Below are 72,089 nucleotides of genomic sequence, written 5' to 3' on the forward strand. Positions count from 1 at the left end.
TTAGGTTATATCTGATCTTTTTGTATTATTTCTTCAAAGTAATATATGAATAGTAGGGAAAGGTTGCAAATGCCTATAATTCCAGCATTCTGTGAGGCTGAGGTAAGAGGATCACAAGTTTGAGCCCAGCTTGGGCAACTTAAAGTCTTAGTAAAACTGTCTCAAAATTGAAATAAAGAGTTATTAGGAAAGAAAGAAAGAAAGAAAAAGAAGGAAAGAGAGAGAAAGAAATTAATTGTTAGAGTGCTGTAGATGAAGCTCAGTGTGAAGACCATAGGTTCAATCCCCAGTACCACCAGAACTAATTAATAAAATATTAACAAATTGTTAAGAATAGTGTCTTAAGAAAGTGAGGAGAGTTGATTATACTGTCTGAAAGTAGCGTACATCTATTCATTGCATCTGTTTTTACAAACTACATCTGTAATGTTTTATGTATAACAATTTTCCCAACTTGTTTGCATCCTTCATCTTTTATCACACTCACACACGCACACACATGCGCACACGCGCACACACACACGCACACACATGCACACACACGCGCGCACACACACACACACTCTTGTACATCTTCAATTCGCCCCCAACCACATGAAATGTAGTGATGTTCATGAGCTAATAAAATTCAATAAATTGCACTAAGAATGGAAATAAGATGTTTAAAAACAAAAATTCATTTTAAATTTTAAAAAAATTGAAATGTTATAAAACTCATAATTTTATATAAATACCATTTTTTCTTTATCCCTTAATTCTTAATGGACATATTGGTAGCTTCCAAGATTTAGCTATTACAGATTCTGTATTAATGTATCAGGGAGTATTCTACTCTTTTGGAAAGATACATGGAAGGGGAGTAGCTGCATCAAAAGGAATTTCTTGTTTTAGCTACTTGAGGCATCTCTGCACCAATTTCCAGAGTGGTTCTTCTAGTTCATATTCCCACCAACAGTGCAGAAGAGTTCTTTCTTCCCTGCAGCCCCACCAGCATTCATTATTATTTGATTTCTTGATGATTCCCATTTTGACTGGAGTAAGACAAAATCTCAGTGTTATTATAATTGGCATTTGTCTAATGGCCAAAGATGTTGAACATTTTTCAAGTATTTATTGGATATTTTTAGAAAAATAGGTGCAACCTGAGACCATTATGTTAAGTGAAATAAATCAGAAACAGTTTAAATGTCACATGGTTTCTCTTGCATGAGAAATCCAAATATAAATAAAGAGCAAAATAAAAGGTGGATAATGAGAAATAAGGAGATAGATGTTTTGCAAGGGGAGGGGACGAAGACACGGAGAGAGGGGTGGGGAGGAGGGGAAGGAGAAGGCGTTAAGGGTGGCATGCACTTGTAACAACCCCGCATGAGGAGCGCAGTCACTGCACTTCCGCAAGCCTGTTCCCGTGGAGATAAAAACTTGATTTAAAGTTCATCTGCTAGAAGCACAAATCCGCGCTTCGTCACATTCACAGTGCTGCACAGGTCTCACAGCCGTCTAACTCTGAGCATCGTCCTGCACAAGAAGCCTCCCCCATGGTAGTCTCTCCCGACTCTGCGCTCCACGCCAGCCTGGCACACATGCACCCCTGTTCTCTTTGGACTGTCCCACTCTGGACGTCTCACATGTGTGAAAATCATGGCACACTGTGTGGACAGTCTGGGAATTTCTCTATGCAAGGCCTTATCGTCTGTGAATACAGATAGTTTTACTTATTTCTTTCCAGTGTGGATACCTTCAAGATCTTTTTCCGTGTTTGCTTGCCTTGCTTCACACCTCTGTACAATGCTAACAGACATGATGAGAACAGATTTCCTTATCTTGTTCATGAACACGGGGGTGGGGGCAACTTTAAATCAAGTTTTTACAGTCTTGACTTAGATGTCACTATGGGCTTTTCTCAGATACTGTCCATGAGGTTGAAGGAGCTCTCTCCTATCCTTATTTTCTTAAGCAGTTCCTCAATGAAGGTTGCTGAATTGTGCCAGATGCTCCTTCTCTTACTATTGAGGTGGCCAGGTACATAGCCTTGGTTGAGGGAGTTTTCATCTTTATCTATAAATTTGGTGTATTGCTCTAACTGATACGGATACATTGAACCAAGAGTATGTTATTAGGATAACTCCCAATTGAACATACAGCAGAGTTCATTTTATCCTACTGAACTCAGTTCATTACTATTTTATTGAGGATTTCTGCATGTATATTAATATGGGATATTGACCAATAGTTTGCCCTTTAATATTGTCTTTGATTGGATTTTGTATTAGGGTAATTTTGGCTGTATGGAAGGACTGTGAATGTGCCCTTTTATATTTTTGAAGTCTTTTTGAAGAATTCATGTGAATTCTTTAAACATTGCTAGAATTCTCAATTCTGAAGCATTCTGGCTTTGGATCTGTCTCTGTGGGAAGTTTCTTTTATTACTAATTCTATTTATTTACATGTAATTGATCTGGTCAGATTTTATATTTCTTCCTGGGTCAGTTTTGGTAAAAATTTGGGTCTTTTTCACAGTTTATTTGTTTCATTTGAGTCAACTAATTTATCCATGTACAGTTTTTCAGACTGCATAACATCTCTCTTCACTATGAGGTTGGCAGTAATATTCCCTCCATTATTTCCAATTTTTGAAAATGATCATTAATCCTCTTTCTTACATCAGTCCAGCTACATGTATGCCAATTTCATTGATGCTTTTTTAAAAACTCAACTTCTGCTGTCATAGATTTTGCCAAACTTATCTTATTTCTTAACGTATTTCCACTGCAGTGTCTCACTTCTTTCCATCTTTGCTTGGCTTCACCCTTTCTGGTTCTTCTAGTTCTTCATGGTGAAGTTTCTATTTCCATTCAGGACTGTCCTGATTTTGCTGTGGTGGTCTGCAGCCATATGCTTTCCTCCGAGCACATACACCTGCTTGTCCAGTGATGTACCTATCATCAGAGCTCTGCTCTCCATCCCCGGAGCAGCTCTGTCATCATCCCACCTGTCTTTTGTGGGGTTGCTATAGTGATACCCATCCCTTCCACATCTTGCTCATGATCTAACTTTTTCCACCTTGTCCTGTGTAACCTATTTGTGTCTTTGAAAGTGTCTGTCTCTTCTACAGAGCACCTTCCTGCATATTGTCATCTTCTGCTCACCTTTCTATTTAGTTTCCAGAATAGAAAATAGTTTCTATTTCCATTTCAACAGCTTGTTTGAGTTCTGACTGGTATGTTAAAATAGTGTTCATTTAATATGTATTATTCAGTAAGTTTGTGCATGAAATTCTTATGAAGCTACTGCACAGTCAGGGTAATGAGCATACCCATCCCCTCCACAAGTTTCTGTGTCTTTTTCAAATTTGAGTCACCCTTGATGAGCACACCCAAATATACAATAGGGAAAGGGTGTCTTTTCACCAAATGGTGCTGTAAAAACTTAATATCCACATGCAAAAAAATGAAGTTAGACCCTTCAGGCTGTGCACAAAAAGAAGTTCCAATGGATTAATCACTTGTCTACACCGACAAAATGGAAATTACGTTTGCCATTTTTCAATCTTTCTACACATCTTTTTCAGCCTTTCTACACATCTTGTGTTTCTGTCATCCCACTGTTCCTCTGTCACTTCCTGCTTACGTGACAAGTGCTTACATTGTGCTGTGCCAGTTTACCATGATTTCTTAATTTCTTATTTTCTTACTAGTCATCATAGAGTTGTACTGAACATTTCAATTCATGACAACCTAGTTTGGACTAATATCAATTAAATTTTAGTGGTACAAAAATACTGAGCTATTAAGTACCTCTTCTCCTACCAACCTTCTTGGTGGTATTATTGTCACATGGATTGCATCCTTGTACATCATATGTTATTAGTATGGTTTTGTAATTATTGTTTTAGGCAATAGTATTTTAAGTCAAATAAGAGGAATAAAGTATTATAATAAATATCTACTTACAGGTCTTTGCCTTTGCCTGTGTGATTACTATACCACTGGTTATTTCTTCATGTGGATTTTAGCTGCCCGCTTATGTCCTTTGATCATCAGAAGGATTTTCATTAGTGTTTCTTGGAGAGCAAAGGTACAAGTGAGAAATTTCTTCTGGTTTATTTAGCTGACACTGTCATGATTCCTCCATCCCTTTTAAAAAGACTCTTTTCTCTCTACAGACTTCCTTGCTGAGCATGGTATTTCTTCAGGGTTTTATGTCGTGTTTTTTTTTTGTTGCTGTTTTTTTTTGTTTGTTTGTTTGTTTGTTTTTTTTCCGGTACTGGGAATCCAACACATGACCTTGTGCTTGCCAGGCAGGCACTGTGCCGCTGAACTAAATCCCCAGACCCCAGGGTTTTATGTCATTCCATTTTCTTCTGACCCTCCTGGTGCCTGGTGAAAAGTCAGCCATCTGTCTTTGGAAGATTTGTTATTCATGATCTTTGTCTTTCGATGATTTGATGATCTGACAAAGTATGGATACACCTGGAATTCATCACACTTCTTACTTGTAAGATTAATCATTTTCATCAGATACAGGGAAGTTTTGACTCCTTTTCTTCAAATATCTACTCTTTCCTCTTTCTCTGCCTCTGAACTCTTACTATTCATAGTAGAGGTAATGGAGCACTGAAACTGCTCATTTCTTGCTTTATTTTTCTCTGTGCTTCAGATTAATTGATCTATCTTCCATCGTCTGCTTTTGTTCAGTCAGCTCCAATTTTCTGTTGAGCCCTATGGTAAATTTTATTTTAAAAATTACACTTCCTATTCTCTAAAATTTCCATTTGGCTCCACTTTCATAAATTTCTGTGTTCTTATTGGTCATCTCATCTTGATGTCATGTAATTCACATATGTTCCACTGCTTCTTCAGATGTGACTCTTGTACTTATATACTTTGAAGATAACAATATCATAACCATTTGTTAATTTCCTATTATCTTGTTTTGAAATTCTGTATTGATTTTATTGTTTTTACTCTTTAAAATAAAATAATTTGTGCATATGTCTGATATCCTTGTCTCTTTTATGATGAAAATTGGATGCTTTAAGTGCATCATGTGACTGCTCAGAAAGTCGGGTTCCATTTCTCCAGGGGTTGCTCTTCTTGCATGGTGTTTACTGAATGTCGTGACCCAGTTCTGTGAAGTCCAAACAGTGTGCTGTGTACAATCACCAAAGACACAGCTTAGCAGTCAGCTAACAATTCGGTGGTTTTCCTCACATGACTAAAACCATGGACCCTCCGATGTTTGCTACAGATTTCTGTGCATTTGGCAGGGCACCTTCCACACACAGACAGTTCACAGCTCTGCCTCCGTCGCAATTCATGCAGTGCAGAGCCAGGAGTCCAGCAAAGGTGAGAGCCTGGTGCCTTCGCAGCTTTTTTCTGAGCACATGCACACTTCTGAGGCTGCACACCACCTTTGCACTGGCAAGGCCTCTAGATTGCTGGGTGTGCCCAAGCTAATCAAGCTTTCTCTCAGCATCTGTTTCCTCAGCTTTTCTTTTGAGTCTTTTGCTGCCAAGAGTTATCTCAGTGAAAGCACACAGGGAGACTCTAAGTCAGAACAAACACTGAAAAGCCATGGTGATGGGTTGCTGGTGCAGCCATCAGAGAACCAGAGCGATGCTGTGGAAAGGTTCTGAAAGACTTTCTGCCCAGTTCCCACTCTTCCAGAGGGGTTTGTCTCCTGGTTCTTACCATGACTGCCCCAAAGATACCACAGACTGGGAGAACATGAGGAAAAGCAAGTCTACATGCTGCTGCAAGGCCCTGCTCTTCCTGAATACATGCTCCCAAGACTACTGTTGCACACCTCTGGCCAGTCCAGACTCCTGCGAATGCTGGTTTCATCCTGTGGGTATTCCCATGACTTTGAGGAAAGTGAAGATCTCCAGTGTGTCCTCACCTCTCCATTTCTGTGGCATCATTGTGCAGTAAAATCTCAACAGCAGCATCGCAGAGAAGATCCTGAAACTCAGATAGGCACATACCCTAGAAAACAAGCATGAGGAGCGGCAAATTTGATAAGGGTTCTCCTTATCATAAATAATAATGAGCCATATTCTTTGTGAAATTATTATTTGTGTAGCTGTCTGCACTTCAGCAGTGTAAGTGTCCAGGATAAGTTTCTAATGAGGACTGAGCTGAATATCTCCCCACTTTCAGTTGTATGGAACACAGAAATACATCAAGCTTGCGTTCTACTGAAGTGCTGAGCTTGGACCTTCACCAAGGGAGCTGCGAATGCATGTGGATAACATGGGCAGCTTCAGTAACTATGCTTTAAAGCTAGAGTGACTTCCAGACCAGCATCTTCTGTCCAACCCAAACCTCTTACTTTCTTGAGTGCTTACTCCTCAATTTTTCAATAAGCCTTGCAGAATATATTTACTTTACAAAAGGGAAAGACTCGAGTTCACTTCCAATTTCACAGCCACATTACTGCTTCAAGTTATTTAACCACAATTGCAGTATTTGGACAATAGAGGCATCCCTTTGCAATACTTGAGCCTTGCCCTGCACTCCTGAATTTTGTTAGTTCCCCTATTACATCAGCCTTAATTCCTAAGTTCCCTTGCATACGCATTCTAAAATAATCTTCTCACGATGTGCTGACAGAGTTTGAGATTTCACATTGTGTTCCATTTAAGTAGTTCACATCCCTGGAACACCTTTAGCTGTGTGGCTCTCTTTGTCCCTCTTATCAGCAAGCCGCAGACTTGGTCCGGTTCCTGCTGAATGAGATAGTCTCCGGTTGAGAAGTAGTCTATCTCCTTTGGAAATTTAGAGAATACCTATGAGGTTTAAGCTCCTCAAACAACTCTACAGGATCTTGGTTGTTCCATTCCCCAAACAGATGTCATGAGACTTTAATTATAGACTAAAATTATATCCTTTGTTTCTTTAAACTACTCCATTGAAAACAATTTAAAATAATTCTTCAGCATCACAGTTTTAAATTTTGTTTCATATTTCTGTGTCACCAGATTGCATATATGACAGAAGCTGACCCTCTTGTCCCGTAGGACACGTTTCGTTGTTAAGCGTTTCTCACAGGGATCTGCACATTTGTGGGCTCTGTGGGCTGGAGCAACAATTAGCCTGGCTAACGTAGGCTGCAGGGTACCTTGATGCAGACAGTAATTAATCAGGCTCATGGTCTTCTCCTAGTCCAACTTTTCCATCTCTTTACATGGATGCCTTCAATCGGGTTTCGAGAAACACAACTCTGTCTGGTCTTTGGGAAAGAATGGAAATTGATATGGGGATCTTCCTTATGCAACATTCACTTCTATACGTCGGCCGGGGGAACTGCCTTGGTTCAGCTGAGCATCTGGGGTCCTCGAGCCCCCCTTTCCTGCCATTAGGAACACACTGTCCTAGTGCTGGCCCCTCCCACAGCTGCCTCCACCCTCTGTCTCCCCGTGGCCCTCTCCCAGGCCAGTTCTCACCATGACCCGTGACAGCACGCCTTCTCCCTGCCCCAGCCTCTCTGGTCACTGCTACTCCCTCTGTGGGTGAAATCCCCCTGACAACTTGTAGGTAAGGGCTGATGACTCCACCACGTCATCGGGTTCTCAACAGTCCCAGCTGCATTGATGCCTCCTATTGCTCTTCATGGGCTGGCAGAAGCAAAGATGAAAACGTAAGCCAGGTCTCTCTCCTGAGCCAGCGTGGCCCTGCCTGCTTGTGTCCCGTAATCCTACAGGACTCTCCTCACTCATAAATTATGTGTCCCTTCTCTTCCAAGCCCATTTCTTTCTCTGCTACCACGTAACTACTGCGTTTCTGCCCACTAGTCCATGCTGGTAGGGGTCTCTTTCTCTCCAACAAGCTTTATTAACAAGGCATCACGACTTACCATTTCCTCCAAATCCTCCTGAGCAACCCACACCACATGTCCACTCCACCTCTCCACCTCATGCTGTCCTCTTCTCTGAGCTCCACCTGCAGTCTCCGCCTCCCGCTCCTCTTCAGGGCCTCTTTCCCAATACAGTCCCAACTGTGAACATCTTCTAAGTGCCTGCATCTGTCCTGCATTTATCAACACCCTTCTTCTGATTTACATGGGTGAACCCTCACCACAATCCAACCTGACTTCTCCTCCTGCTTAATTCTTCCAATCCCAGGCAGCCTTCGTGTCCGTGGCCAGCTCCTTGGTCCTCCCGCCTGTTCCTGCATCCTCACACCTGCCCTTCTTCCCCCGTTTGTCTGTTCACCTGTGGGGATACCGTTCCCTCCAGGAGGGCTCTGTGACCCCCAGTCTGGGTGGCGTGCCCCTTCTGCCAGCGGTGTGCCTTGATATCCTTTTGGGTGTGTGTGGAGTCACACAGAGGGGAAAGGGCTCTCAGGCAGGCATCTGGGAAGAGGGCCCAGACCACACAGAAACTGTCTGGTGACAGATTGTTGCTCCCAACCTCTGTCCTTGACAGAAGAGGCTGCAGTGTGTGTCACGGCAAGGACTCAGCTTCACAGACACCACTGCTTCTCCTCCTAACCTCAAGTTCAGCTCGTGGCTTGTCCCCATGGCCCATGATCCCCGAGGGAGGGTGTGTGCCACCTCCACGGTGACACGTGTGCTCTCCAAGCCCACCATGCTCACTTCCAGCCGGGTCTGTGTGACCCACATCATGGCTGGCAGAGCAGAGCTGACACCTGTGTCCCAGGAGCTGAAGAAGAAGCCACTTAGGGCTGGATGCACCTGGGCCTGCTGGACGCACGAAGCTGAGGGTTTCCCCAAAGTCAGCTGTGCTCAGAAGGCCCTGGCGCGAGGAAGCACAGGGAGGTCGCTGCGGTAGGTGCTTCCCTCCAAAGTGCCATGGGCCTGGAGCCTGCGCTGTGAGCTCCAGTTCCCTCCTCTCTTCCTGAGCCCCAGGAGACCACGTGCTCTTTCCATCCACATGGTCACCAGCACGCTGCTGGACACAGTGGCCACAGAGATTCCCTCTGGACGTGTCGATCCCTCAGCCACGCTTGCCTCGCAGCAGCCTTCCCTGGATGATGCGTCTCTGTGCCCTCGCTCAAGCTGTGTGCTGCCCAGCGCAGCCTCCACGGCATGCTTGATGTCACAGGCACTTTTTCCCGTAATTTTAGAATCAGTTTGTTAGTTACTATGAACAAGTCACTTACGAATTCTCACCGCATTTGAAAGTTCTGTGATCTTTACAGTACAGAACCATGCCATCAGTGAATGAAAACAGCTGTGTTATTTCCTGTCCAACATCCTTGTCCTGTCTTTATTATTTTTCCCTAATTATTTATCACAATGCTGAGCAGCAGGGGATGAACCAGACATCCCACATGCCTCCTGTTTGTAACAGCAAAGCATCCACTCCTGAATGTGATAGAACAATGGACGTGGAGACTTCAGAACCCTCCAAAAGCTCGACCATTGAGAAAGTCCTGTTCCATTCTTAGTCTGTTCTGTTCTCACCCTTGAATAGATTGGATTTTAACACACTTTTTCTTCATCAACTAAGATGCTCGTATACTTCCTTTAGTCTGCTGCTGAGATAAATAACACTGACTGTTTACCAAATCTTGGCCAACTCACACAGTTCTTAGACAAACCATGTGTGTTTCCTACATTAAATGTCCTTTCTACATTGGTGGGTCCTACTGACTATTATTTTTGAAGGTGACTGTTATTTTTGGTGACTAATGCTCATGAAGCATGTTTTTGTGTATTTTTCTTTTCTTAAATATCTTCATCTGTTTCTGCAGTGCAGTAGTGGTAAACTCCTAAACTTGTTTGCCCCTTGATCTTTAATTTATTTTATAAGGAAGTATGTGTGGAATTAGAGTGATTTTTATTTTTTAATAATTGGTAAAGTTTACAAGTGAAGTCATCTGCCTTAAGTTTATCTTGTGAAAATGTCTTTAGGTAAGAGCACAGCTGTTACATATAAGATGATTCTATGTTTTGGGAGGGGAACGGCTTGGAGATAGCTTCGGGAGTGAATGTCTTTTAAATTTTTTTCCAATTCTGTATAACTTACTAAAATTATGAATAAAGTTATTTAACAATATTCCATTATTGCTAACTTAACACCTGCAGCATGTATAGTTTTGTCTCTTCTTTCCTAATATCTGTAGTCTTTTCTTTCATTCATCAGATTTATAGGAAGTGTATTTATGACAACTGGCACTTGTAGAATTATGTATAACCACCTTCTCTGTGTTTTAATTGCTACAGTTTTATTGGTATATCCTTTGGTATTTATTACTTTACTATTTCTTTCTATTTGCAATGATATCGTCTGTTCTTTTTCTGAGCCCTAAAATTGAGATTGCGATTATTAATTTGAGATACTGATTTTGTCTAATGTAAGTATCCAGTGTGAGAAGAATCGCTCTGCGTGTTTCTTCAGCTATGAGCTAATTATACAGAATGACCTGGGGGACGGGGTGGGCGCCACAGCCATGGGGTGGAGGAGGCCACCACGGGACGTCGTTGCTCCCTTCAGAGCCCTGTGGTGCTTTCCAGAATCGCCCGGCCGGCACACAGCCTCTCAGCTACCCTTGAGCTCCTTCCCACCTCACAGGAGCACGCTCACATTTATGCAAATTCATATCTTTTAGTCATTTGTGATGCCAGCGTCTGAGGTAGGCATCTTCAAAACACGAAGTGCAGACTGACCCTCTCCTCGTCCCACCTGACCATCCCTGCATTCAGTCCGTGCGTTTCACCGTTTACATCTCACAGGGTTGCAGAGTTGAAAGTGGCTGTATGAACTCGAAGCTGTGCTCTGTTCATGTCATCAGCTCTGTTTTCCTTCTTCCTTCTCTGCCTTCTTTTGAATCAGTGAGTTGTTTTAAAACTCTGTCTTCTTCCCAGAATCTGTTGCTGACTCTGTTTTGTTTTGTTTTTGGTGATTTCTTGAGAGTTTACATCTTTAATTCACTGCAAATGTCTTAAACATGATTACATTTCTTTATGAGTATTGTGAGAACAGTGGTGATATAATTCACTTTGCTAATCTCCATATTCTATTCTATTATACCATACATTATATCTCAGTATATGTCATCAACACCATAATTCATTACAGATAATTTTGCTCTGTAAATCATCTTTTAAAGTGACTGAAATATGAAAAAGTATATTATTTGAGCTTCTAATTGCTTTATGTGGTGGTCTAAATACCCAGTCATCTACATTTTTAATGAGGAGCTATCATCTTATAAACATATACTTATTTTTAGCAAGATTGTAATGTTTATCAAAAGCTCATTTCTTTTGAAATAAACTAAACTTCTCCTCCTCCTTCTTCTTCTTCCTCTTCTTCTCCCCCTCTCCGCTTAGACAGACTCTTAGTGTCCTCAAATTTATTGGAATCCTCCTGCCTCAGCTTCCCAAATCTGAAATTACAACCCTGCACCACCAGCCCTGGCAAAAGCTTCACTTTTAATACCCCAGCTCACATTGTGTCAAATAGTGAAAATCCACCACAAAAATGTAATGCCATGAAGTTACTTTAAATAAGGTTGTAATTTGAACAACTTGTTTTCTAAAAAATTTTCACATAAAAAGAAAAGAAAAAACTAATACTCATTTTTCTCAGCATCTGATTTGATCAAGATTTCTAGAAGAGTTCCACATATTGGCAAAGTGTTTTTACATCTCCAGAGAAAACAGTTATTAGAAATTGAAAACTCACAGGGAAAAATTCATTAACTTGTGCAGTTAAGTGCATTAACAGCTACAATTTTTTTTAAGCAGAGAATTAGTGTTAGCCGTGTGTGTGGGTGCCACCAGCAGTGCCCACCTGCGTTTCCACGCTTGCCTCTCTGCTCTTTGGTGGGGTCTGCTCTGCACATGTCTGTGCCCTGGCTGAGGGCCAGGAGCAGTGGCAGGGGAAGCACAGAGCAGAGCCCCAGTGAGAGCACCTGGGGGCAGCATGGAGCAAGCCCTCCCTAGAGGACTGGGCGCCGTCAGAACGGGAGCCGCCTGCAGCATCCTGGGCTCCACTCATTTCCGGGCCCAACCCGTCGCTCAAGGAGCTGAGCGCTGCCGTCACAGTCTCAGCAGGGTGGGACCGTCCAAGGCTTCACTCTGCGCTAATTCCATAGATTTTACACAAAAATACAAATAAAACACACAACATACAAATTTCTTAGCCAGAACTGTTTAGACTTTGGGTTTCTAAAATTATGAAGCCTCAAAGGACAACAACAAAGAAAAGGAATAGTGAAGGAGGTCCGCACAAAGATGAAGGTGTGCCAGCGCGGGAGCCTCTGCAGAGACAGCTGCGGTCTGGCGGCTTCCTCACCCTTCTAGCGCTGCGCCCCTCCCCTCTGCCCTTCACTTCTCTCCCCTTCTCTTCCTTCCCCTTTGTCTTCTCCTCCGCTCCTCTCCCCTCCTGCACATCTTTTATCTAGCTCTAACTTATCGTGAAAAGCATCTTCTTGTCAACACATTTAGCCACTGTTCACAAACTAAACTACTTTTCAAGATATTTTCAATTGCTGATTTTTCTGCTTCTTCTTTTGTTTTTTGTTTTTTTTTTTTTTTTACTTTTTTCCTGAAATTCCCAGTGGATATTTAAATATTTTTTAAAAATTACAGTTAATAACATATTGCCATTGCTGTCCCTCAAAATACCGCCCCCACTCTGAACACACACATGCCACTGTGCTTACCAGTCCCGCAAGTCCTCCTGAGCCTCTGTGAGGTGACATCAAAACCACAGCGAGCGAACGCTGGCGCCGAGTGCCCTCCAGGGGGAAGGCAGCTTGTAGAACCACCGTGCAGTGTCCTTGGCCACTTTGCCGTTGGGTCTGGTGCTGTGTGACTTCCGACTCTTCCCCTGAGTCAAAATGACTGGGAAAGGCCAATGTTTTGAATCGGTTCTTGGCATTGAGGCAGCCAGAACAGCATAGCGAAAGACCCTCAGGAAAAGATTTCCAGAACTGCTTAGGAGAGCTAGAAAGCTGATGGGATCAGTGTGTTCAAAGCAGAGTACTTTGAAAGGGATTAATAGCAATATGTCTTGTACTAAAATAAAACTATTTTAAATATACACCATATTTTCGATCACACCTTAAATCTTAAAATGCTCAGGAAATTGCCAGCTGCATCTTCTGTCACCAGTTGGCTGACAGCCTTTCAATGTGGCCCTGCTTTGCAAAAATCGGTCCTCCTCTGCTTTCTGCTTGCTCCCCAAATGAGCTCCGAGATGCCTGATAATCAGATGTGACTATCTCCTGGAAGCATTCTCGTGGGACGTCTTCTTTCACTCAATTTTATTATCTGGTTTATTGACAGAACTTTCCTGTTTTCTAGGTTGGTGCATTGTTCTTTGCCCTTAATTTATGGCAAGTCCAGGGATGGGTTTGTTTCTCATCATCATTCACGCCCTGCAGGTCAGAACACTTCACTGACGCAGTTGGAAAATGGGTCATAGCCCCTCTTGTCCCACGCTCCCAAATGCAGCTTGACTAGCAAATGCCCGTGAGGAGTTTCTGGTACAGGGGGGCATTTTGGGAGCAGCTCAAGGACCAGCACCAGAGGGAGGGTCTTCCTGCAGCCAGACAGAGGGGCCCAATGACAGCACCCTCCAGAAACTGCAGCTTCTCTGAGAAGGACCTTAGGGCACTCAGAGGGGGGAAGGTGGCTCCCGGGGTAACCTCACAATGGTCACCCTCACCGAGCCCCATCCCTCGGGGAAGAGCTTTGCAGACAGCAATGCCCAAGCCTCCTGCAGTCCGATAAAGGAGGATGCAGTCACCCAGCCCCTGCCCAGCAAGACAGCATGACAAAACAAAATAAGATATCCCAGAATCCAGAGTGGAGGCTTCAAGGCAAGACTTACCATCTTGCCCCTGGGAGGGAGCAGAAGCCAGAGGGAAGGTGACCCTCCTTCAGAAGAGCTGCCTCCTGAGGCAGAAAGAATTTCTTCAAAGACAGGCTTCCTTAGAAGACACTAACCACCAGCTCCACACCCAGACCCCAGAGAACCAGAAGTTGTGTTGGGGCAGGGGGTTCTCAGTGGGGCAGAGCCCATTCCTTCAGCCAGGGTGGGAAGCAGTCCCAGCACAAGGGCAGGAGGAGCAGCAGCACGAAAGACACCAAGGACCGGGCACAGTCCCCACCTAGCTCCTGGCCAGATCACTGGGAATCCTCAGGCCCAGCCCCCTGGATTCATCCCAAAGATTTCTATGCAACCCAAGGAAACAGCCCAAAGAAACAAGCAAACATCAGGATGAGACTAAACTATAGCTCAGATTTTGGAACAGTGAGACAGTGAATTGAAAGGAACTATGAAGAAGGTGGTAAAGATTTTAATGGAAACAAATAAAAAACCTTCCAGACCAGATGGGTAGTGTCGTTGAGACAGAAACACTAAGGAAGATCGAAGGACGTGCTGGCAATCAAAGAGCCAGCACTGCAAGTGCGGAACGCCTTTAGCCAGCTCAACAGCGGACTCCACACAACTGAGGGAAGAATCAGGGAGTGAAAAGAAAAAAGAGATAAGAAGGAAAAAGACAAAGGACAGGCACTCAAGCCTGAGGGACAGGACTAAAGGGCCTAACGTAGGTGTAGCTGCAGAACTATAGGACAGTGTGGCAGATGGAAGCCCATACCTAATGCCCAGGGAAATTCTGGAGTTGATGCCACACACCAACCACAGACAAAGAGGCTCAGCAAACACCAGGCAAGGTTAGAGACCACCTAATGCTGAACCCACCCAGATCCTACTGAAACTGGAGACAAGACACAAGTGCAGGGAGAAGAGAAGAATCTAAATATGCATGGAGGGTCACTTCTTTGGAAAGAGAGGCACAGGGTGGGACCCAGAGTGGGCAGGAAGAGCCTGCAGCCACCTAGGGAATTCACAGCAAGTGAACCCCTGCTGAGTGGGGTTCTGCATCCTGGGGGGGCACCCTTCAAATGTGGATGAGAAATGCTTTGTCAGAGAAGCACAACTGAGACAATTCACTGCAGGAAAGCCTAGAAGAATGTCTTCAGGCAGAAAGAAAATGAAAAGGAGTCCAAAACATGAATGTACAGAACAAAAGGAGATGAATTAAGTCAACACCCCTGATTTTTACTATTTTACAAGATCTACAAGATAACTAAAAAGCAGGACAGTGCTGCACTGGGGCCTGTATAGCACTGGTTGTGTAAGTGAAATGGTGAACAGAAATGCATCAGGGGACAGACAGGAAGGGAAAGTGCAGGGACGCTCATGAGCACCACGTCACACAGGCCTTGCGAGGGTATTAAAGTCATGCTTACATTTATCTTCTAAATAATTATAAATTTTAGGGCATTGACTAAATGTTCTAAAAAGAAGTATGAATAGTACAGGAAGAAACAAGCATTGATCATGTAAAAAAAAAAAAAAAAAAAAAAAAAAACAAGGGAAAGGGAGTTAAAAATAACAACAAAAAGAAAACAGTCTATAAAGATGGTAGCTCTTAAGCCAGATATATCGATAACCACTACATCAGTGTGAATGGTCACAATACCATCAAATGAAGTGATAATTATTGATGTGAAACCTAGGACTTATGTGCATTCTGCCAAGAACAACAGAGCTCTTTCCAGGATGAGCCCTCAGACTAAAGGAAAGGGGTGGAGAATGGCATGCCCGCTCTACCCATGCACAGTGCTGGGGCAGTTACGTTAGTTTCTGGCAAGCCAAGCCCTAAAACAAGGACAATTATGAAGGATTTGTTTAATCATCTCTTCCCCTTCAACATCTAATCTGCCAGAAACCCTAGCCCTGGTGCTTCTGTATCAGAGACTGCAGTTCTTCTCTCTTGACCCACAATTTAGATCATTTGCCCTGTATTTCATGTATCTGTAATTCACTGTGGGATTATGATATACGAGTCTGTGGTATGTAGTTATACTAAATATTTTCATGTTCTCACCTTGCTGTCTTATTTTCCCCATTATGTGGACAGAACACCTGACATCCACAAGTTAAAGGAGGAGATGTTTATTTTAACTCATGGAAGAGGCATAGAGGAAAGGCCTGGGGAGCAAAGTGGTGCCGGGCAGAGGCGAGAGGTGAAGGCGAGGGAGGGCAGGTGTCCGCCCCAGCTTGGCCCCTTCTGATCAGGCCGCACCTCCCACGCACACTGGTCAGTCACTTTAATTTGGAATTCCCAGAAGGATTTTAGAGCTTTCTGAAGGATGCGATTAAATTCCTTGCAAGGAATTTGGCCCTCATGGATACTGCTTTTATTATTTTAGGTACAACTGGGGCAATCTTTAGAGTAAGCAAAGATTGCTGTGTATTCTACATAACACCTCTGAGCCAGGCTGGTATCTAGTCTGGAAGGAGGAGACAGGCAGGAGTCTCCGTCTGCAGGGAGACTGACCACTGTTCCCTTAGACTCTCGCTCTGCCATCAGTACCTGGGTCACTGGCAGGACCCACTGCCTGGGTCCTGCTGAACCTGCCTGGGTCCTGCTCTAAGGGCTGTGTGTGCGCGACTCCAGGTTTCTTTCTGCACTCCTCAGCCTCCACTGTCCTGTCCTGCAGACATAGCCACCTTGCTTCCCCCAAACTCTCAACAATACATGATCCCTGTCCTGTGGCCCTGACTGGGGACCTGGAAGACAGGCTCCTGGGACAACCATAGGACCCACCTGTCTCTCAGGGGCATTTGCCTACGCAGCCTGTGGTTGGTTTCTCCAGGCCAGCCACTCCATATATTTGCAATTCTCCATCTTGGCTGGTGGTGACAGTCTCTTGGGGGGACTGTCATGTGTCTCCTCATTTCCCATGTTTGTCACAATAGCTAGACCTTGAAATATCCACACTGATCAACTGCAAATGTGAACCGCTCCCGGGAAGTCGGTACTAAAACCTGCAGAGTTGCAGGCCAAGAATCCCAGCCATGGCGTGGGATGCTCCACGGAGGGGCAGCAGTTGAGGTCACCATGCACTCCACAATGCCTCATGGAGAATGGGCTAGGGATCCAGAGACAGTGCTTCTGGAAGACACCAGTGAGAGACAGGGACACTCATGAGTGGATTTCAAAAGCTAAAGGATCTGTGCTACAGACATGTTGGAGACCACTATAAAGTGGCTTTGAGCAGGATGTAATATTAACCAATTGGCTTTGCATGTCTACGTGGGAGCTGTCTGAAGCTTAGGCACCTTGTCTAAAGATGGGCAGTGGACTCATAGTAAGTAAACCTCTGTGAGTCCCTGGTCACAGCTGCAGCCTATATTCGAGTGTGAAGCTGTGATGTCTCAAAGGACAAGACAAGGCACCAGCTGAGGATGTTTGGCTCCAACCCCAATTAACTACAAGGAAACTGCAGCGGCAGGCTCCACACTCCTACAATAAATGCCAGCCTAAAGATAAGGTAGTTCTCCTGACTGACATAGTTTACTACTTGGGAAAATTCTCCCAAGGTCCTATGAGATTTCCGCGTTTTCTTGAGTATCTTCCTCCTTTGTTTGAAAACCTAATAAATAACGGCTGCCCAGAGAAATCTTGGTCTTAACCCAGAGAATCCCGAAATCTGTAAGAGAGTTGAACCCTCCTGAAGCCCCACAATTATTTTAATTGTCTCATTCATTCAAGCCTTTGCGGTCCACTTGTCTGGGAGATCTCAGGCTTGATCGGCCCACAATAACTAAGGGTATTAAACCAACACAGGCATACTGTGTTTATACCATGGCAAGGACATCTCGACCTCTCAGTCTGGATGGCACAGTTGTAAACCAAAAGGTGTACAGAGGTGATGAGGAGCAAATAGCCAGTGCCAAGGTCCACAGCAGGAAACCCTGCTCCCCTGGGCCCTGGACTTGAGGAAGGCGGTGTCCCCTTGCAAGCCCTGTGTCCCTTCGGGGGCCTGACTTCCCCATGCCCTGTGCTGCCTCCCTCCTCAGCATCTCCTCGCCTGCACGTGGCAGAGCATGAGGATTTATGTAAGAAAATAAAAACGTGGCCAGTGTTCATGTTGGCTGTTGAATTAGGCAGGTCAGTGGGTCGTTTATAATTCCCGGAGCAGCATCAAATATTTTTTATCCGTGTTTCCTTCCCCACCATTAATACTCTTCCTGCAAACCTGCCTGAGGGCAGCGTCAAATCCCCCCACAATTAAATCTTCTCTGTGTGCATTCTTTTACCTCTACCTGCTCAGTTTTGACATGTATATTTGCCTTTGGGAGCTGTATTCAAGAAAAATTAGATGATTCTTGGCTAAGAAAAATATCACCTCAACACCCACCCCACCATGGTGCCCACTTTACACTCTGTTTCCAATGGCGAATTGATGTGTCTGGTGATTTTCATTATAAGCCTGAAAGATAGCACTGAGGCATGAATGTAAAATTCATACCGTGTGTTTTTCTGATGGTAAGGGGCCTAATCCCACAAAGCTCAGGGCTGACAGTAACCCACCGGCTGTGCTCTCTTGTGTTTGATGAAAAGACGGAGGTGTGCTTTGTGATTGACAGGGCTGATTCCAGTACAAGCTGAGATTCCACAGTCTGTGGGGACATATTTTAATTCTGAAGAACTCTTGATCATTTGCTTCCTACTTTTGTATGAAATAAACGTTTTTAATGCCTGTATGTGAATTCTTCCACACGAAGACTGCAGGATTGTAACTTTGATTTGTGGAATGACTGTTTCTGGATCTACTGGGAAAGTACACAAAGTCTGAGTTCCTTCTGAAAAGCAGAGATGCTCCTGATGTGGGATCTGCATGCTGGGGCAACAGCAAGCCAGAGACACATCGTCCAACTCTGCTGGAGGAGCATGCCTTCATCCAGGTGTGTGGGTGTCCATCTTGAATCCCCGCATTCTGGAAGGCCAAGGCAGGAAGATTGCAAGTTCATGCCTAACATGGGCAATTTATTGGTACCCTGTCTCAAAAGGGAAAATAGGAAGGGGTGGGGATGGAGCACAGTGCAAAGGCCCGGAGTTCAGTTCCAGGCAAAGGGTCCTCCGCAACAGCAGCAAGTGCAGTTTTCCTGCAGACCAGCAGTGCTGGAGGTACAGAGCAGAGCTCCTCTTTCCCCATGCTCCCGCACAGGGCAGTTTCCATGTCTGCTGATTTGGTCAGTAGAGGAATATCGGCAAGCTGTTGAGAAGAGCAACGGCCTCACTTGTGCTTCTTCAGGACTGAATGCACCACACCCATGAGAACGCTCCCAAAGAGCTTTGTGGCAGTACATTCCACACCTGACGAGTGTTTCTTCCCAAAGCTGGGAAATCCATAGAACCTAGATTTCAAATTTTCGAGCAAGAGGAAATTTCTCCTGGCTGTCTTCATCTTAAATATGGCAATACTCCATGATGATGTTAAACACTTATTATACTATTTTGAGAAGTTTTAACTTGCTCAAGTTGACATTCTAGTTTAAAGCATCTCAACAATGATCTAAGGAATTAAAATCAGGATTATTAAATGCATTCTATGTGACCAACACTATTCTAGTTAAAAATTAGTCTAAACAAAAGTCAAATTGTTAGTTATATCTGTAAGAAATCTAAGTATTGATTACGTTCTAACATTATTTTTTCAGTTGTTGAAACAATATTCAAAATTCACACAAGATTCAAAGTTCAGCTATTTCTTATGAGAGGGCAAAGTTGACGGTGCTGGGAGAAAGGGACCAGTCTTCCATTCTCTTTGGGTCAGGGCTGGACACCCTGACTCTTGGAGATGTGGATGGTCTGTTTAGCTCCATGTTAAACCAGAGGCATGTGGGGACCAGGAATCACACCACCGGGACTGGAGAACAGCCCTGCTCTGTAGAGCGAGGCACTGTAGTTCATCTGGAACGGATCACACTCTACTTGGGCACTGACACACCTGGCCCCTATCATGGGTGTGCGTTGACCTTTCTGCCTCTGATGACTCCATCCTCCCCTGTCTGAGAGTTCTTCAAGTGTTGGATCCACCATGAGGTCCTCTACCGCAGCATCATCTCAGAATGGGGACCTGTGTATGGCAAAGGAGCTTTGTAGATGGCCTGGTTCTGCAGGATTTGCTGCTCTGAATTAGTCAGCTTGTCAGCATGCTGAGTGACCTGGTGGAGGTGCACAAGAAACTGGACTTGGCAGGACCAGCCACAGTGCTGTCTCCAAGGGCAGCACACCAGAAGGCTGCCTCAGGGTGTGGCCCAGAGTGGCTGCTCCCAATCTGACACCAGGAGTTCCTAGCCTTGAATCTGGGCTTCCTGCTTTGGAGCCTTGGGCTTATGCAGCTTTGGAGGTCTGCATTCCCACATGGAGAACCCTTCCTCCAGGGCTGATGCTCACTTTTGAAACTTGTGCGGAGAGACCAGTAGGTCAGCAAGTCAGTGGGTGAGAATAACCCAGCTCAGGAGAAGGATGGACATGGTGTCAGCTGGGCTGCCCCTGTGGGCACTGGGTGACTCCTGGCACTCTGCTCCCAGTGCTTGACTAGCATAGGGTTAGGGTTAGAGTTAGTGTTGGTTGGGTTAGGGTTGGGGTTAGGGTTGGGGTTAGGGTTAGGGTTAGGGTTAGGGTTAGGGTTAGGGTTAGGGTTAGGGTTAGGGTTAGGGTTAGGGTTAGGGTTGGGGTTGGGGTTGGGGTTGGGGTTAGGGTTAGGGTTAGGGTTAGTGTTGGTTGCGTTAGGGTTAGGGTTAGGCTTAGGGTTAGGGTTAGGAATCTGGTGGTGTAATTCCTGGTCCCCATGTGCCTCTAGTTTAACATGGAAATAATCAGATCGTCTCCATCCCTACTGTTTGATCCATGTTGCAACCAGCATTTCCTTGTTCTCTGTATTAGAGTGTGGGTGTCGCAGTGTGAGCCAAGAGCACCAGCCCTATTGCTCTGAAAATGAGACCTAGAGTGAACACTGGGAGCGCAGGCCTAGTAGGTCAGTGAGGGCCCCAAAACCTGCACCCCTGGTGCTGTTGCTGTAATGCACCTGTCTGTATTCCCTCTTGCAGTAAGTCCCTGAGCTCAGGTGGAGCATCTCCAGCAATAGAAGCCTCCTCCAAGTGTTGCAGTGGCGGAACTGCAATGTGCCCACTGTGCTGGCCCAGACAGCACGGCTGTCCTGCTCCTATATCTGTTATCTGGGACACATAACAGATATGCAGCTGTGCCCTCCAACAGCTTAGTCTCAGGGGTAGCACTTGCTTCTCCCAACACAGTGCCCTCCCCCACCGTTTGTGGGCCGACCTGCGTTTCACTAAGGGTCATCAAAATGGACCAACATCCTTGTCCCTGTGGGCCCCAAGTCTTCAGGCCCTTCACCCAGGGGGCACCAGGCCCATGCACCACCCACTTGTGCCCCTGTCACACGGAGGCTCAGAGGATGACAGAGTGAGGGAGAAGGATTCGTGGAGCAGAGGGAAGCATAGAGGTGCTCCTCCTCCCCCTCTTTTCCCCTCCCCCTTTCTCTTCCCCTTCCCCTCCCCTCTCTTCCTTTTCTCTTTTCCCTTCCCCTCCTCTCCTCTCCATTTCCTCCTCCTCCATGGCTAGTATGCAGGCTTCTGGCCTCAGGAGTCACTTGAGCTGTTTTCCAAGGTGAATCCTCCCTGGCCTCCGCCTCCGCAGCAGTGCTCTCCTTTCCCTCAGAGCCTCATTTGTTCTCAGAGTCATTTCTGTGCAGGAACTGGGTAATTTTTAACCACAATATGCATCTCTCTGTGTGAAAAACTCATTATAAAATTATTTGTCCAAATCTCTATGGTAACAAATCCTGCACTTTCCACTGCGGTGCGTGGAGGGAAGATGAACATCAGATGCCTCTCGGATGCAGTTTCCGCCCACCACGAATCTAAATGTGGAGGACGTTCTGAGACCCCTCGGAACAATTTTTTAAGGCTGTTTTCTCACTAAAACTAGAATTTCAATTGTTCTGCATTCAGAGCTATTTCACTAATGATCAGACCTGTATGGTTGTGATCCTTTTGCAGTTTAACAAAGTTAGGCACATAAATGTGAAAATATCAAAGGCACATCCTTCAGTTGTACATTTTAATAATATATTTTATAACACCAAATAATGTATCATCGCACCCACTGTTGAGTGCATCAGTGATGAGATTTATACACTGTCTCCGGGGGGGGGGGGAGTAATGTCACAGTGATGAAGTGCAAGACACACAGCCCTGTGAGGTCAGCTTCCCACACCAGCCGGCTTGAAGCATCTCAGCAGCCACTAATTACTTCCTTCTCCTGCCCAAAGGCTATATTTCTCACTTTTAAAAAAGAGTAAAAGTAAAAATTATACAATGCATATTGAGCTAAATGTGCAAACGGGTGGGAAAGCATTCCCGCCGGTGCTCCCGTAAACGAAGGCTGAGATCAATGGCTCAGTTACGTGCGAAACAGGGAACCAAGTGTTTTCTTTCCATCTAAACTGCCACTTTAAGTCACAGCAAACACGCCAAAGCATTATGTTGTTTTAAGAATTATGAATAATTCAGTTGACTCACAATGATTAAAGATCTGAAGTGGAAAAAAGAAGGAAGTTCTATTTAGTGATGAGTAAATCTCCTGATAAGTAGATTTCCAGTACAGCAGATGTTACTGTGTGGAATAGCACTGTCTGCCAGCAATTGTCTGTCCGGCTCAGGAGCTTATGAGAAAAATTAACTTCTGGCCGCCAGGGTGGTATGTGAGGCCTGGCACACGTGTGCCCTGACTGTGTGTAGCCCTGAAGAGGGCAGCCAGGCTGCTGTCCTTGTAGGGCCAGGGAGGCCAGAGATGGGTGACTCTGCTCTTTTTGGTAGCACTTATGTCCAAGGGACTCACATCCAGGGGTTCCAAGTGCACAACCCTGAGCTCTGATGGTACCCTGAAGGGGACAGACCTCCCATACCTGGAGAATTTTATCCATTGTTAGGCTGGGGCCTGGTGCTCAGAAGAAAGACCTGGGGCCCTGCAGAGATCTGCAAACTGAGCAGAGACAGAGAGGAGAGTTATTGGGGTGACCCCTGAAACAAGCCACCCTCTGGAGCAGGAAAAAGGAGCTGACACCATGGCCTGCCCCACGGAAGGGAGGAGGAAAGCCAGGGGTGGCACTTCCTAGAAGCTAGCTAGGAAGGGCCTTTCAGAAGGGGAAGTTCTGGAGGCGGACAAATGCCAGCCCCGGGCAGTGGGGGCAGTAGGGAGAGTCCTTCTTCATCACTGGTGGGAATGCAAAGTGCTGCAGCCACCATGGACATCAGTGTGGAGAGGCTTCAAAAGTAAAGCTACAGCTCCATCTGACCCATCTCTTCCCTCTCTGGGTATCCTCCTAAAAGAGTTAAAGACATCATAAGACAGAGACCCATACTTACCCATGTTTATAGCAGCACAATTCACAGTAGCTAATGGACCTGTGTGCCCATCCACAATGAATGGATAAGAAAATGTGGTATTTATACACAGTGGAGCACTACTCTGCAATAGACAAGGATAAACTTGAAGCATTCATAGGAAAAAGGATGCACGCTGAGGTCATATTAAGTGAAATAAAGCAGACACACAAGCTTAAATCATGGTTTCTCTTACATGAGAAATACAAAATATAAACAAAAAACAAAATAAAAGACAGATAATAGGAAGTAGGAGATAGATTTTTTTTTCAAATGAGAAGAAGACCAACAAATGGGGTAGATGAAGGGAGATGCAGGAAGAGGGGCTTTAAAAAGAACTGAAAGAAAAAACAGAAATAGAGATTTGATAAACGGAAGAGGGCCAAGGGATAGAAGGAGAAGGAAGGGAGGGGAGGAGTGGGGGTGAAGGAAGAGTTGAGGTGCGCTGCATACACATACAGACGACATGACGACTGCAATCATTACAGGATACAAACATGGATATGTGTACCTGTTCCATTGTCTGTGTTTATTCTGCAACATTTCATTTACCACTTATCCACTGAGAGACAATGCAATCCTTCCACCTTAGCCTTTTGTGAAGGATGAGGACATGGTCCCTGGTTTCCCTGCTTTGCTACCCGCCCTACGGTGGAATTTCTAGGTGATGTGATTCCATGTGCAAGTCCTCCAGCAATGGCATTTCCCACAGTGGCATTTCCCACAATGGCACCCCCACACTTGCTTCTGCTGCGGTGTACACGGGTTCCACCTTCTCCCCTTCTTCATTTTTAAGTTCCTATCTTTGTGATACATAATTCTGTGTATGCAGTGGTATTACATCAGGATTTGCTTTTGTATTTCCTTCATGACTAAGTAATATTGACTTTTTTTCCATGTGGTCTTGGACTATTTGTGTATTCCATTTGTAGAAATATCTGGTCAAGTCCTTTGTCCATCTTCAGTTGTACGTTTGTTGTCACTGTGGTTGCAGTTTGCTTGTTAATCCAAACAGTGTGCACCTCTCCCTCTCTCTGCCTCTGTCTTTCTCTTTTAGTGTGTGTGTGTGTGTGTGTGTGTGTGTGTGTGTGTGTGTGTAATATCCCTGATTCATGACCTCCAAAGCCAGGAGAGTCAGCACATCCAGGCTTGCTGAGGTACTGTCTGACAGGTGCCGGATTAGGAAATTAGCAGATGCTGTATTTAGGTCCCTATTAGTAGCAGTAACATTATGCTGTTCAGCATGGCGTAGGAGAGCACACGGTAGTAAAAAGGGAGCGCTTAAACAAAAACAGCATTTTGTACTCAGCTGGACGGGAGCTGCTCAAGAGTCTGAAACATTCGCAGCAGTAAAACTGTGGCACCTTACCTGATTTTGTATTACTAATCCTACAGATCTTTCCTCTATCTGGTTTGGGCATTTTGTGTGAGGACAACTCCCATCTGTGGGTAGAATTATAGAGCTGATGTGACGCGGAGAGACGTGTGCCTGCCTTGCACTGGGTAAGACAGAAATAACCTTTCTGTAGCTTGGGTGAGGGCCTAGACGCCTGCACTCAATAGCATTTTCACCCACTCAAGTAGGGCTGCAGCTCAGGAGGAGGAGCCCAGCTCCGTCCCACCTGGGGTGGCCCAGGGGCCCCTGTAGGGACACACATTAGCTGTCCTGCTGGGCGCGGCCTCCTGGGTCCACAGAGGCCCTCTGCAGTTCCCTTCTCTGGGGATGTGAGCTCCTCACCGCTCCTCTCTTGTGCATGGGTTCAACCTCTCTCCTCTTTCCCCTCCTCTCAGCTCGGTATGGTGCCCTCCATGCTCCACTGCAGAGGAGGAAACGCCAGGCACAGGCAAGACGCTGGCGAGGGGGACGTAGCCACAGAAAAGCATCAGCATCCTTGCAAATCAGTGCATGCAATGTAAGAACCGTTGAACCCCTACCATCTTGTATGGTGAGGCTCTGCATCACCTCCAAGGTTTTATTTATTTTTTACTTGTTACTGTCTTTGATTGTTTGATCAGTCTTACATTCTTATGTCTAATGGACTGAGCAACCTCATGGAAGATAACAATATGTAATACAGCAGCCACTGTAAACTTCTATCATTTTATCTTGAGATCATGTATCATTTTTGTTGTTTTTGTGTTGTTTCGTTTTTGTCTTCATTGTTGTTTGGTCAGTTTTTTTAATTTTTAAAAGAAAAAAAATTTTATTTTTCTATTTTATTTATTTATTTACTATTTTATTTTAAAATATTTTTATTTTTAGGAGCCGGGAACATTGTATACCAAAGAACCCAAATGTTAAGGGAAACCCTCAAAATATTCCAGAACGGAGGCTCCCTGTAAGCAAGCGCACAGTCTGCACTATGGGAAGTGACGGAGTCACCTAGAGGCTGCGGGAGAAATTCCCCTGGGCCTGGGTCACGGTAGAGCAGCGGGCGAAGGAAGCAGAAGTGGAAAGCAGCTGTTGTCTCTTTCTTACTTGGCAGAGAGGGTTTCATGTAAAAGGAATGACATTTTTTAAATTTAGAAGTGTTTTACCAAAACGAAAGGAAAATAAAGAACTGGCTTGAGTCTGTATACTTCAGTAAGATTTCAGAGGAGCTTTAATTTGTAAGGAGGGCTACAGGGACATCGTGTGCTGCTTCCTGGAGGGCGGCAGAGACCCAGGCTGGGGGGGCTTCCGCGCGACTGCCCCACTTCAACATTTCCTTGCCTCCGTCCAGGGCCGTGCGTGCCGTCTCCATCTCCGGACACCTAGTGCAGTCCTCCCTCTAGTATTTTTCTAGAGAGTGGCAACAGCTGGTGCAGACTTTTGTAACTTCATAGGCCTCGGGCAGGAGAAATCATCCTGTGGAGAGAAGATTTTCCTAGAGACAGTGGCCTCGAAACTCCACAAAGTTGAAAGTCGATTTTTAGCATAAATATGTTTTACAATTGAATGCCAGCACCTGTATCACTTGATAAAGACGCCATTCTACATATATTGTACATGTATAGTCAGTATTCTAAATGGCCCTTACTTCATGCCTGGAAAGGATAGCTCAATGCTTTTTTAAAGGAGATCAAAATATGTTTCCAACATGACTCCACACATGTTGACAGGTAAGAGCCAAATCTCACAAATCGAAGCAGGTGAAAGACTCAGATGAGTGGACAGTCACATGGGTGCGGGCGATGCGTCCTGTGTTATTTGTGTCAGCCAGTTCTCCTTCACCAGTGTGAGCCGGGGGACTGTCGCTGCACTTTTACAAACTGAGAAATTAAGGCCTGCTAGGCTGATAACAGCTGGGGTTCTGCAGCTCAGAAGTGCTGGTTCCACAACCCTGCACGCACGGAGCTGTGATCCAAGCCCCGCCTCCACGCCTTCCACATGTTACCTTATCCTTTTAATGGGCTCATTCTCCCTAAAAGCAGAATCCCATGAAGTATATGTTATGAGCATACACCTAGCACATTTACAGAGCTTTACTCATTTGAACTAATACGGATATAAGCGACTGGAAATAGACATCAACAGAGCACATATTTTTGCAGAAAATGACCTTTTAAAATATACACAGGAAAATATTGTTCAAAGGAATACGTTAAATCATTTAATTTAGAATGTTTTCAAAGCATATTTATAATGATTATATTTCTAAGGAATTTGGCTATTTTCCCCTAGGAAGAGTCAATTTACGAAAGGACAGGTGTGGTAGACTTCTATGCACTTGCACTTGCCATATTAGTTGTTTTTTTTTGTTTTAACAACATCTACTATATAAAGGTTTTGTACTTTGCTGCTCAAAAAGGTGTTTGTGGCAGAATGATATTGAAAAGGTTGACAAAAATCCATTTTGATTCATAGAGCTTAAAACAATCATATATTTGTGTGGGGTAAAATGTATTGGCACTTAGAATAACTTGTCTTGGAGAAAAATGGCAGTGGCCCACAGAATCAATCTCTGGGGTGATCAGTTGAGTTTGCTATTAAGATTTATTGGAAGTGAACTTTATTGGAACTTGGTGAATTTATTGGAACTTGGTGTCCCAAGTTCGATATCCACAGCAACCTAAATGTAGGTTCTTGGGGAATTGGACAAACAAAAAGTTCAACTAAATTTAAGGGAAAAACCCAACTCTGTTTTACTCATAAATGATTTTTGCTATGGTGCTGCAGAGTGGAACAGCATATAAGTCCCAAGCAATACAATCAGCCAATAATGTGTGTGTGTGTGTGTTTGTGTGTGTTTGTGTGAGTGTGTGTGTGTGTATTTGTACTCAGACACACACATACGTGGAAGAAGTTTTTTTCAATGCAGTAGTTTAATAACAATCTAGCCTCATTGTGACTGGTTGTTTTAAGGAATTTCAACTTCTGGAGATACTCTTATTTTCAAAATTAACCTTTGTCAAGGGTATTGATAACAGGTTGAGGTGGAATTTCCTAGGACTGTTTCCTTTCTGAGTTTGAGAATGACCACGTGCATGTTTTTATGTCTTTGGAGGGTTCTCTAACCCTTCCAGGAGATGAGCTCTGAAGGACAAAAGGATAGCTCAATGCTTTTTCTTTTTCTTTTTCTTTTTTTTTGTTTTTGTTTTTGTTTTTTGTTTTTGTTTTTGTTTTTGTTTTTCTCCAGTACCGGGTAGCTCAATGCTTTTTCAAAGATCAAAATATGTTTCCAACATGACTCCACACATGTTGAGAGGTAAGAACCAAATCTCACAAACCAAAGCAGGTGAAAGACTCAAGATGAGTGGACAGTCACATGGGTGCGGGGCGATACGTCCTGTGTTATTTGTGTCAGCAGGTTCTCCTTCACCAGTGTGAGCGGGGGACTGTCGCTGGCTTGCTGGCTTTGTCTGTCTACCCTCCATAGCGGGTTTACATTAGGGTTCATTTTCCCATTGACTAAGTATTCAGTTTAAACGTCTTAAAGAAAGCTTTGCCTTTTTTGTTTTATGTTAAAACCTTAAATTCTGGTTTTTATTAATTCCATAACAACATTTTTCAAGTAGGAGAAATCTTTCAACTCTCTAAAGTTTTAAAAATCAGAATGACCTTTGCTGTTCTTCACATGCAAGGAGAAAGGTCAGACACTCTGCTTCCTGCTTTCCCAGATGAGACCCCATTTGAGGGAAGCAGGTGGGTGTGGCCCCTTTTCCTACAGGGAGGCGGAGAAATGACTGACAGAGGTCACTGGGAAGGAACCGTGGCCGACTGGCAAAGCAATATTCTCTGTCAGCGACAAGTGAGACGCATAGAGGCTCCTCATCCCAGCTGTGAGGAGCATGAATGGGGCAAGGTACCACGATGGTACTGAGCATGGGCACCTCGTTCTGGGCAGGACCACATCCAGATGGGACCAGGAGACATCAGCTAGGATTTCCTGGCTCAAGATTGGTGGTTTCCCTTCACCTCAGTAGGGCGTTTATTCCTGTCAGGTAGCGGTGCATTAGGAACACAGATGCCAGTTGGAGCTGGGGCAAATAGAACATTTTCATGAACTTAAAGTAAGGAATCCCACACTTCTCTAGCATGCTGTAGACCAAAGATCCGCTGGAAGGGATCACTGAGTGGCTGCAGGTCTGCTTAGTTCATAGTTCTGCAGTTTCATTTTTGTAGTCAGGGCAGACAAAGTCCGTGGGAGAAGACCCACAGCTGTGCTCACAAAACACTGGGGAAAACAAACTCAGGAACAAGAGAGGGTGGTATGTTTTTGCATGGATGGTGAGAGGTCTGTGCATGCATGCCCTGTGCAGAGGCTCTTTCCAAAAGAGTGGAAACACAGGAAGACCTTCACGACCGTCTCCAGAAGTATCTGTTGTTGAATGGTGACACCCTCCAGTATGGTCCTAAGGAACAAACACTAAACAGCAGGATAGGTTGTGAGACAGCGAGCAAATAAAGTAGCATTTTGGGAGGCAACAGGAGAGCTCAGTTAGACAGCAACACACTGACTGATGACACAGACGCACATCAGGTCAGGTAGCAAGGTGTTCCCCCAGGCAGCACAAGGGCTGAACCTCCAATGGACATCATAGGCCATGGTGGTGCCCCCATTTCAAGTCATGCATCAGGGAGAGATGGATTGGCTGTCCGAGCATCGGTCAGGGGCCAGCACCTGCCCAGGAGAGGAGGGGCACCTGGAATGTGACTGTACTCAGGTGGAAGGAGTCTCCGAAGGTCAGCTAACTCACTACTGTTTCACAGAGTTGACCTTCCCAGACATAAGTTCAGTTCAAGGTGACCATGTAGGCTGACTATGGTCTCAATGCCATGGAGGTCATTTTGTCTCAGGTCCTAGTAAGTCCCACATCAGAACACATGACCCGGGTGTCTGACTTCTCACACTCTCCCAGCCTCTGAAGACTTGCCCTGAAGGAGAAAGACCATCTACAGTGGGGCATTGGTCCTCAAACTTAATTATTTCCATGATTCTGGTCACAGAATTCATTCCACAATTCCAGCTGCAATGGAATTGCAAGCACACATGGGACCAGATCATGGAAAGAAGATCACGAACTGAAGTCCCAGAGCAACTGCAAAGGAGCTGAGTTGAAATGATCTCTCCAAAGAATATTTCAGGGCAAGGAAATTTTTAAATCAACATATAATAAAATATGGCCAATCTTGAGCAAATTCATAAAAAATAACTTAAAGAGAGAGGGAAATAGTAAGAGACACAAGACAACTTTTCAACTCATTACATTCAATCAGTATAACCTTGAACTCCAGCCCTGAAAAGGGCAATCGATCTCTGTAATAAACTCCACTAACAAAATAGAATGTAACACTATCTGCTAAATGGATGCAGAAAAGGCCATCGGTAATATTCAATATCCATTCATGAAAATGTCAGCAGCAAGCTTGGGATAGAAGGGAGTATCCCTAACCTAAGAAAACCCTGCAAATGGTGTCACACACGATGACGATCTTCCCCTGGAGCCCAGGGATGAGTAAAGGGTGTGAGCTGTGACTGTCTGTCCTGGGTGGAAGGTGTAACTGGAAAATTAGACCAAAAGAAGGCATCACTAAAAAACTGAGAAGAAAATGCAGAGTCGCAATTTGCATCCCCACTAATTTATATGCAGAAAATATAAAGACTCTACAATGAAACTATTGTACTAAATGAGACAGTTAATAAGGTTGCTAGATAAAAGGTCAGTACAGAGAAATCTATTCATTGTAATATAACAGTAACAGACTATGTGAAACAAATTTGAACACATGATCTAACTCAAATTGTCAAGAATAAATCCAACAAAATACATAGAAGGCTCCTATGGGAAAACTATGAAACACTGAAAAATTTATAGCAGACTTAATTGGGTGGAAGACTTAAATGAGGGAGATAATCATATTAATGGATTCAAAAATTACAAAGGAGACAACATACTAATCTATACATAACTATGTAATGTTTGTATTGTTCCTATCCTATTTCATAAATGGATGCATGTTTATTATTATGTGTTTCCTACAACAACCATTGACAACAGTTAATGATTATTCAATAGGTCACTCATGTATAGTTCTATTTATTTTCTTTTGAAGATACCTAAGTAGAGTGCAACAACTATCGATAATCTCCTACCTCTTTTGTCTGTAACTCACTATTATTTGTCTATTCGTTTTCCTGAGAAACTATCTTGTAGATAACAATATGTAAAACAATAGCCATTGATAATTTCCTACCACTTTGTCTGTGATTTGGTAAGCCTCCCCCCCATTATTGTTATCCTTCTTTTACTCTTTAAAATAAAATTAAAAAAAAAAAAAAACAAAGGCGACAACATCGAAGATACCCATGATTTGCCACCGCAGGTAATGATCCCAGCAGGAAGACTATGCACTCACTGATACACTTGAATGAAAGTGATTAGGGCCAGGGTGTCCAAACCACAGGAAATTAAAGCACAGCCACATATGACAGCTTTCCACACCCCAGTTCCCATCCCTGTCTTCTGTGCAGGGAAGTGACACCTAAAACAGGTACACAATTTGGGAGTTTCTGCTTTGGAGCTGCATCCCTCCGATCAGGGAGGCCTGTACCTGCAACGCTTGCCCCCTTTACTCCCATTAAAACCTCAGTCCAGACGCCACCCGTTCTGTCCAGAGATGAGCCCTGAAATGTGCATGTAGGATTATGGTTTTTTCTTCGCTTGTTCATGCAGAACATACTTTGAAACAAAATCAAAAACACTTTGATAAGGGCTGGGAATTTAGCTCAGCAGCAAAAAGCGCCTGCCTGGCAAGCGCAAGATCGTGAGTTCGGTTCCCGGTACCGGAGGAAAAAAAAAAAACAAACAAACAAACACTTTGATAACATAATTTTTAAAAATTCCCAACTAATAAAAGAAACAGCCTACTGTTTTCAACTTGAGTTTTGGCTGAGCAAAGGTGTCAGGTCGGCTTTGGGGCGGGGGCTTTCAGGAATGAGGGGCACAGGATCAGGTACACTCAGATTCTCAGCATCTGGCTCAGAAGGTTGTGTGAATCTGAAGTTGCACACCTCCCTGTGTGCCTTATACCCTAACCCGTCACTCAGACTTTGACTGTCTTCTGCATCAGGAACATTAATACCACAGAGAACGTTCACAAGTGGACACCAAGAAGGGCCTCTGTCTTAAATCAGGAATATCCATTTGGAAACAATATGTTCTGTCCTATAGAACAAACTTACTTCCACTGAATAGTCAAGAAGTCCTCAAAGTTATGCCTTTCCTAATGGAAGACGGATGGAATGCCCAGTTGACTAATATTTTTCTCCTGGTTTCAGCAAATCTGGACCCCACACTGTCAGGTTTACAAAGCTGAGACAGGGTAACGAAAACTTCAGGCTTGTAGAGACCCTGCCTGGTGGGCATTTGGGGAGAGAGATGGGAGAAAGCTGGGCACACAAGGTCTTGGAGGAAAGCAGACACCAGGTGACATCCTCCAGGCAAGCATCAAGATCACCAGAACCACTGGGTGCTACGAGAGGGCCCTGGACACCTCCCTGTGGGCTCAGAGGCATTGCCCAGCTCACCAGCCCTCCATCCAGCCTCCGGCACTGCAAGAGGACACGTGACTACCCAGAGACACAGCGGTGGGCCATGGTGAAGCAGCCCTAGCACAGCGGGGTGAGTTTGCTGAGGTGCCACTGTGGTGCTGTGTGAAAGGGTCTCTGTGGCAGGAAATCAGTGGTCTGACAGGGGCGTCATTGAACTCACATCCAGAATTGAGACAGGGAGATCCAGTGCAGGGCTTTAGTGACTGGGACAACCAGCACTACTACTTGACCTGGGCTCTGATAAAGGCAGTGACCCCAGCAGAAGAAGTCCAGAGGATGTGACCTTAGCCCTTGCAGAGTTAGGGTTAGGGCTAAAGGATTAGGGTAGGGTTAAAGTTAGGGTTAAGGTTAGGGATGGGTTAGGGGGCTAGGGTTAGAGTTAGGCCTGGGTTGGGGTTAGAGTTAGGCGGGGTGGGAGCTGCTGACCTTGTGCTGACAGCAGTGCGGCCCCAGATTCCTGCTGGCTGGGAGACACAGGAGCAGACACGGTGACCGCCACGGGGTTGGGTCCTTGTTTGGGGCGATCTGCTCTGTTGGACACCGCCTTTAAGTTCTTTGCATGACTGCTGCACTCACCAGTGACGACCCATCTAAAAAGCCTGCTTCATTTTCTTCTGCTCACTGTCAATGCAAAAAGATTGTCCAATTTTTACTTGCCTCAGTTTTTAGGAGAGAGTTGGGGATTGAATCCACAACCATGTGAATGGTGGGAACATGCCCTACCACTGGGCTCCCGCAGCCCTCAATTTCTTCACTGTGTCAATGCCCTCAAACTCCCTATGTAGGTATTTTTATCCTGTTGTCTGTTACTAAGGCACCCTGCACCTCCCCACTAAGATGGGGAAAGGTGGTAGTGTGTAGGGAAGGGGTGCACAAGCCCTGCTCCATTCAGGCAGCACACGGGCCAGAGCACTCCAGGGACAAGGTCGGCTCAGACCTCAGCAGAGCACAGTCCTGGGCAGCGCCCCCTGACCCACTGTTGTGCACTGAGCACCCCTCAGCTCCTTCCTGGGCTCGTGGACCTTTCCCTTCACCAGATCGACTTCCTACAGAAACAAAGGCTCAGAGTGAGGAGCACCCTGAAATACACTAAGTAAAATCGGTTCTTTGGAGCCGTCTCCACACCAGTGGAAGGAAACAGGACTGTGGAAAATTTCTATTAAACACATGAGTTGCAGTCCTGTTTCACTGTGCTTTGGAAAATCACTGCCAGCCAGCACCAACCATTTGCCCCAATGAGTGGAGTTTAATAATTAGGTCTGCAAGCATTCAGAGTCACTGGAAAGAGCAAGGATCACAGTGTCTCAGAATCTGTGGTCTCCTGGGGCCGGAATGACTGTAGCAAGGCAGACGCATAGATGTGGTTAGCAGACTACTGCAAATAATTATCAACATGTTTTTCTCATGTGATACCGCTCATTAAAATGCAATCTGTTAAATTGAAGAGTTTCTAAGGCCTTAATTTTTGTTTCACTGCCCAAGTTTTTTGGTATTTAATCAAATTCCCATCTGTCTTTTAAACAATAAGAAAATACATATTTTTGTAAAATTACCGTGGTGAAAAATTGCATTATCTACTGAAAGGACAATATGCATATTTGTATCTTACTTATAATTTTAATTGCTATTGGTCATATTTTACATCAAATTAAACAGGTGCATTAAGTAAAACATTACTTTCCCTGCCAGCCTATTTAAAATTAGAGAATTGGCCTTTTGCTAATTGTACCCCTTTAAAAGTTTCTTGAAAGCTTTGATTATGCAACATTTTATCTTTTTCCTAAATCAGTCCACAGAGAAACGGTAGAGCTCAGCTATAAGTCAAATAATGAACCAGCACCAATAACAGATTCCTGTCTTTAGCCCAGGGCCCTGGTTTATATTCCAGGTTGGTAGAAATAGGTGACACATAGAAACCCTTCCCCAACTCCGTCCCCAAACTCTTCATTTCCTGGCACTCACTATCCCAAATGAATGACAAAGACCCTTGGAAATGTGTTCACTAACTTGCTCTTAGCCAAGATGGCCTCTGAGAGTTGGCACCACCAGCCGTCCACCAAGTGTGAGGAAAGTGCCACAGCTCCAGGGACTGAGACCGAAGTGAGATGAGGACAGGGAAGGAGCTTGGGGCTGGGTGCCTCTGTCCCTGCCGCAGCTTCCCCATCTCAGCTGTGTCCCCTCTGTCACTGGCTGAGGTCTAACGCAGCTCCAGGCATCCCCAGTTTATCTGACCCTGAACCACGCCTCCCCCTGAGACCTGCACCTGGGGCAGTATCCATGCTGCCAAAGAAGGGAAAAAGAGGGCTGTGCCCCCCCACCCTGGGCGCATCTCTGGGTGCCAGTGATGAGGGGGAGCTGATTCCCCCACAGAGCTCCTGCCACATGGAGACAGGTCAGAGGGGGCAAAGGAGCCCTAGTCACCAAGCAGGACTGAGACAGCGCTGGGCACCTGAAGGAGGAGAGGGGAAATCAGGACCCCAGACGTGGTGCACAGGAAGCTCATGGTCCTAGGAAAGCGGGTGACACAGAGCTCCTGTCCTGGGACCTCCAGTGACTCGAGGGCATGACGTACCCTGTGTATCCTGTGTCCCGTGGGATTTGCCTGGGTGGGATTCCTGGGACGGGGAAGTGAGAAGCAGAGGTGTACTTGGGAGATGATCCTGGGAATATCTGTGGAGTCAGGAGGACAGGAGAAGGCTGGGAACACAGTAAAGGGTCAAACTCTGAACAGCTGAGGGCCGCCGTGTCCAGGGCGCTGTGATTTTACTGTCACAGTCTTTCTGCTCTTTAGTGGACTTTTCTTACAAAGGATGGATCTGTGGTGTCCCTTAGGCCTCAGGTTTGTTTCTCTGGGTTCTCGGTACCGAGTAACTCCACAGTAGACCGTGTATTGATGGCACTGGGTGTCTGGTGCTCTACAAGGCGTGTTAGGAGACCCGGGGGAGCAAGATGATGCCTACTTCTATTTGGTACCCAATGAATCAGCACAGCGCCACCTTCATAGTGTGCACAAAGGTGTCCTTGCTGAGGGCGTCCACAGCACACTGGTCGTGTGGAAGGGTTGTGGGCTGTTCTCCAGAAGTGCACCAGGTGCTGCCACAACAGGCGGGGCCACTTGCCTTTGCTGTCTCGTGTCAGCACAGCTTTCAGGATTTATTTTGTCTCTCTCAAACGCTGGGGCCACTGCTAGACTCCTCCCCCACGGCAGGTTCACTCCGCTTCATTAGTTCCTTCACTTTTCTCTTTGTCTGAGGTTTCAGTTGGTACTGTCTTTCAAAACAGAGAGAAATCAACACAGAAGACAGGCCAAACCCGTGTCAGTCGCATGCTGAGGAAGCTGCAGCGGGTGCTGATGCGGAGTCCACTCAGAAAACTGGAAATCCCACCACAACTGGGTCAAAGCCTCCTGGGACTGGAAGCCGAGTAGGCCCGGAGGAGCTCGAAGCTTTTCCCATTCTGCCTGTGTTCTATGTTTAGAATTTCGATTAGAAGGAGTAAGCTTACAGCCGTTTATTGCAACTTGTCTTGTCCAAGATGAGGCCAGAAGCCAAGATTACCTTTAAGAGGAAGGTGTAATATAAACCTGCTGTATTTCCCTGACCTACCTGCCTCTTAAAATAAAGGCAGAGTTTTACTTATGTTGAACAGAAAAATAAATGACTTGCTATGTAATAGCAAAATATTTCTTTCTTTTAAGAGTTCTTATATAACTTTAACAGCTGGGATTTAGATAGAACTATTATACTTCTGACAACTGAAAAATCAAATAAAGTTAGGATATTCTATTCCTTTATCCCCTTTAAGAATCAGTTTCATACATAAAACAGTTGTACTGCCAGGACCCCCACTGAATAACCTGTTGTTTTCCTTGTTCTGCTTTAGGTCAGAACTAAAGCAGAAGGCTTAGGAGGAGGACCCAGCGCCAGCAGTTCTGAGAGGGACCGCAGTCACTCGTGGCCTTCCGTGTGTCCAGCCTGTGGCCGGGCCCAGGTCAGCTACACACTTTCTTCTTTTCAGAAGCAATATTCTGTAGTACAGCACACTTTGCTTTGCAAACTACAACTGACCTGAAGTTGGTGCTATGAGACCAAAGCTTTGCATGGGATGATGTTTTGGAAACCCTGTAGGGTCCTCCACATTCCGTGAGTTGGGAAGATCTTGCTTTCTGACAAAATGTAAAAACACCATGTGAGGGCAACATTGCAGGCACAAGTTGGAGGAGAGAGTCTTTTCCGTCAAGGTGACCAGGGGGATGACTTAATCCTCTGTGTATATCAGAGAAGCTGTGTGTCTATTATTAACACACTCTGCAAAGATACACAGGAATTAGTGGAGAAGTCAGCTGATAAAGGAAGGACTGACCTCAACAATTAGAAACAAAGCTGAAGTGTTTTAAGCCTGTGTATTTAGAAAGCAATAACGGGCCCGGGCATGGTGGAGCAGAACTGCAATCCCAGCACTCTGGGAGACTGAGGCAGGAGGATTGGAAGTTGTAACTCAGCCTAGGCGACTTAGTGACCTGGACTCAAAATAAGAAAAATGACACAGGGCTGGGGATGGAGCTCCATGTGAAGGCCTCGATTCTATCTGCAGCACCACTGAAAAATAAAGAAAAGTAAATCAAAGGAAGGGAAAGGTGGGAAAGAAGAGGAGGGAAGGCAGGCAGGCTGAGGCGCATGTGAGCTCACCGACTCTCCCAGCAGCCCTAGCTGGGCTTGCTAGCATCTCAGTTTACAGGCACGAGAACCTCAGCATAGATAGATCACAGGCTCAAGGAGCAGCAGCACTGAGCTCCCTCTGTGGAAACAACTTGCCCTCTGCCCGCCTTACTCTGACTACGCTCTCCTTCGTAGGAGCCTCTGCTTTCCATTTTTTTCTAGTTTCTTCAGGTTTACACTTAAGCTGCTTCTTAATTAGCCCACATTTGACAATAACTGTCCAGAGTTATCTTGCTCTTCATAATCTTCAATATCCAGTCTCTGAATTATGGACTTTTCAGTTTGAAATATTTAGATATTCACTCATCGGCAATGATGCAGCCTTGGGAATATTCCTGCACACTTGTGAATCCCTTCACTTATGCAAATCGTATGGAGGACGAACTTGGCTCTGTCTAAGGAAAGCTCATACAAACGCCTTCTGCGAGGCTCTTTCCTCCTGGGCTGCTTTGCCTGAAGGTGGAGCGGTGGTGTTGCATCTCTGAGTTTAAATGATACCAATGAAATCATTGCTTAAAGACCTGCAGTTGTCCATTTATTCATTCAGCAGCTTCATTTGCAGTGTCCAGATGCCCTGAAATACATCAGCTAAATCAGGCGTTTGCGGTTCTGAGGGAAACAGACCTGGCTCACTCTCCTCACAGCTACCGTCTTCGGCTAATAGAGACACCAAATCCAATCACTTACAGGAATGAGACGAAAAAGAGCAAACACTCCCTTCCGGGAGAGCTCTTTGGAGAGGCCTGCCTGGCCTGGGGGCCTCGCGGTCCTGGGAGGGCTGAGCTCTGGAGAGGGAGGAGGGCACGGCGCACCAGGAATCTCAGGCCCCAGGGCATGAGTGGTGTGGACAGAGAGAAGGACGGGGATGGGAGGGAAAGAGCTCAGGACTCAGAGGTTGGGATTTTCATAATTATTCCCCAAGCCGGTGGGGCACCTTGAGGAGTGAGGAGAGGCACAGTCGTGCTCGGAGTGCTCTCCTGAACATCACGGGCAGCAGAGTTGACACCGATGGGGAGGGGACACCGGCAACGTGAAACAGAATAGCGGGGGTTTCTCTGGGTGGACAGGGGTGACACACAGACAAGACCCCTGCACCGGGCTGTGGGTGATGCCGCTGTGAACCAATGTTCAGACCAGGGAGGGAATGAAGACTTAGCTACACCCTTTTTATAAACCGCAGGCGGCACCTGGCAGCATAGCTTTGCCCTGATTTTGGCATCTGTAAACAAAGACAGCAGTCCTGGGCGCTGAGCGCTGCTGTTCCTTTAGGCTCTGAAACAGCCCAGCTTCTCCCCTGTGGCATCTCCATGCAACCACAATGTGATGTCCCAGAAGACCCGCACCAGGTCGTCTACAGCACCTGCACTGTGAGGATAAAAGCACAAGGGAAAGCAGGACAGAGGCCCGCAGGATGGCACTCGCTTCTCTCTCCTGTCTCCTGGGGTTGGGCAGGAGCTCAGCCTTCCCTGCTGTGGGCCTCACCTGCTAGAGGCTATTGCACCTGTTTCAACAATCCTACCCTAACCAGATACGGCGCAGCAGCAGCACCCGGGCAACAGGGCCATTTTCACCCCTAAAGCAGCCAACACCTGTTACTGTCCCGGGTCCGCCCAGTCCCAGGTAGGTAAAACCTCCACTCCACGTCTTTCCCCCAGCCATGGTCGTCACTGCTGAAGGACGTCATGGGGCTCCAGAGGGCTCATCCGCTCTAGGAATGCAGCTCCGACCCGACACAGTGTAGTGTGTGTGCCCAGCCGCACCCACAGCACAGCAGCAGGAAGACACAGGGTGTCGGCCCGCGTTCAGGGACAGCAAGCAGCAACCGGTGGCTGATGGGTGGGGCACACAGCCAGATAACTCAGGATTCGCCACCAAGCTCGGCTCGTCCATTGCTTTCAGTCCTTCAACCGAAACACAGCATGAAGAAATCTGGTTGCTTGAAGAACTTGAATTTCATAAAATACATTTTTAAACACATAAAGAATCTCAAATAATCATATAATGTTTGTCAGGCTAATAAGTCATAGTATAAAATCTAGGACAGCACAGATTTTGTAAAGATATTCACTCCTAAACATCAGGCAATGCAGATATAAATGAATGCTTTTAAGGAATCATCAGAACAATTGCAAAAGAATAAAAAGATAATATATTGCCCTGCAACCACAATTTTCCTCGTCTCTAAAATGTACATTGCCATACAGTTAGTTGCAATGTATTGTACATATCTGTGTGATATGTAGTGGATGTAGTGAACTCCATACAATATAACAAAAGGTTTGATAATTCATGGACACAGAATATTTATTTCTATGAGAACAATTATTAGATTTTACAATGCAAATCTAATATTAATTATTAAAAGCCTAACACATTTCGTGTCATAAGATGGCATAACTATGGGTGTCACACATACATTTATTCTTTAGAATATTTCTGTTGATGAATTATTAATTTCAATTTTATGAGTTTTACTATATTAAACAATGAGTACTTAACAGGAAAAAATATCGCAAACATAAAGTATTGCATTTTTAATATTTACTGAGTGTTTATGAAAAAACATCAAAATTTTCAACATTAACTGGTTTTTGGTGTGCAAAGTCTATAAAAGAACAACAGAAATAAATTCCTATATGAAGCACAATTAAAATATGGATAGCATACTACAAAAAAAAATCTTTACTTCAGTTATCACACCTAAGGCAGTCTTCACATATGACAATAGCACATTACATACACATGTATCACTGATACTGATAGCACATGTATTCTGCTTTCCTGGCCTTTTTGTAGGACATACTGGTATTCTCACTGATCTTGCTGTTTTGTCAGGAGGTTCTTCTTATATTATGCAATGTGTAGTTAACAGAAACATAAACTACCAATAACATAAAATATTAAATTCTTACTATGTATTGCTTGTTTAGAATAAACATCAACATTTTCACATCAGCTATGTACTTGCTTAAGAAACCTAAATGATAGTATCAGAAAAAAATTCTTATATGAAACACAATTGTAATACCAGCAGCACTAAACAAAAAAATTTTCCTTCAACTATCAAACCTAAATAATAAGAAAATAAAATGCCCAAAATATCAAATGTGTACTGAGTGCTTAAAATAGACATTAACATTTTTACATCAGCTGTGTGCTTGCAAACACCTGAGAGATAACATGAGAAATAAAAACTTGTGTGAGCTGCAATGTAAACACAAACAAAAGTCTACTGCAGAAAGAACCTTGGCTTCAACTGGCACACCCAAGGCAGTCTACACACATGACAACTGCATGTTCCATGCAAATGTCTTGCTCACACTTGTGGCACATGTTTTGCTTTCCTGTTTTTTGTTTTTTTTTTTTGTAGGGTGCAGTTGACGTCTTTTTTTGTTTTCAGTTCTTTGGGATGCTACACCTTCCTGTCCGCCTGTCAGCTCACCAGTGTGCTCCACAACTTCTTTTTCTGCCCACAGCAGTTCCCTGGGCAGAAATACTTTACTTTTCCTCCGTTGTAAGTAATCTTTAATGATTTCCAGTCCCAATACTCTAAGAAAATTTCTCTGTGGCATTTTGCACTTGTTATTCTCTTTGTAAAATACTAAATTATTTATGCAATGCAGGTTTAGGATTAAGTAAAACATAGCCTCTGACCAGTGCTTTGTGTTTTGAGTGACATCATAGTTGCTGCATAACTCATCAACAGCATCTATTCTGCCTTCGGTTTGGTTGTGGAAAGTCTCCATCTCAGGCTTCCATTTTGTTGAGGTTTCCCTATCAGTACCTCCAACACGGTGCAATGTTGACATCAGCAATAGTACCAGTTTGCCTTTCTTTGTCATATATGTGGCTAATGTAAATGTTCCTGAAATCCAAAGATTGTACTACACAAGTCTCTGTTTTGAAATTGGAATTTCTGCTTTGTTCCTGCGTACAGCTCCTGCACTGGTCAACTTGTGCCCTGTCAGCAAATGTAACATCAATTGGAAACCGGTAAACCAGCTGTCAAATGCCACATCCCGATTAGTTTGGGAGATGGGAGCAGCGCATCTGCTCAGAACATCATTCACTTTATTATTCTACAAACAAGGACCTTATGGCTGAGTTCCGGAGTGTATTTCTGAATTGAAACCATAATAAGTCTCCAGGGATATAGCTCAGCTGCATAATTGCCTGCATGGCAAGATTGAGGTCATGAGTTCGATTCTTGGTACAAAAAAAAAAAGGAAATATAGTAAGTTTTCACACCTCAAGGACATAAATTTTTATGCCATGTTTTGACCCAACACTGTTCCATAAGTCATTTATATTCCTGTGATTACCATGAAAAATCCCTGCTAAATACAGCAGGTTTAATGCTTTCAGTTCAACTAGTGAGGTCTCATGATAAATACATATTTTAATATGGCTACCGGTGCATACAGAATGTTTCATTTGTATCTCAACCTTTGTGTATTTCACAGCATCCTGTAGCATTTCATCTGGTACAATTTCCAACCCTGAATGGCAGTGCTGGCATTTTGTCCAATACATTTCACCCCTGCTAAGACCCTCACCATATTTTTGAGCCTAGTTCTGATACTGGATCATTCCATTTGGTTGTGTGAGCATTTTGTAACATTTCACCTAGTCAAATATGCACTCACATTGCTGTTTTCTTCATCATTTGAATCAAGGAGGTCTGTATTCCCTGTGTCTATGCTGGTTGATTCTTGCTCCATTTCACTGTCACAGGAGCTTTGGCTCACAGGGTCACCACTGCCATCATCATCATCATCACCATCATCGTCGTCACCCACCCTCATTTCCATTACAAAAGCATGTATTTAACTATAATGGATCATCTATCGTTTCTCGGCCTTTTGGCTAAGATCAAGTGTAGTATCTGTTCTTATCATAATGGATCATCCTTATCATCCACGTATGAGTAATCTAATGATTTCTTTTGTACCTCCTCTAAAGCTTGCAAATCTTGTTTTCCATGTGTCATTGTACTTAATCGAGCTTCTTCTACCAGAAAAACCAAAAGAAAACTTTTAGGAAACAAAACCTAGAGTGATGTAGGTCTGTGACACCCTCGGTGTTGCACAAGTAAATATATGCAAAAGCTGTCCCACAGAGCATCATGTGGGGGTAAATCCTGGTTTGACACTTCTGCTCATATGCACACAACTTGCCTTTAGTTGTACCAGGGAAGTAAACACAAAGATTGCTTCCGGTATCCCTCAAGGAAAGGTACTGAGGTGGACAGCTGGCTACTATTACACGGAAGTAAAAATTTACAGTAGAAAAGTAAGGGGTGTGTTTGTGGGACCCACTCTTATGCCCTGAGTAACAGAAGAGATTTATATTATTCAATATATGTTTTTAATTGTAATGAAAGCTAATCATTTTAGCAAAAAATTTCTTCCATTTTTACAAATACAACTTAATTCCTGGTATACTTTACTTTTAGGCATAAGGTACACAGCTATGGTAAAGATTTTAATTTTACAGTTTTGTAATACGGAGAAGTTGAAAAGTCCTCCCCTTCCTTAAGTTACTTCCCATGTTCCCCTTCCTTAAGTCCTTCCCATGTTACTTCCCAGAGACGTTAATTTTAACAGTTTGAGATTACACTTGCTGATGTCTTATAATTATAAATAAATGCATATTATACTCCTGGGCACATTTATATGAGCTTGTATGTATCTATCCTGGGGAAAAAAGAGCAAATGAAATGAGTGTGTCAGATCTCTGGTGGCCTCTACTGTCCGCACTCTGGGTTCCCCGTGCTCCTGGGCTCCCCTGCCCTTGGTGTGGCAGAAGACCCAGGATACCTGTGACCATGGTCACACTGAGGTTTCCACACCTCCGGAGCTGCCTTCGGAGGCAGCCCATCTGCAGGCCACCCTCCAAGCTCACTGCTGCTTGGGCTTGTAGCAGAAAGGACAGACGCACTGGGAGCTGCACATTGGCTCCCCATGGTGCACGCGTTGCTCTACTTCTTGCTTTCTCAGTAAGTGATACACAGTGCAGATCTGCATATGTGACTACATAGACACAACTAGCTGCACTGTCAGCATGAAAATTCACACAAAGCTGTACAATTCTATATGTAGACACACATAAGTATGCAAAGTATACATCTCAGGATATGCAGTGGAAAACGAGAATTCCTCCCACCTCCAATGCCAAATCCTCTGTTGTGCAAGCAATCACTGCTAATAGTTCCTATTTCATAGTAACAATTTTAAGTAATTTACAAATGCCTTTGATTCCTTGCTTTCTTGTATTAATCATATATTTTAATGAATTCTGTTGAATTTAATAAAATACAGGCTTTCCTATGATAATCATTTCTAATGAAAAATGAGTCATTCAGCAAATTTTCTCTCTGCCTCTTTCACAGTTTCTACGTATCCTAGTTAACTCCCCTTTCCTTCACTTTTTAAGCATGAAATGCTGTACCTTTCACTCTGAGACACCGTATTCTTCCTGTTTCCCTGTCTGGTGTGGAGAATCCTGGCGTCTGTGGGTAGATCCTACTCAAAGGGCCCCAAGGGTGGTTTGCAGTCCCGTGTGAGGCAGAAGTCCCCTGACAGGATCCATCTCAAGTTCTGTCCACTTGGGGACCTTGGATACCAAGAGCTAGAAGTTACATGGAGAAATGCTATTGGTATTAGCTTGGTCTATTTGTTTTAATCTTGTTTATTATAATCACCACCTAATGACAGCACACCAGTACTCCTTAACCCTAGCCTCAGTACCACTGACATCGCAAGACAGAGAATTTGTTATTTGCCATTGATGTGCTAGCTCCTCTACAATCGCCCCAAGTCCCTTTATTAGGGTTATGATTGATGTTGTTGTTGTTCTGTTATTGTCTAGATGCCTCATGAGAGCCCCCCACCTTTTCCAGCAGCCGATTTGAAGAATGGCTCACTTCCCGTTGCACACAGAAAGCACACAGCGAGCGACCTGTTTGCTTCTCACAGCAGCCCAGGCTGCTCTCCTGCAGAGCAAGCCTGCCCCTCATGCTGAGTGTGGACAGGGCGTGTTGCAGGGGGTGACCACACTCATGGGATGGCCGCAGAGGACAGCAGCAGAGGAGGCGGCTTCGCAGCTCCGTGAGAACACTGCATCCAAGTATCAAGACTTACGTATTCATCTTCATTTCCAAACAGAAAACAGAAAAGTTCCTCATGTTCATTGGCACAGTTTTCTCACTTTTGATTGACATAATAGTTTACATATTTGGAAGGTACAGTGTTAAACACACAGCTCTCGGTGTGGGGGAGCACAGCACTCAGCCAAGAGGAAGGGGCTGGGATGTCGTGTCCAGGGGCCCCTTCCTCGGGCCCTGGGCTTGTCTCGTGGCATAGTTCATGCCCCATGGCCCTGGGCAGGACTGAGTGTCCGAGGGTCCAGACACTTTTGTATCCTCTGTGGTGACTGTGACGAGCTCAGGCTAAAGCTAGCAGGGCCTGCTCTCCACTGAGCGTGCATAGCACTGACCACACTCAGTAAGGAATTTTATAACAAGACTGAGTCAAAATACGGTAAGATAGTCCTTGCATATAAAGTTTCACATTCTCCTGCTCTCTCGCGTCTTTGGTGTTATCTAATATCACCTCATTTCCTTAGTGTATGCTTATCTTTTACAACGAAGCACACGCTGTGTTTGTGTACACAGGACAGTGCGGGGAACCCATGGTATCGAGTGTTAGGAAAACCCATTTACGTAAAGGCACAACTGTCTAGTAAACCATCTGGAGCCAAAAGTTCAAAGTAAATGAATAAAAGGAATTTTTAAAAATTATTGATTCTATCAAAGTAGTGTTTAATCATTTCCTTCAGTTTAGACTTTCAACCCTCATTTAGGTTTATTTTGCATTGGAAGAAAGTAAATTTACCTAATCAGGAACTTTGGTCCCAGAGAGAGTGGAAAATAAGGGTGGAAAGAGCACAACTTATCAGCACATGATTTTACATTGCATAGAAGGAGTTTGATCAATATTTGGAGAACGGGTGAAAAATTATGTAAATGAATAAAAAGATGAATTCAGAAAACTAGGTTTAATAATGTGATAAGGGAAATATGATTCTGACTGGAAATTAAAGGATCCTGTTAGAAGGGTTATTACCATTACAGCTACTCATTTATCATTGATTTCCCTCTCAAACTCCTTCATGTGAAGTTTTTATCTGTGATCTATTCCTTTTTCTCAGCAAGTTCTAGTGCCTGGTGCAGAGATTACTCTTACCCTGTCACATTAACAGGTTTTCCTCTGACAGCCACGCAGGGCTCTTGGGCCAGGTACTTTGGAGGGACCTTGCATGTCTGCTCCCGAGCCAAGCTATATTTCTTAGCAATATTTGCTCTATTGACTTTTACAGTGCAGTAGTAACTCACTCACCAGACAAGGGGTTTACCTTATTTTTGAGTCATGTCAACGTTATGTAAGCCAAAATAATGGGTTTTCTTTCCAGAGCTAATATAAATGTGTTTTGGGCTGAAAACTTCAAAACAGCCCTGACATACATCAAGGAGATGAAGCAATATGCAGCTAGCTGTCACTGCAGGGCTGGCTATGGCTGGTGAGTGAGGGGCCTGGGGCCTTGCAGAGTCCCAGCCTGGCCAGGGGCTGAAGGACACTGGTTGCACTTATGCAGGTGTTGTGTGATCTCTGCCAAAATGTGCCATCAATAAGTAGAAAGAGGACTGACTGTTCTGCCCAGAGAGGACTGTAGCCCACTAGGGACCGTGCTGCACAGGACAAGAGTGCTGAGGAGGACAGAAGAGCCTCCAGAAGAGGCAATGGCACACACAGTGCACAGACATCAGGAGCTTCTAGTTGACCTCTCCTGCATGGTAAAACCAGGAATCACAAAGCAGGCCAGGGAAGCCAGGTGTGGAGTCTTCCCAGACCTCAAAAAAAAAATGATGATGATGATGATGATGATGGAGAAATCACCTAAAATGTACTTTTCTGCAGTTACCTAGCAGGTGTTGTCTGCATTCTAGCTATCCACGTATTATATCCAACAGACCCATTTCTATAGCTGCCCATTCAGCACTGCTGCCTTCAGGCCTACAGAAAACCACTGCTCATGGAGCATGGGCTTCTGACTATAAGTCTGTTTCAGCAGAGAGCCTCTGCATCCCTGAAGAGAGATGACCGGCCACAGCTCCAAGGAGTACACCAGCCTGCAGCTCCCGCAAGCACGAGGAGGCACCATCTCCTTACCCGGGTGCAACAGCAAGCAGAAACATCGAAAGCACACCCAGGATTTTGAGGCAGATTTATTTTCATCAATGAGCACTGATCAGAATCATTCCCAAAATATCAGGCCCCAAAGGCGCAGGGAAGGAGCCTTTTCATGGGGTTGAAAGAAGCGCAGAGGCAGATACTTGGCTGTCTTTGAGTGGTCCTTACAGTGTGCATCACACAGCCATCATCACAGTGCTCAGCCTTTTCTAGGAAACAGTAGTCACAGGAACTACTGCCTGGGCAACCAGCAGCCTAGCTGGGGGGGCACTTCCTCTTACAAGGGGACGTTTCTGTCTTCAACATCCCATCATCAAGACTGAAGAGATGAGGGCCAGGAATACAGTGCAGTGGCACAAGCGCTTGCTTGGCAAGTGCAAGACCCTGAGTTCAATTTCTGGCACCAAAACCCAAAAAAGATTGGATGATGGTAGACAGTGGGGCAGGAGATGGAGCGACATGTACATAATAATTTTACCAGTACCAGGTGTACTCCACGTTGTGTGCAAATGTGCCTTTAACTTACAGACAAGCCTCAGCATTCGGAGGAGCTGCTCTTTCCTTGTGTTCTTTCTTCCTCGGTTCTGCCCAGGACAGGAAACCCCACCTTGTGCTTCTCTTGCTGGCCAGTGTGCATTCTGAGAGGATCATGGCACCTCCCTCTGTTGTGTCTGCCTCTCAGTGTATGAGCGTCGGCTTTGAAAATTCAGCAGATGCAGAAACTCCCCTCGCTGCCTGAGTGCTTCCCAGAGACACAGCCCTTGTGTCTCATGAATCTTCTCTTCTGTGTTCCCCACAGACACAGCTGAGAGTGCCGCCCCTTCAAGAGCCGGAGCAGGCTGGTCCCTGAGCTCCCCGTCACCTCCCAGCCCTGAGGACTGGCGCCTCGCCACCCACTTCCCTGCTGCCAGTCTCTCCAGGCAGGCCAGGACCCTGTCATCTCTCAGAAACCACAATTCCTAGCCTGGCATTTTTACTTGAACCCCTTGGATAGGAGGAATTTTCTAGATCATAGAAATGGTAGGTGCCTTCATTTCCCAGGTGAGGAAAAATAACTGGCAGATTCTAGTACTTGGTTAAAATCACAGAGCTGGAAAGCAGTCTCCCAGGGACAGCTTGTAATGGAGCACCAGTTCCTTAGCAAACTTCCCTGCAGAGGAATGTGGGAATCTTCCAAGTAGCCCACGAAATTCCAGTTAGCAAAGCACAATATCATTTAACAGCCCAAATGTTAGATGCTCAGAATAGGCATGTGTTCCTCACAGGAGCTCAGGAAAAACTACTTTATACCTTTCACGTTCGTCTTTCTCAGTTATGAAGATTCAATTGGGTTTCTATTTGAAACTATCAGTTTGCATTTCCCTGAAAATAAATTATATTTATCATGGTATCAATCACAAATACTGTATTACAGTTATTAAATTATTGGGCTATTGGTATGAATATGCCACAGATTTAGAGAAATGTTTCTTTCAGGTTTTAACTATATCTACAAAAATAATAAAAGGTACGTATGTATGTGCCCATGCTCTGTTACTAAAATACACGAACCAGTAGCAAAGCTCATAGTTCAAGACCACACATCTCAGATAAACACTAAAATATTCCCTGTTCTCCCTTTATCTGTGTATTTCAGACTTCCCCACAAGCAGTGCCTAATGTGTGGGCACCAGGGCGTCGTGCTTGGGCGTTTGAATACTCAGTGGGCAGAAAAGACAAAGGAACAATAGAAGTAGAATTGCAATGAGAACAACCAGCACAAAACTTAGAAATCAATATCACATTTGAACCCAAAATTGCACATCCACTTCATCTCAAATATTCAGCTTTTCTCACATTTAGAGATGAATGAATGTGTATGGCAAAGGCATCTTGAGAAGTTTAATATTTGTTACGCAGCTGGTTTAAAACATTTTTATTAAAATGTTTATATGAAAAGAGTGACTTGGAGAATTTCACTTCTTCCAATGGTTAACTTTCATAAGACAGAATTTACCTTTTTAATTTGTACTTGTACGTTTATTCTCTGCATAAAAATACCAAAAGGGAAAAGTAAGTGAGGCTTATGGGGCTTTAAAAAGTGGGCTAAATTAAGGTTCATCATACATACGTCTTTGAAAGGTGGAGGCCCTTGGACTTTTGAGTAGCGCCTTGACTCAGACTCCAAATATTCCTTTATCAAGGCAGAGCATGTTATGAGGCAGCAACTCAGTCTTCAGTCAAAAATCAGGCAAACAAGAACATCTGGCTGGGATCCAATTGTCTCTGGAGATTCTGCGTGAGCCACAGACAGGCAACATGTCGCTCTCTTAAAGCTCCACCTCTGGATGAAAATAAAGAGGATTAGAAAAAATGAAAGCTCCATTGTTACAGTAAAGCTTTGCATATCAAATACTTGGGTTTGAAAACTAGGTGTGTTCCATTTCCTGCACCATCCTGAGTGTGCATGGGGAAGAAGGACCCTTCCAATGCAAGACGGTGCAGCCAAAGTTCTACCTTCTTTCCATTAGTGTTTTCTTTTTTTTAATTTAGAAAAGGCTTAATGTATATTTTGGAAAGAAGCCCAACAACCGCTGTGCATCTCAGAACGCAGTTTGCAAGGAAGCCCATGGTATAAGAGCACCGCTGTGTGACCTCGCCGAGGACAGCAGCAAACCCATTGACTGCACCTGTGTGTTCCATATAACTGTACACACCTGAGTCTGTGAGTCGAGCAAGAGAGGATGGCAGGGGAAATGGCGGGCATCTGGAGCTGCGTTCTGGCAGTGGGGACTCACCACTCCTCCTGAGGGCTGTGAGATAGAGGGGGCACCAGGCAGGGAACCTGGGAGGGACACCAGGAGCAGGAGAGAGAGGGCATTCTGCTCAGAGTCAAGACGTAATTGTGTCACACAGTGTTTTCAAGAACCTCCTGCACATAAATCATCTTGGCTTTGTTTTCTCAGACATGTGCTTTTTTCTCTTCTACAGTTCTGCTAATGGTTTTTCTGAGAAGCCATGGTTCAAAAATTACAACCTGCAACGACTCTACACAGTCCCTGTGCCAACTTAAGAACAATGATGGAGGGGTAGTTTTGAAACACAGCCAGCCATGTGATTCTTTCACTGTAATGCAGTAGTAGTACCTGGTGCTTTTAAACTTTGAAATCGCAGATGGTGTCAGTGGGAGAAGCTGCAGTCCATTTTGCTCTGCATTTCTGCTCCCCTGAGTCCCCAGAGCGACAGGTGATGAGCTATGCATCACTGCACCATTGCTTCATGAAATCAGCAGCAAAAGTGAGTGCATTACCCTAACTTCTACCTCTCCTCCATGAAACTTGGACTACGACTGCTCCACAACCTGACATGTAGACCTATACACTTCCTTAAAGTATATCAGCATGGGTGCCATCGAAGTTAATGAACTCCAATGGGAGGGGATTTTACTAGTGCTTTACATTCTTCCTTACTTTAGAAATTGTGTTGAAAATATTGGTAAGTTGTTTTTATTAAAACCTCTACTGGTCCTATCCACTTGCAAACTAGGAAATAAACATAACCTACAAACAGAATTTTTCTTTTAAGAATAACAAGTCTTCCTTTAAGGTGAGAACCATGCTTTTTACTTTGATTGTAAACACATATTTTATGTTGCAAATTCTCTAGAGTCAATGTTTACATATCTAGTCATTCTTTAAAACTTTGTTGTCAATTTCAAACAAATATTTCCACCAGAGAATACAAAATGTATCTTCGTTCGTCATCTCTTAGGCAAAACTTTGAGTATTGTAGAACTGCACTCAGGAAGGGGACGTCTGTGTTGGGATAAATAGATTGATTTTGTTAGGCAAGAACAATTCAGCAACTTCATTCATGATCTGCATGCATTTGCAGGCAATCTATTTTAACCTTTCACATGGTGTGTAATGGACGTGTGGGGCACCAATAAATCTAAATGTGAAGGTTAATGGATTATAGAACAGGTGCAGATTAATGAATTGTGAAACAAATGGCTATAGACCTCTCAGGTCAAGACATAAAAACAGCACCATGCAAACTTTCCAAAGGCCTCATCTCCCTGATGCAATTTACCGCGACCTTGACATGAAAGTTACCCCATTTCCTGATTTTTCCCTTCTTCTATTTGTGCTTAAGCTTCCATACTAATGTAGGCTTTTTAATAAAATAGATTTTACTCTGTAGAGCCATTTTAGTTTCACAGGAGAATTTGATCAGGAAGTGCAGAGATTGTCTCTGGTGCACAGCCTCCCTGAGTCAGCACAACACAGGCGTGGTGCTTTGCTGCCTCTGCAGAAGCCACACTGACCATGGTGCCCACTCAGAGGCCGTGTGGGCCTCAGGGCTGCAGTGGTGATTTTCATTCTATGGGTTTGGACAAATGTACCTTTCCACCACCACAGTGTCACGCGAGGGTTGATGAAACAATATAGTGAATATTCACCTTAAAACATTCTTTAGATTAAACGACACATTGCCATTAATCCCCCTCAAAGTACTCCCATCATTCCCAGCACACATCCCATCATGCTCACCACTTTCTGAGGCAGTTCTGGAAGTCTTTATCCGCATTTTCAAGAGCTGAGATGAAAAATAAGCAGGACGTCGTGACCGAGTGTCACCAAATGGAAGGGCTTGCACGAACACTGAGATGTGTCCTCACCCACCTTATTCGCTGGGTCTGGCACCAAAGTCAAAATGATCATGAAAGCTAAAAGATTTGAACTGCTTCAGGACATCGAGGAGGACTGCCAGGGCTGCTTCAGAAAATGACAGGAACGATGGGTTGTGTTCAAAGTGAGGAGAATTATTCTAAAGGGGTTCATGGCAATGCATCTTTTACTGTAATTTTTCCTTAATTTTGAACACACACCATATTTTTCAATCACTCCTCGAACAGGTCCTTGTCTGCCCTGAAAATCCCGGTGCCCCACCCAGCCATAAGTGGGATGCCCGCGCCGCCGATTCCCACCAGCATTTGGTGCGGCCAGCTCTCTGGATTTAAATGTGTCATGGAGTCCTGCTGCGCTAATTTACGTGCTGCATCTTATTTCAACCTGCCCGAGCACTTCCACGGAAGCTGCTGGGGTGATGTGCCGTGCTGTGCTCAGCACCACTGCTCAGCGTCCATCATAGCCTTGGGGCTTCCTCCTCCCTCCCGCGCCACGCACCGCGGTGTCCTGTGTCCACTCCAGGGGTGGACACTTGCTTTGCTCCTGTCCTGAGCTGTCATACATGGTGCGACTGTGGAGTCCTACACACGCATTCAGGAATGCACAAGCACATGCGAAGTCGACCCTGCACACGAGAAGTCGACCCTCCACTCCCACCAATTCCATTCGCTGAGAATTGAAAATACTTGAACAACACTGCGCATGTGCTGAACAGCTACGACCTCTCCCTGCCTCTCTCCCGCAAGCAGAGAGTGTGAAACTCATTCACGTAGCCGGCCCTGCGTCAGTGCAAGGGACCCCGGGGTGACTGAGGTTGGCCGGGGGATGTCGGGGAAGATGTGTACAGGGTGTACAGGGAAGGGTGGTACAGAAGGAGCTTGAGCACCCACGGCCCCGACCTCACCTGCACCTGGAACCCAACCCCGCGTGTTCTGAGAGCAGTTGTGTGAGTTGCGTTCTGAGGAGTGGAACTGTATTTTCAGCTTTACCAGATAATACCATTTTAAACCAGTAAATAATTCCCTGTCTTGTCAGCAAGGTGTGAGATGCCCATTGTTCCACATGAGAGGCGACACTTGATGTGACTGGGTTGTACATCACCCGAGGTGGGTGTCTGTGCAGTTTGCCTCAAATTACATAATTCATAATCGGCCATTTGGGTTCATTTTCCCTGTTGTAAGTGCCCAGAGACCACGCTCCTCTGCTAACAGATGGTCCATGTGTGCCAAGCCCCGGAGCCTTGTTCGCTGATGGACTGCAGGAGTCTTCTCCCGGCGGGCGGGTGGGCTTTTGGGGATTTCCATTCTTTTTTTAACTTTAAAGTGATATTGGTTTATTCTTAATTTGGGGCTTTTTGTTCTGTACCTGTCTTTGGCAAGTCTGTATCTTGTATTACTTGCACACCCTCTATCACGGAAAGTTTTGTTTTGCCTTTCCCTATTTGGTTTTGAGTCTGCCTCCCTCTTCTTGAGCTTCATGAGCTCTGGAGCAGGTAGGTGCCTCGTTATCCACCCCAGGACCACCTGCATGCTGTGGCCCTGTAGCATCTACAGGGACTGACCCTCTCCCCACTGTTCTTTCTTTTCAGGTCCTTCTGGAATAAAGTTTTTCATGTTTAACTTCCCGTTTGAATTGAATGTCAGCTTTGTTCAAGTGGGGTTTGGGTTGACATATCTGATCTTTTGATTCAGGAGAATTTAGGAGGTCCATGATCCTGAGCCTTCTCAGCAGAGCTATGCTGACTTTGTTTTCAGATCCTTCCATAAAATTCTGTAACCCTGTCAGTGCTGGCTTGGCATGTGTTAGTCTCTTGTATTACTCACCACATTTTACTAAGGTACTGTACAAGCTCTGTCAATATTAGAAGAAATATTTCTATATGTTTAGTTTTTTATCTATTTTAAAATCCTTTATAACTGATACATGAAAACATTGTTTTTGGTGTGCTGTATCTATGAGATGTTTAATTATCCTTGCCAGAAAAATTATGAAGAATTTTTTTCTTAGAGGTGCCCAAAAGATTACTAGATGCTCTGTTGGAGCACATATTTTGGGAATCTATGTCTGTAATGTTTTTAGATTATTTTACAAAACTCTTCCCGCAGAATGAGCAGCCATGCAAGTAATTCTTGTCCATAGAAATGCACGTGATTTTTGTGTGTTGGACGTGGACCAGGACTGCGTCGGGCCCTACGCAGACGGGGCTTTCCCAGCACCCAAGCTGTTTGTCAGCAGCAGCATTGTTCTCAGAGAAAACCCAGCTCAGCACGGGTGCTGCTGCCCGCTGCAAATGCAGGACGTCACGAAAAAAGAGATGAGGAGGAGCATGGAGTCTCCCAAGCACCAGGGCATCTGAGAACATCCACACGTTTACACCAGATGCTCTGAGAACTCTGACCACTGATGTTTGCTAAGACCTGCTCGCCTAATGTCCCTGGCCTTCTTTCAATCCCTATGAAAAAGCTTTGCTCAAGATGCCCCACCTTTTTGCCCTCCCTCTGCCTGCACCCAGGTATTAAATTGCATACTTCGTTGCCATCAGACAGGCCTGTTGGGTGGTTTCTGCCTCCATTGTTGGTTATGGAATTCATAGATAGTGTAAGTTCATCTCAGCATCTCTGAACACCAGGCACTGTATGTTTGCATTCTTTGATCATTACAGTACCTTACTAACTGGTGTCAGTGGCCACACTCGTCTGATCTCAGAAGCTAAGCAGGGTTGGGTCTGGTTAACACTTGGATGGGAGACACTACTGGCTGGTTCCTGTCTTAACCATGTTTAAAAATCTTTTTCATACATTGATTATTTTCTGATTGTCATAATACGACTTATAAATTATATTTTAACTATCTAAAATTTTATTAAACTTCTCTAGTAATTTTTATTCCAATAATACTAACATTCCCATGTGTGGACAGTTGATTCTCACCTTTCCTGAGTACAGTCTACGAAGTCACTTCTCACTGCATTAGCAAACACTGAGGCTCTGCTCCTTAGAGTGTCTTTGCTACCACAAGCAATCCTCTGGTCACATTTCTGTCCATCTATCAACACCTGACCTGTTTTCAGCGTGCTGAGTAGCCCTGTCTTGGTACCTGCTGTTCACCCACTGACATCCAGGCCCTGGCCCCAGATCCATGGCTCAGGCTGAAGGACGCTGCTCCGGCATACACGTCTCCCATGAGGCCCAGCCGGCGTGCTCACCCCAGGAATACTGAGCAGCACAGCACTCCATGATCTTGCTCGGGCCCATCTCACACAGAAAAGTCACCAAAAGAAAAACAAACATGCGGAACCCATGACCAAGGTGGACCGGAGCAACGCAGGTGTCCGCCAGAAGCGCAGCTCAACTGGGAACAGGCTCCAGGACCTCAGGGGACTCCCACCCAGTGCCTATCCACAGGGACCTTGGTAGCCATGTGTCCAGGATGGGGCCGCAAATAGATCTCGCCAAGTGCATGGATTAAAATACAGAATCCGTCCACAGTGAGGGTCAGCTGTGCACCAGCTGGCTGAGGGACTCACTGCTCTAACCGAGGTATGTGGTTCAGTGTTGAGGTCGTGTGACCTGGCAAAAACCCCTCACAAGACCACCGTGTCTGCAGCAAACACACTCACATGACGCAAGCTCATATCTATTCCTAGTTCACGAGGGTAAATGCTTCAACTATGGCATGTTAATCTGCATCAAGAGATTAGCCTATGGTTTCTTCCTTATTCTGTGAATTTAGGGGGCACTAGCATCAGTAATTAGCATTTCTGTATATATATATATGGAGAGAGAGTCTGCCAAAAAATGTACACATCAGGAAAAGAAAAATTTGAATAAGTATTTTAATGTTAAATTTATTGAGACATCATGAGATTCATACAAGTTACCCTCGGCCTCTGTAAGTACAAGAGGTGCTCGGAGTGGGGGCTATCAGGTTGTAGACACTGGCCAAAGTGAAAGCCCTTTTTGGCCGTCTTTGTATATCTATACCCTTGAGAGTCATTGTTAATTTAATTTGTTCTGGGGGTCATAATGAGTCCTCAAAAGGACAAGTACCAAACAAATTGTTTCTGCTGGAAAAGGCCCCAGGTCACAGGCGATTCCACATTAGCAAGGTCCAGCTCTGCGCTGGCCACCAACCACTTTACCAGCAGCTGGGCACAGTTTCAGCACCCAAACGCAGCAGGGGCCAAATTCCGTGAGTGTGACAAGAGCAGGAAATACTCTGGGCCTCTCAGTCCACTGTTTCAAAGACTTCCAGCTAGTGCTGAAGGCTCCATACCTTTTCTTGGGCTGATGCTAGACTGATGCTCTTCAATGTTCTAATACCAGCTGGTATGAATGGTTGAGCCTGCAGCTCTGCCCTTTTATGCCCACACCTGGCTGCAATCTTCCTCCGGTCCACTGCACACTGAGGTGCCCATCCACTCCGCCTTCTTCCTGTGGTTTATCTTAGGAGGTCATTTGCCTTCACACTTTTGTTTGCCTGAATGTTTAATTGATGCAGTTTAAACTGCGTTGGCATAGTGAAGTGATAGATTCCACCAGAAACCATAGAGGAGATAGGATTTGCAAACAACGGTACTTTCTCCCATCTTGAAAATGTAACTGTTTATCAAGCTAGTAAATAATTAGCTTGCTCTGAAGTTTCCTCATGTAATGAGGCCTCTTTAATTAAGGTTTCTCTGTGTTAACACAATAGCAATTATCAAATGCAAAAGGCCGATCTCAACAAATCCATCTTTTGCTTTAGTAGAAATTGAATTTAATTTCCTGTTTAAAATATATACAGTACAGTGAAAATGGTTAACCTTATACCAATTTCACATAATTTCTAATGTGATTCATTTCAAAGCAGAATGTCATTCTATTCACAAGAAATAATAAATACCTAAGAATATTTAAAGAAATATGTTATTTCCTATCATCATGTGATAATTGCCAAATTAACTGGTATTACCACTTGGATTTTTCTTCATTTTCCTTTTACGTATTTTTATAGCAAATATGTGTTGGGACTTGACAGATTTTAAGTCAGATTAAAATTCTTGAGAATTAGTTGACAGGAAATCAATTTGAGTTTAAAATAGTTCAAACTGAGCTTATATATTATATGAGCAGTAAAAACTATAAAGTTAGGTCCCAAACTTCTTTGACCTTCAAAATGCTTTATGCCAAGGCATGACTTATAAATACTAGTGTTTGGGGAAAGCCTGGTAAATCAGAGCAGAAGGGGTGCTCACCAATCCCACTGACATGGTGAGGCGGGTGCGGTTTTCCACAGAGACTAACATATACTTGAGAAACTAAGTTTAGAGGTTGGGGGTCCTCTTTCAGAGGAAGACAGCCCTAGATCAGGACAAAAGCAGAAGCTGCGGAGTGGGACGGAGACAGAGGTGAGCTGAGCCCACACACGTCCCGGAAGTTGCGTCAGGCCGCCCACCCTTCTGACTGTCACAGTCCCCAGGGACGTCTGAGACGCTGTGCTCTTCCAGCCCCAATCTCTGGCCTGTTGTGGATGTTGTTAGGGGATCCCAGCCCCACCTGTGCTGGAAAAAGACCCTTTCTAAACTAGCCAAAATCTTCTTGAGCGCACTGCAGAATGGTAATATAGGTTGACCTCGCAGGGACTCAAGTGCCTGCTCTAAGAAGAAGCCACTGTCCAGGAATTGGGGGGCTAAGCTCAGGACAAGCTGCGAGGTCATTCCCAGACTGCAAGTCCCCCAGATAGAGCCACCACCAACTGTTTGGGGACCCCAGCCCCCCATTGCAGGCCCCAATAACACAGACGCCGTCCGTGTGAGTTGTCAGGGGGAGGGGAAGTTTCACCTGGAAGAGGCGGCGGGATGAAGGGGTAAACTGTGGGAAGGGGCATCTGTGTGCCCTGTGGAAACCTTCCAGAGCCCAGGGGGCAGCATGGGTGGCAGGTGGGCAGGAGGCTCTTCTGCGGGTAGACCCTTGCCCAGTCAGCTGTGTCCTCTGGTCTGTACTTGTTCTGTTTGTGTCAGTGTAGAAGGTTTGGCTGGTGTCAGTGGACTGGGAGGTGTCAATGACCATTTGTGAATTATAATTTAGCAAAGAAATGGTACATTTTAATCACTTTTTAGTGATACATACTTAATCATTTTTCTAAAATTTTCATTTTAGGAGTACATTCAGTGGTTTATTCAACATTTCCATTAAATTTAATTTGATTGTGGTAATATATATTTTGTTGTTGTTGTTGTTGTTTTGGTACCAGGAATCAAACTCAGGACCTTGTGCTTGCAAGACAGGCACTGTGCCAATGAGATATGTCCCAGGCCCTAATATATATTTTGTGTAGAAAATTAACCAATTTGTTCAGGCTTCAAATTAGATAACATAGTATACTTGCGTGCAGTATCAGCCTATGATATTTAATCTAGTCTATGATAGCATTATATCAGTATTTTTCTTACCCCCTAACTGTACTTTTTTTGGTTTTGTGCTATCTGTAAGTGATTTGTATTTCTAAAAGCCAGGTTTTACAATACTTATTATTTTATTAATTTAAAATTTTTCCTATTGTCTTCTAGTTTGCATTTCCCTTTGGATTATTCTGATGATTGCTGTTTCAATGCATTATGATAATAAGAAAATGTAGTTTTTTAACCACACAACCTTTGCTATTTTAGTAAGTGGCACTTTGGTTTTAACAAATTTTGTACAATTTAAAATTTTAGCTTGATTTTTTGGTATCTTTGATACAAGGATATCCAGGAGAAGCTTAATTTCATAGTGGCTAAGCATTTATTGATTGTTTTCCTGGTAAACTCAGCTAGATATTTCACTCTGTTATGCCTTGTAGGCCTCTTAGAGGCTACGCATAGCTCTGTTTTCTATCTCTGTCTCCACCTCTGGATGTCCCAGAAGTGTCCGGATGAGGGAGCATCACGTGCATACCTCACACTCCCCCTGGAGAGGAGCACAGAGCTGGAAGCAGTGGGCAGGCTGTGGACAGAACACCGACCCACAACCCACTGTGCTCAGGGCCCAGCACTTCCCCCAGAGGGCCCTGTTGGGAGGATACTGGGGCTGGGGGGAGTTTGGCAATTCACTCAACAGGTCAGGTGTTCTCTCTGTCTTAAACAGCACAGAAAATCTTGTCCTGCACGGTTTTTTTGTTTTTTTTTTTCTAATTAATCACATGCCACTGTCTTCTAGGCCTTCCGTAGCTCTTTGGTGATCACACAGAAGTAAAGCCACAGGGTCACCCATGCATGGCCAGTGCAGGCTCCAAGTTAGGACTTCCAGGCAGTGGCTTACAAGATGCATTTGAGCACTGCATCATGGTGAACTATTCTGTAGGGGTCTGATGGGCAAATAAATGACACGCAAAGGGAAGTGTGGTGGGAACTACTGTGGATGTGCAGAGGACATCATCGGAAACAACAGGAGACTAATGCTTTAGATTCGAGCAAAGGTGGCTTATTCGCAGCTTTAAAAACTTACACCTAAAAACATAATTTTCTCCTCCTGAGTGAAGTGATTATGTGACATGGAGTCATTCTTTGTCATTAAGTATCATTCCCAGTCCCTGTACTAAAATAACAGCAGCAAATTCCTGAACATGGAGGTCAACCAAAATTAATGTAGCAGCTTTCCGCACAAAATATCTTACCCACGGAGATAAAACTGAGGAAGCTCTACAGAGAGGTTTCTCCCACGGGATCTGATCTCAGACTAGTGGCTGGGATGGGAAGAACAGCTCGGAGTCTGCGGGTGCTCAGGAAGGTGGTGGACGTGGTGCCAGGTGTGTGTGTGGCTGTGGCCTGTAGGGTGATATCTCGCACTAGTGTTCAGTGCAGTGACCTTGACAGAGGGCAGACCTCTATCTGGAATACCATCATGTGCTAGGTTTTTTATTTTCCCCATATTTTGAGCTTAAACAAGCAGTGTTTATCATTGGGTTTTACATAACCGGAATAAGAACAGTAGTCCTTTCTTTTAACCAAAGATTCAACAAAGAAAGCCTTTGTGGCATCGGAGAAGAGTGGCAGAGATAGATGCTACTCCAGAATACAATCTCCCACACAGAGCTCTGTTTTTCTGAAACTTTAGGTTATGAATTTAAAAATCACCTTAAAGACCACTCCAACCACTTCAAACATTTCCTTTCATTAGACTCTGCCAGTGCTTGGTTCCATGGCTTGGTCCTTCACTGCCATTGCAGCCGAGGTCTCTAACCAGGAGGATGAGGGCTTGTCAGTCTCCTTGGGGACAGGCAGCCCCTGCTGCCTCCACAGGGCCACCTCTCCCCCGCTCAAGTGATGCCCCAGTGCTGCAGAGCGGTGTCCACACACCATGCCAATGGGACATTCCATCTGTAACTCACACACTATGAACCTGTGCAAACAAAGCAGAGATTCATGAGCACCAGTAGCACGGATGAAGCGGCCCACACTTACCCTGGGAAGCACACACATCCTCCTATGCTTGGATGCCAATTAAAATCATTTCTCACTACGGGAAGGCCAGGCTTTTGAGAGCCTCATGGACACACTGCTTCTAGACATGGATTTTTGCTGCTGTCCAGATTCCAACAGGGGTGATCGCATTCCACACAAAAATGGTCAGGTCGTGCCAGTGTTCCACACAAGTAGTAGAGCCAAGTTGGAGACTGGTTTTGTCTACATGACAGTCATGATCATTTTGACACATGAATATGAACAGTAGACTGCTCTCTGGGGTACGCTGATTGAGAACAGGTTCTGTGACAATAATTATACGTACTGTGCCTTGCATATATAGTTCATGCTAAAGGACTTTTGACATTTTGCAATCACATAAAGATCAAATGTCATATATGTACATGCATGTTATAGTGTCTGGTTCATTTCAAATATTCAATAAGTGATTCTCATTCTGACTATGAGAGTGGGCAATGTTTATTCAAGGACCGTATGAAATAAGATGGAGATGAAACATGACCATTCCTCTTTGTAGATGGAGACAACGTGTGTGTAGAGTTGCTATGGAGACCTTAAAGTGATGGAGAAGAGGATAAGGAGAGACTGCCGAGTGTGCTGACCAGGGCCCTATTCCCTCCCTTCTACTCCACCCTCCTCACCACTGTAGGGAGAGACTGGAGGCCAGCAGACAGGAAAAGGCCACCACGTAGTTATCATTTCCTCTCTCCCTTCCTGGCCTCTTTTGTACCCAACTGACACATCCTACTTCACAGTCTCTTCACACACCCAGAGTGCCAGTCAAGACTTTCCTGGGAGTCTCCTGAGGGTGGATTTCTTATCATTTTCTTTGTTTTGCTGTTTTACATTTCTTCCTCTTCCTATTCTCTCTATAAGTCCCCAGTCATAATAAAGCTTCTGTGAAAGAAAGAAAACCAAAAACCTAGTTTAGCTTCTACCGAAACCTCCACAGAGGGTTCAGGTCTCCCACCTGGCAACATGCAACACAGATGCAAAATAAGGACAAAGAGAGAAAGTTCTGCCGATGAGGAGCTCTGGGATGGCCAGTGTTCTCTGTGGAACAAAAGACCACCAATCCAACACCTCATGGCTTTTATTGGTATCAATCAGAGAGGTAGGTAAGGGTCAAAGCAGAGTGCTAGGGAAAAGACACTTTGCAGATATCGGCTGCAATGAGAAAGGGCAATTCTGTACCAGGCACAAAGGCTCTCCAATTAACAATGTGATGGACAGTTTGGTGTATGCAAGGCCTGCGCCTTTCCTGCCTGGAAGGTATAACTCTTACTGAGACTCATGGCCTCAGCTGAGCTGTTATCTCATGTCTCAGCTCCAGAATCTCACAGGCTTCTGTTCAAGCCTCAGTTCCAGACATCAGCGGGGGTGTGATTCTCACCCATGTGCTGCAATAAGACAAGTTGGCATCTTGGCCGGACTCGATCACATTCTTTTAGCCAATTAAGTGAACATCTGCTTCTATATAGCCAACTCTACGTATCTCGGTGAATAGAGTTGAAGTCAGGGAAAGATCCATGCAAGAGGTTTCACTTCTCAACAGAGCACAGTTTCATGGTCTCCCACAAACTTCACCAAAATATGTACAAAGACTTGGCTTCTCAGTTCTACGAGCACCCATCCCTACAGACCTCCTCCCTCAGGGTCACAAGGTGGGGGAGTGGATACCACAGGCCTCACCGTGCTGTGTCAGCCTTCTGCTCAAAGGGCCACTGATGAACCCAAGGGCTGAGTAGCCAGGCTTGCTGGGTAACAGGTTAAAAAACATTTAAAGAAAAGCACATACATTATTACCATACAACAGGGGAATTTGCTTATAAATTTTATATTTCACAGTGTTGTACTAGTGTCATATATTCACTATGTACCAGTGTTTTATAGCAGGTTTAAGTAAGAAAATATTTTGCCATTAGAAAATATATGTGACTGCATCTAAGGATACAGTGCCATGATAGATGAACACATTCTGAAACACAGGAAGACCCTGTTGAAACAGGGAAGGTTCTAACAGATCATTATATCTTCTTTCAGTTTGATGGTTAGTCAAAACTTTAAAAATAACATGATGAAAAAGTGATAAGATTATAAAAGTGAAACATAAATACTGGTGAGGAAAAAGTTTTAAAAACACAACTAAGTAAACATTATATTTCAAAATTTTTAAAAGACTATTGTCCATACTTTGATGCAAAAATTGTCAAAATAAAATTTGTAATGTGAAAAGGACAGAAGACTGTAGGCAAAATGTTATCATTCTGTGCAGAAAACAAAAATAATTATTCAGAAAACAAAAATAAGTATACCATATGCTTTTTCTGACCCAGGATCTCATTGAGAATCCAAATTGCTCAGGCTGGGCTTGAACTTGTGATCCTCCTGAATCAGCTTCTCAAGTATTTTTATTTTTGTTCCCAAATAGTCTTCCTGCAAAACCAATAAGCAGCTCTGGAGTCTGGTAAAGGGAACTGAATTTGAGAGAAAGTGCTGAAAGAGAGAATTTTTGCCACCTGACTTTTCTATTTTGTTCATGTTTATCAGGTGCCCGTATTAAAATAAATGACAAATGTAAGTGACTATTTTGATATAATTACTGTGATAGCTTTAAGAATAGGATTAAATTAATCCACCCATACTTCTGCTATGCACAAACTTCAAAAAATCCATACTGAAAAGCAATACACAAAATTAGCAAAGGATCACAGTTAGGTTGAAAGAAGGTGTGTATTTAAAAGAAAAAAAAAAAAAATCTTCAAAGTGCATAGCCAGGTACCGGACCGCAGAAGATTACTAATGCACTCTTCAGGAGGAAAGGAAAACACAGACAAATGCGGAGGATCGGAGCCTCGAACTCTTGACACGCTCCCACAGGGAGAGGCGGACAGCAGGTCTTCACCCGCAGGGGGCAAGCGCGGACGAGGATGGGTGCGAAGCTGGGAGGAGCCCCGAAGTCCGTGAATTTACCCGAGACTGACTCCAAGAGCGAGGAGGGGGTTTGAACGAAAGAAAACGGGCGCTCCGCGCACGCACGCGCCCTGGCTGGACGGTTCGGAGGAGCCGGCTCATCCATCAGCAGTTGGCACGGCCTGTGCAAACCAGGGCGCGTCGAGGGAGGAGCGTTTCCCAGAGGTTTAAAGCAACTTCTCTGCGCTTTTTCACATTGTGGGGACTGCGAGAAGTTCTTGCTAGTGCTGAATATTACCTTAACAGGTGAGCCAAGAAAATCGGAAAATATCTCGTTATTGAGTACCCGCACTCAACAGGGAGCTGCTACCGTCTGGCTGCGGCGGGCACGTCCCCTGCAATAGCTCTCTCTGGCCGCCCTCTTTTCTCTTTCATTTCGAATCCCCACATGGTCGCAGAGCGCCTGCCACAGAGCACCCTGCTCTCAGTGCTGCTTCGAGGCCGCAGTCAGGGTGCCAACCCTCAGAGGAGGCCAGTGCTGATGCCGCCCGCGGTACCCGTCCGGCGGGTCTCTGTAGACGAAGAGGGGTGTTTTCGGTGATGGTGAGCCCTCCACCCCTAAAATACATGAAACATAACCCTTTTGTAAGTACGTGCTTCTGCAGTGCTGTTGTAGATCATTAATATAGCACAGCATTGTGAAAATATTGGTAGAAACTCTCATCTAGCAACGATAGACCGTGACTCGCTGGAACGCTTTTCAAAAGAAAGTTCTTCTGTTCAATCCAGAGCTAACCCGAAAAAAAATCAACATTTAACTTGAAACACATTTAAAAGTTTTTCAGTTCAAAATTTAGGTTAAGAGCAGCCAGGCGTGGTGGTGCACACCTTAAGCCCGAACAGTCTGGAGCGTGAGGTAGGAGGGTCACTGTGACTTTGAGCCAGCCTGAACTACACAGCCAGACCTTCTCAAATCACAAGCTGAAACAAAACAAAATGAAACGAAACCAACAGGTTTTATGCAGTGGCTGCCAGTGAGGTGCTCGCTCCTTAGTTCATTTATCAGGGGTGGCGAGGGTGGGAAACAGCAATTACACACTATGTCTTTAAGGAATGGGTGGATTCTAGCTTGCTCATGGTTCCCAGGCCTGGGTGCAGGGCTTCTTCCTAGGCTGGGTTTGTCCTCAGGAACCTACTTGGCAGGAGGCCTGGTCTGAGGGTCTGTGCAGAGCAGTGCTCCTTGCAATCCCTACTGGAACCCAGTTTCCCAGCAGGCAGGCAGGGAGAGGGTCCCTTGCCCCAGGTCCTGCTACCTACGAAGTGGCTTTAAAACGCTGTGAAAACCACATCAGCGTGGACCTAATGCCTGTGTGTGGCTGTTTGTGCCCTGCTCATGGGCAGAACCAGTTTTCAGGGCCTTTTGACCTCTAACTTTGTGGGGTTAAGGCCCTTTTAATACTGCACTCCATTAAGAATGTGCAAAACAGTGTAAACCCCAGAACCATGAGTTCCGGCTTCATTCTTTAACTCAGATTTGTTTCTGCTGCTCCTACAAAGTATTTTCTAGCCTTGAACTGCCTTGAGAGGGGCTCCCAAGATACACACATGGGGCCGCTGGCGACAGAGCTGGAGAACAGCGCTCCTGCCCGGAAAAGCAGGGCTGCATCTGCTCCTAATGTGCTGTGTGTGACCTGAACTCACCCAGGGCTTCAAAGGACAAAGCCACACCAAGGGCGACTGGGCAGTTAGGATTCTTTGTTCATGTGTTTACAGTTTATCCAAAGAGAATTAAAAATCTTGAGAGTCATAAATATTACCTAAAAGAGAAAATATGCTTTTCAAAAGGAAAATACAACTATGTATTTGCACCTCTTTGAAGAAGGATATCTTAAGGGTGTATCATGTCAGAGGATGTTTGTTCAGACTATTTTACCTTCATAACATAGTACTTCTGAAATCACATCTGAGAGATAAAATTTGTCAGGCAAAAATGGTTTCTTGGAATTGCTGTACGTTGCCTATTTGGAGTCTAGGTGTTCCTGCCTTACATAAAGCCAACAATAATTTAACATATCATTCTCACCTTTCCGTATTGTGTTTAGGTTTTATGAGATTACCACTGCAAAGCAATATAAAGAAGAATATGGCAAGCGCAAGGTCGTGAGTTCAGTTCCTGGTACCGGAGAAAAACCAAAAAAAAAAAGAAGAATAAATTTCTTATTATACTATGTGTTTTTATAACCTGGAACTGTCTGTTAGAAATGAGCCATTCCATGTCTCTCCTCTTAGCCAGGGGTGAAAGAAGAAGAGGAAAATAAACTCACAGCCTGAGGACAGTGATGAGTTCTGTTGACCTCCTGACCAATTCTGAAATGTTATCTCAATTAAACCATATTGCACCACAAACAAATAAATAAATTAGCAACTCTTTCAACAGATAAATAGGCCAAATTCAAAGCAGCTTATCACACTGTGTGGCCCTGGGGTATAGAGCCCACAGTCTTCACCAAAGCTGTGTATGAAAACCTAGTTTCACCTTACAGATTTTATCTGGAGAAAAAGAACATGCGGATGTACCTGGAACTGACAGGTTCAGATGGAACTATCACATAAAGGTTCAACAACATCTGTAAATCAACCTCGGTTCTAATGTAGATGGCAGTGTTTTCCAGTTTGGCTGAGAGAAAATGTTTGATGCCTCTAACTTCCAACTTTTCTCCATTACTTGGGAAACCTTTACCTTAAACCCTGGTGTGGTGGTGCCTGGCCCTGCCTGGTGGCACACTGCGCGGTCCCTTGCACCCCAAAATTGACTTCGGCTTCCTCCTTCCCTGCACCCCATCACACTCTCCAGCAGCAGAGCCCCAGGGTCCAGGCAGCATCACTGGTGCCTCTGCCAGGTGCCAGGGGCCCGTCAGCTGTGAGGTTGACCACACTGCCAGGGCCGTGCGACGGCACCTGGATCCAAGGGGCTCACTAAGGACACTTATTTCATTTACCACTCAATTAAGAAAGATTCATCTGGACATACTCAGAGCTGCGGATTTTATTTTCAAATTTCCCACATTCGTTTAAATGGTTGATTTTCCTAAATAAAGCAAATATTTGTTATACCTTTTATCAACTTTGTTCTCATCTAATATTAAGAACAGGCAATAAAATCTATGCATTTTCTTTAAAAGCAGCTGCTCCACAACACAGCAACTCATCCGGGAAGCTCAGATGGTCAGAAGCCCTCTGGGGTCACCTCCAGAGCAAGTCCATGCCTTCCTTGAACGATTGAAAACAGTTGGACACACCAGTTGCTTCCTGAGGAGGGGGCGGTTCAGCCTTTGTGCAGCGCTTAGCCTTCCTCGTCCTCCAGCTAAATCCCCGTGGTCACCTGAGGCCAGCGTGGCTCCTCCCTGCCTGGAACAGTGCTCTGCAGGCTGCTCTTATGCCGGTGACCACTGCTGCATCCTGAGGCAGGAGGGTGGGGCGTGGCACAGCGCTAGGAGAGGAAGTGTGACTGGGTGCTAGGGCGCACCACCAAACCACTCTCAGGACCCCGTGCATGGCGTTTTCCCAGCTTCCCTCCACCTGTGGAGGGAATAGAAGGAGACAGCACCACCGAAGCTGTGCTCTCAGTCAGGATAGCCCACCTGTGTGCCCCAGGGTGCGAGTTTGTTTTGCTTTTTTTTCCTCTCTTTTATGTGACTCAAGTGCTCTCTGCAGAGCCAGTTTCTCCCTTCACTTTTAATTTTTTTAAATAAATGGGAAACTTCATCACTGTTTTCACTTACTTTGCTCAAATTTTTGTTCCAGATAAAATGAAATGAACCTCAAAACCAACTCCGGGAGAAGACTCCATCACCCCAAAACCCAGAGCCATAGCAAAGGCAGAGGCAGTGGGGACTCAGCCACAGCCAGGAAGAGCCACCCCATCCCAGGGGGCCTGGAGGGCACCAGAGAGGACCGAGGCGTCTTGGCTGTGTGTCTGGACTCCGAGGGAGACAGGGAGACCAAGGTGGGTGATAAAGCCGGCTGGAGCGGGACACCTTCTCCACTGCCCACGTGATCTCTGGGACAAAGACCCCTACCCTGTGTGCTCTCCACCCCACATTAGTTTACACACCCTGATCACCAGGACAGGTGCTACAATCAGACTAGACTATGAGGCACATGCACAGTTTCACTTTTTTTAGGAGTGATACCAAAGCAAATCACCTATCTTATTTAGTTTGCTGTGTGCAGAAGACCATCCCTGTGTGTAAGCAGCAGGAGCACTGTCAGCACAGCACCTCCAGCTCTCACGCGGATGCTGAAGGCCGCATGTGGTTAGAGGTATGTGGCATGCACTCAGCCCCACCAGCCCGGCCTAGGAGTTCCATGGCCACAAGTCTAGTGGCTATACCCCGGGGACAGGGTTTGGGATGCGCCACATGACCATTCTGATCTGTGTTTAGATAACCATCAGATGAGTCAGGGAGCTTTGTTCTATGGCAGGATGGTGTCACGGTTGCTCAGTGGTTGCTGCAGTGTCTCCACCATAGGAAATGTGGCTGTCCCTGTCACTCAGCGCTGGCTACATGTCTTCAGCTTTTCCCTCTCCCAGCACCTGCAGTTCTCAGTAGCCCCCTGTGTACACAGCCTAATCCCTAGTGAGGAAGCAGAGTTTCAATTAATTCACAATGCTAAATTGAACTGTGACATCATCAGACACGTATTACCTAAGCACAACAGAGCCTACGCATTTCTAAGTTGCCACCTAGTCCATGGCATTACTATCATACAATCAGGAAAAAATTACTCTGGGCAACAAAGGCAGATGCTTTGGTTTTTTACCACCCACTTTTGTGTGACCGTGAGGCAAAGTTGCATCACTATGTGACCTCTCCCACGGTAACTCAGGGTGGAAAGCGGAAGCTGAGAGTTCTGCTTCCATCTAAATGCAGAAATGACAGGCAATTGCTCCCAGGTTAGGAGGAAAACAAATGAGACCCACAAACATCATAATGTTTTAGCACATCTGTGAGCCTGAGACACAGAAAAATGCAAGTGAGCTAAGCTCCAGGAAAGCAGAAGCAGCTCTTTGCTGCTCTTCTGATTGAGGAGGTTGGGGTTAGACACAGATGGAGGAGACCAAGGAGACCAGCAGTGTCTGATGCATTTTCAGCAGTAGCTTGATGAGGGTAGTGTAGATCAGACAGAAATCCAAGACCTCCAGCTACAGTCTCACCCACCTGCCAACCTTTCCACCAGCCTCAAAGAGTGCTCATGTCCCCAGAGAGGAGCTGGGGACAAAACGCAGGCGGTAGCTCTGGGCTGAGACCCAAAAGCTCTTGTGTACTGCTACACTTTAGGTCTAAAATGTCCACAGGAGCCTCTGTGTTCAGAAGGCAATTGGGCCTTTTGGAAGGTCGTTGCACCATGGGACACTTACGATCATCAGTGGCTTCATCTGTGGATCAGTTCATGGATAAATATGTGTTAGGAGGTAGGGCCTGGTTGGACATGTCACTCCGGGGTGAACGGTGTATTCTGGTCCCCATCTTCTTCCTTTTCCTCTACATCCCAGCTGCCTTGAGGTGGCTTTCCTCTGCCAGGCTTTTTGACCACACAGTTTCTGCCTGGAGCCAGCTAACCACAGGAGGACTGAAAATTCTAAAATATGAGCCAAAATAAACCTCTCCTCCTTTAAGTTGCAAGTGTCTGGTATTGTGTCTCAGCGACAAGGAAGGTACCTAAGACAGCACTTCTCCTTGCTTCCCCTTCTCTCTCTGCCTCCTGGCTGCCATGCTGTGAGCATCCTCCCTCCACCAGGCCCTTCTGCCGTGCCTTGGACTCAGCCAACCTTGAACTGAACCCATGGGAACTGTGAACCAAATAAACCTCGCCCCTGTGAGTTGCAGGTGCTGGGTTTCTGTGCAGTGATGGAAAAGTGACTACTATGCTCACCTGTCAGGCAGCAGTGGCCCAGATGGGGGCGCCAGCCCAGGCAGAGAGCCCAGAGTACTGCACCAAGAACCGTGAACTCTGAGGGAGGGTAGAGCAGAAACTTGACCTGACCTTCAGCCACTGGGGGGCGGGGTGAGATGGAAAGAACTAGTACACCCAGGATGTCCACTTACGAAGACTGAAGGAGTGGCGTGGAGACAGGCAGAGCCATGCCAGGCAGCCTCCAAGGTGCCCCAGGGATGCCCATCCCTGACTCAAGAGTAAGGTGTGCAGGCTGGAGGATCCCAAGCTGGACTCAGAAAGTAGAGGGTAGGTGGCCTGGCTCTGAGGCAGCAGGCAGCAGTGGGTCCTCCCATGTGCACAGGCCCAGACCCTGCTGGAGGGGAGCACTGGTCTCCACTTCAAACTTGAGTACATGTGAGCCAGTCTAGCTAACAAAGGCAAATCTGATTGGTTGGACCTTTCTGATGGCACAATCTTCTAAAAGAAGGCACATTCTGTTGTTCTGTGTTCAAAACTTGCAGATCACACACAGTCACACAACCACACCCAGAAAGTAGTCCCACAGCCAAGCGGTGAAACAGTAAACAGACACATCCTGCAGGCAACTGGGTGCTGCAGTTACCAGGCAGGAGCCCTGAAAAGGAAGTGGTGGAAATGCCTGTGCACCTAAGGGAAAGTTTAAATTGTTAGTTGTGTGTAGCTGTGGGGACTTTGTGCAGAGCTGATTGCAAAATTGAAATGTTGGCAATAAAAAAGATGATGTAAGATATTTGAAAGCATAAGTCAAACATAATGAAGATTTGAAGAAAGCATAAGCCAGAATTGAATGACATGGCTAATTGTAAAAAATGTGTAGAGGAAAATGAGTGCAAAGCAGAGCAGAGAACCAGTGGTTAACACAAACACCCAACACGTGTGCCACGATGTCCCAAAAGAAAATAAGAAAGAATGCAAAAAGTATTCAAGAGTTTAAAACTTTCTAAAGCCCATGCAAGTTCTAAATTTATACATTGAAGGATAAAATATAGGCACACCCCTCATTACAGTACAGAAAATTGGCATCACAAGGTATCTTAAATTTTTTTTTTCCAGTACTGGGAATCGAACTAATGACCTCACGCTTGCCAGGCAGGTGCTGTGCCGCTGAGCTAAATCCCCAGCCCCAATCTTAAAATTTTAATAAAAACCACAAAGCACAAATAAGATCTGTGTATAACAAAAACCAAGAGGAAGAGTTAAACCCAATGGTAATAGTAACTACACTAAACAGAAAAAGGCTAAAACCTACACTTCTAGGAAAAGATTGTCAGGCTGGACAAAACAAGCAAGACAAGACTAACAAGAAACTTGTAGAAGAGCTGCAATTAGATTATGAAGCCATAGACACGAGCCTCAGAACGCTCGAGGGAGCAGCTCCATTAAGACTGGGTAGGGTAGCAGTCTCTCGGGTAAGGAGCTCTCCTGGCGATTACGAGGGACTCTTCACAGTGTAATGGGATCAACTGGCCCAAGAGTGGTAACAGTCTTAAATGTGTGTGTGCTTCATAACCAGAGTTTCAAAATAAATAAAGCAAGCACTGAAACATCCAAATGAAGAAATAGATTAATAATCACAATATGTGATTTTAACAGAACAGCAATTACCAGCAGTCAAGAACCAGACTTGACCAAAGTTTCCACTGGCTACACCGACGGCACAAACAACATCCCCATGCACACCGGGACAAACAAGCTCTTCTCAGGAGCACGCAGGCCTCCACCCAGAGGGACACTTGGTGGGCCCAAGGCTGGGTACCTCTGGGAACTGTGTCAGCTGGAGACAACCAGAGGAGACACCCAGCATCTCCTCGGATGTGCCAGAGGTAAACAAGACCTATTAAAAAACAAGCTCGTTCAGAAAAAGAAACCACAGGTGAAGTTGGAAAAAACTTTGAAATGAACAAAAACAAAAATGGGAGATACAAAGTCTGTGGGATCAGTGAAGGCAGCAAGCTGATCTAAAGTCATGTTCCTCACTCCACAGCCAGAATGACAGGAGCCCTCAAGGAACAGAGAGAGGAGGGGAATGAGTGAAAAGGAAACCTGGTGCTGTTTCCGCTTTTAATGACCAGTGTCTGCTGCCTACATCGGGCTGTAGCTCAGCAAGGAACTTGGCTTGCTGGGAAGCCAATGTGCTATGATTATTCCCAGGCAGCTGACCTGCAGCTGTAGAGACCAGAGTGCCTGTGGCTATGGCTGAGTTTCTGATAGGCTCCGAGTGACTCACCGTACATCTAATAAATGATAATCTGGGTCCTGTCCTTCTAAAACTTTCAGGCAAGTTTGGAATAGCTTGAGTGTGTGAATTTCCAAACTAAGTTTTATAAAATCTAAGTCAGGTAAAATATTTATGAAAAAGTTTTCATGTAAGTGAGAATCACTGTGAGTGTGAAATACACATGAGATTTCAAATACTTGGGTATGGAAAATGAGTGCAAAAACAGCATTAATATTTGACTGCATATTGAAACCACGATGCCTTGGATACATTGGATAAAATGGTAAACCTTAGTTTACCTACTCCGTTTAAATTTTTCAGTATGACTACAGGAAAACTAAAAGTCTGTCCCTGCATTTTGATTGTCCTCATCAATGTGCGTTCAGATGTTGAAATTTGGCCCCCATACAAGTTCAGATTACTTGGTAAACTCATGATTCAGATTAAGGCCTAGGGTTCCTAAATATGTTTTGGGGGATATTAAAAGATATCTCTGTCCATAGAATGGCAAGATAACGCCTCCTGTCCAGGGAGCTCTCAATACCACCATCCCTCTCTGGAGCTGGAGAAGGCTGTGGTGGGAAGAAGAGGCTGAACGTAGCCACCACGCTGCACAAACAGCTCTGCCCTGCTCAGTGTCCAGCTGGCTGCCAAGACTGCGTTGGTCCTCAGCTGCCAGGGTGCTTTGTTACAATTCACAGCGTCTTCAGCTACCACGATCCTTGAGTTGCTCTGTGATCTTTCTTCTTTTTACCTCCAGCCTCCTAGCACAATCTGTATGGCTGAATGGTTGCTTGGTGATTATGCATTGAAGGAACATGGCTTCAAGCTGTCTGTGTCACTGTTACAAAGCTATAAAACCATTCTTCTTCCTGGAGCAAATTGGAAGACAACCACCAACCTGGGAAAAATGGTGATTCTCCTCAGCACCTCTTATGCAGACACATTTCTTAAGGGAAAATCATTCAGTGCAAGCTGTGAAGTTCCCTGCTTTCCTGTCTCATGACTTGGGAAAGTTAATTTGGGTTTCACACCTGACAGATGCTTTCCCTGCTCCTCCCTGTCTCCAGCACTTCACTGGCATTGGCACACAGCTAGTATTTCAGCACCCCGATTGTATTGGCTGACTGATTGTGTCAACTGGAGAAGTTTAGAAGCTTAACTAAATCAACTCAGCAATTCTATACCCTGGGGTATACAGGACCTGCCCTGGAGCTGCTCATCTACTCCCTAGGGTATGGAGGACCTACCCTAGGACCTACCAAGCATTGCCTAGATGGTGTAAAGAAGAAATGGGAAGGATGCACCATCTTCTGTTCTCTCGGGGAGCTCCAGGCTTTGCCTTCAGCTTGGACATTATCTCCTGGCTTCCAGCACAGACACTTCAGCCTCCCATCCCAGACCTATCAGCCTTCTAATATGCACTTGCATGGACACTACAGTGAGCCCCAAACCTTGACTGAAACTTTTGATCTCACTCTGCACACTTCCCCAGCCAACTCTGTGAGGGACCATGGTAAGCCGATCCTGTAGTTTCTCATGCATTTGTATATCTTGTGTATCCTCCACATCTTGTATATCTATCTGTTTCTCTAGTAAACACCA

The 72,089-nt window shown here is 44.9% G+C and overlaps 1 long non-coding RNA gene across 1 annotated transcript; it reads left to right on the plus strand.

Annotated features, from left to right (window-relative positions):
• Positions 1-24,510: 24,510 nt before the first annotated feature.
• Positions 24,511-25,822, plus strand: LOC102013039. Its single transcript, XR_259280.1, has 3 exons — positions 24,511-24,760; positions 25,049-25,170; positions 25,521-25,822. It is a non-coding gene; the product is annotated as an uncharacterized LOC102013039 (long non-coding RNA).
• Positions 25,823-72,089: the final 46,267 nt, after the last annotated feature.

The sequence above is a fragment of the Chinchilla lanigera genome, unplaced genomic scaffold, assembly GCF_000276665.1.
Source record: "Chinchilla lanigera isolate Chin_1 unplaced genomic scaffold, ChiLan1.0 scaffold00002, whole genome shotgun sequence".
NCBI classification, from domain to species: domain Eukaryota; kingdom Metazoa; phylum Chordata; class Mammalia; order Rodentia; family Chinchillidae; genus Chinchilla; species Chinchilla lanigera.